This window comes from Schistocerca nitens, chromosome 7 (genome assembly GCF_023898315.1).
Source record: "Schistocerca nitens isolate TAMUIC-IGC-003100 chromosome 7, iqSchNite1.1, whole genome shotgun sequence".
Lineage (NCBI taxonomy): Eukaryota > Metazoa > Arthropoda > Insecta > Orthoptera > Acrididae > Schistocerca > Schistocerca nitens.
The window spans coordinates 522,224,182-522,285,129 of NC_064620.1; the positions used below are offsets into that span (position 1 = coordinate 522,224,182).

The 60,948-nt window shown below is 44.4% G+C and overlaps 1 protein-coding gene across 1 annotated transcript; it reads left to right on the top strand.

Annotated features, from left to right (window-relative positions):
• Positions 1-4,194: 4,194 nt before the first annotated feature.
• On the top strand, positions 4,195-60,429 carry LOC126195244 (facilitated trehalose transporter Tret1-like). Its single transcript, XM_049933772.1, has 5 exons — positions 4,195-4,396; positions 16,648-16,936; positions 38,224-38,503; positions 56,779-57,090; positions 59,785-60,429. The coding sequence occupies exons 1-5, from the start codon at positions 4,195-4,197 to the stop codon at positions 60,283-60,285; spliced, it is 1,584 nt and encodes a 527-aa protein (XP_049789729.1). The 3' UTR covers positions 60,286-60,429.
• Positions 60,430-60,948: the final 519 nt, after the last annotated feature.

Genomic DNA, 60,948 nt, shown 5'->3' on the forward strand with positions numbered 1-60,948 from the left:
GTGACGCAAACTGACAATGTAGTAATACTGTTCCGCTGCTACACCAGTAATGACAAAAACCAATAGGAAAATATGTCTGACAAAATTTTAAAAAAACTAATCAGTTTTGATCGCAAGGATTTATTAAAGACTAAAAATCACACGTCACGATCTTGACGTGTAATTTTTAGTCTTAAGTAAATCCTTTCAATCAAGACTAATTAGTATTGTAATTACCTATCAAACTGCTGTTAATTTCCAGTCATGATTTGAATACTTATATATCTGAAAAATGCTTTACACTATTGACAATTTGTTTATTGAGAGGGTGAATCACGTAATTAGTTCCTGGTGGAATCCAAATTATATTAGTAGTCTTTTTGACGTCCTACTAAAGACAGAGGTGTCGTTATTTCCAGGCCAAGAGCAAACAAAAGCAATGAATTATTCTCTGCCAATAGTAAGAAGATGTTTCCGATGTAACGTTGAGTATTATCCTCTCCCATTTTAACAGATTTTGCTACGTCGATTACAAGACTTTTGCTGGTAAACAGTGTCTTTTTAACATTTTGGATCCTAATTCGCATTGATGTTCCCGAAGACAATGATAAAGTTATGGAAAGAGTAATCCACTGGTACTTACCAGTGGCACTGTTGTATACAAATGCATCATAGCATTCATCGACTGCACAAGGGGCACTTTCTTTCTTTCGCTTGAAATGATAAAGTGCAGTCTTTATATACAACATTTAAAGGGGTAATAAGTTGCTTCGTCTTCACATCAGCTACGAATTTCTCTATAGTATTACATATTAATGACACCTGTACATGTTTACTTTAAGTAAACTTCGTAATTTTGTGACTTCCTTTTCTGTACAATTTCCTGAATCTGTCTAACCAGAGGGCACAGTCTCGTAGGTCTGCTTCAGTAACAGTGCACTGAATTTCACGAGCATTTCTCATTCTTTCCAATAGTTTTTCTTTCACATTTTTGCGAGTTTTATTTTGGTGCATATTTCGTACTTCGTGTAATGTTTCTTCAGTTTATACAATTCATGTTCAGATTTTACAATACGAAACCGGCTTTACACACCGCTTACGTTTAAGCGTTTTCTTCCTCCTTCATTTAACAAAAAAATTTACAACCTTTCCGCTATCATTGAAAGCTGTTACTGTACATGTTTTCTTTGGGCTTGGAAGGTACTCTATTTTTGTTCTGGACTTTAATTAGCACAACAACATTGCTCGAACCATAATTCACAGAACTGTACGAGTTATTTCCTTTTTTATTCTAGGGTTTCCACAATTCCTAACGAAGTGTAGACATCACTGCAATGAATCTCCAGAAAACTAGCTAATAACTAAAACTTACGTAGGTCTTCAGGAAAGTTGGTGATGTCGACTGCATCTGCGTTCTTCATATTTTATCTCTGCGATATTAATTGTATTCCATCTTACTGTGAAACTCTGGAACTTGCACAAAGACAGATGCTATCAGCAAGCGTATGCCAAAAAATGCCAAAGAAAAGCAATTCACTTTCTCTCCATTGTTAACAGTGATAGCTCAAAGGCAACTGCTAATTATTATGGACATCAAAGGAGTTGCAAATTCGAGTGAATAATAACCGTGAACAATCAGTCAGCGCTTTATCACCACGAAAGTGAAGTCCTCGAAGGGGCCGGTTAATTTTTGGAAACAGATGAAAATCGGATGGGGCCGAGTCGCGACTGTATGTAGGATTATCGATAACAGCGAAACCAAGGTGTCGAATTGTTGCAGATATCGCAGCATTGGTACGTGGTCTAGCATTGTTGCGCTGAAAGAGACTGTAATATTATTGGATTTCAGCTACTTTGCATGTGAGATATTTGTCTTTAAAGAAAAGGACAGCCAACGAGCTGTAGTTCGTAAAGATGCTAAGCATCACAGCGCGAGAGTAGGTTTTTTTTTTTTTTTTTTTTTTTTTTTTTAATGTGCGCCTATACCAAAACGCGCGTCCATCGTTTAAATACTATGTCGCGCCGGGCGCAGATATTTAAAATCATTACCGCATCGCTTGATAGCAAGAAGCTGCGAAACAGAAGAAACAACAATCTATCTTTTGTTAAGAAATATTCTAGAGACTTCATTATCCCTTGTACTTTTGGTCGTCGACATGTTAAGACGTACTACATAGCATTGCTACAAGTTGTATTTTTATTTTGTGTAAAAACTATATGAAACGACGAACAAACATTTCGGTAACTCGGGTGAGGATACAATGTACTTATGCACACGCAAGGACATTTAATTTTAAGAAGGAACGGACTGACAAAGCAGCGATTATTGGACTGCGCCATTTACAAAAGAAATATTAGACGTAACTCATGCATTTATTGGGTATTTGTCAATGTGTAGAAGTTTAAACCCAATTTGTTCAAAATATATTAATATTTTACTATGCAGTAATTTTCTACTTATTCTTTTCGTTCACTAACCAAAAATTAGATTGAAATTGTATATGAGATTTGTTACAGGTTCGCTCTTTATCACGGTGTCTCGATTGTGTTTGGGAGACCACTAATGTGTTCAACTTCCGATCTGTTACCTTTCTCTTACGAAATTCCACTAATTTGCTTTCATTTCCATTTTTATATTCAAATAGGTCCCTTAGGTATTTTCACCGAAGATTCTGATGCGTGAAGGCAATCCGGGTCAAAAGGCTAATTATTCGCGTAATCAATCCGTACGTCTCCTGAACACAATCTAGAACCGACGCATCGGTGATCAATTAATAATCTCTCTGTCTTTTAAAGTCGTACTAAAAACGGCCACACAGCGTTAGGTTGCATTTTGTCACTAAATATTAGCAGCCAACAGTTACAGCATCACTATTGTTAATAAGCAAGTTCCTTACCCCAGAAGAGGGTGTTCCATATATGGACGAACTCTTGGAATTCGTGCTTTCAGTTTTCTGAGAGGCTCGTAGTATACAGACATAGTTAAGTTACACACTGACAAGTTACACTTTACAATCCGGAGCCCTCTAGCGGCAGAGGGCTGCAACTTGTGTGAACGAAGAGGGAAAGTTAACCGAGTAATGTGCATAAAATGTAATATCTCAACCAACATTGAAAACAGATCACATAATTCGGAGGCTTTATTTTTCAGTGGCGTATTAAAAGGAAATGCAAAGTTTGCAAAAACAGACATAATGTCTGCAGGGATACCGCAATCACTTTTTATACTATGTTATGTATAATCCGTCTTGGCTGCAAAAATGTTTATTCACATGACCGGTTTCGGTTCCTCTAGAACCATCTTCAGATCTGCAATTTCGGTTACAGGAGTAACGCGTCACATTCATGTGGCGCAGCATGTGAAGGTTGCTGAGTGTGCACGGGTTACTCCTGTAACCGAAATCGCAGATCTGAAGATGGTTCTAGAGGAACCGAAACCGGTCATGTGAATAAACATTTTTGCAATCAAGACGGATTATAAGTAACATAGAAATGCACAGCTTGTGCTTATTCAATCCTTTCCCACCTGTTGCTGCTATCTAACGAATTTATCGTCTTACTTATGCTCCCAGTGTGACCTTTGAGTGCTTCTGCCCTCTTTCCACCAATCACACCTCTTTTGTTTCAGCATTTATGCCGTGAACCTCTGATCCCAGAAGAATCTATGATATTTTTCTCCTTTATCAGCAACGTTACTTTCTCCTCAGACCACTCCAACCGTCATGCAACTCGTGTCAGCATCAAAAGTAGACAAAATAACGGAGTAAATTTTTCTGTACTGCTAGCGCCGAAGCGGAAAGGATGCGAACTGCCTTCGACGTTTCGCTAAAAGATAGAGAACTAGCGGAACACGAGCGAGCACTAGCGAATGTGAACCGAGCACGACTGAATGCAGTTCCCTCGCGCTCGCCTACCGTTTACACCCGACAGAATTCTCGTTCGCCGATCCTCGCGTTCGCTCTGGTGTAACCAGGCGTAACGCGCAGTGTTGTGGCCGTTGTTACCGCACAACGATACAAAACATCTCTACTGCTACACGACGCCCAGCTGCGTTCCGGTAATCACGTGCAGATGTCACCACTGCAAACACCCTCCATTGTTCGGTGTGTAGACAGGCCGCCTCAGTGATTTACTGCGACAACCTCTGGCGCACGCTCGGGTGGTATTTAACGCGCCGTCACGGCAGTCACTGTTTGCAATCTTCTGGTCGGCAGCATGAAGCGGTTTTCTGGAGAGGTGGCGAACGGCTATGGCGTTACCGGTGTGTACGTACCACGCGCGGCCCCAGAGACTGCCGCCAACGCCAACGCCAATGCCGCCGGCCTGGCCTCTCCAGAGAAGCAGCCTCCGGGGGCGGAGGCGCCGCGGTCTCACACCAAGCCGGCAGTCTGGCCACAGTTCCTCGCCGCCTGCGTCGGTAAGCAGAACGGCTCACGGCGGCGGCGCCATCGCCTGTGCTGCTTCTGCGCCAACAGTCGGTAAAAATGTAGTACAGCGGCTCGGTCTAACGTCCGTCCCGAGTTAAATTCGCTATGCAAGAGCAAGGTACCAAATGATTGGAAAAGAGCACAGGTAGTTCCAGTTTTCAAGAAGGGTCGTCGAGTAAATGCGCAAAACTGTAGCCCTATATCTCTGACATCGATCTGATGTGGAATTTTAGAACATGTTTTTTGCTCGCGTGTCATGTCATTTCTGGAAACCCAGAATCTACTCTGTAGGAATCAACAAGGATTCCGGAAACAGCGATCGTGTGAGACCCAACTCGCTTTATTTGTTCATGAGACCCAGAAAATATTAGATAAAGGCTCCCAGGTAGATGACATTTTCCTTGATTTCCGGAAGGCGTTCGATACAGTTCCGCACTGTAGCCTGATAAACAAAGTAAGAGCCTACCGAATATCAGACCAGCTGTGTGGCTGGATTGAAGAGTATTTAGCAAACAGAACACAGAACAGGGAATCAGTGATCATAAGGCCGTTGCAGCATCCCTGAATATGGAAGTTAATAGTAATATAAAAAAAGGGAGGAAGGTTTGTCTCTTTAGCAAGAGTAATAGAAGGCAGATTTCAGACTACCTAACAGATCAAAACGAAAATTTCTGTTCCGACACTGACAATGTTGAGTGTTTATGGAAAAAGTTCAAGGCAATCGTAAAATGCGTTTTAGACAGGTACGTGCCGAGTAAAACTGTGAGGGACGGGAAAAACCCACCGTGGTTCAACAACAAAGTTAGGAAACTACTGCGAAAGCAAAGAGAGCTTCACTCCAAGTTTAAACGTAGCCAAAACCTTGAAAGGTGGCTACACTGAGCCACAGCGCCAGAGATCGCGCTAGAGAGTATTGTTCCGCCGCCTCCACTGGCAGTGATTATTGAGAACTCGTAGTGGGCAGTGCTTTGGGAGAACTCGTGGTAGTCAGTGCTGAGATGTCGTAGTGAGGAGTGTTTGTTGAGATGAGCTAGTAGGCAGTGCTTGCTGAGATGTGATACTGAAAAGTTCTTGTTGAGATGTGATAGTAGCGAGTCGGTGTGGAGAGATTGTAATGTCTAGAGTGCTTTTCATCAATATAAATTAAGGTAACAAACTACTTTTCTTTTCTTTCTCATTATTTCAATGTCCTGAATAATGCGTCATTACAGGTTCAGTCAACAAAGCATCTGGCTTGTGTTCTTGTATTAGAGTGTAATTCTGGTTTTCTTGAGTAATTATGGTATTTCTATTTTCTTTAATTAATTCAGTATAAATGATATTTAAAATTTCTTGTGTTGTTGAAGAAGAACCGTGCCAGATGCGTACGTTGAGTCATACTTCCACACACAGAACAGTTACACTTGTGCTTTGGTTTCATAGGTTTTATAGTTGCTGGGGACTTAATTAATTAATTTCATTTCCATTTCATTCCTTGTTGTTGTTCTATGCAGTCAGATTGCGTAATAATACTAGTCAGGGCCAACCGTTACGAGACTTCGTAACCGAACAGACAGCTACTGAAGCAAAAAATTAAAATTATTTGCATTCGATTTTAATTAAGCCCCCATGCACGATTAACGAACAATTGAAATAATCGCGCTAAATCGTCAACGCGTATACAAAACAACAAATCAAATTCAGAGAAAAAATACCATTCTAAGAATGACAATTACCAAATCTACACATGCAAAATAGACTATAATTACTAAACTACAAATCACTACAACAATGCTACTGTCTACTATTTTTATAATCAGAAGATTTCCAAAGGACGATCCGAAGCAGCGGTCGCCACGTGCATGGGGGCTTAATTAAAATATAATGCAAATAATTTTTATTTTTTGCTTCAGTAGCTGTCTGTTCGGTTACGAAGTCTCGTAACGGTTGGCCCTGACTAGTATTATTACGCAATCTGACTGCATAGAACAACAACAAGGAATGAAATGGAAATGAAATTAATTAATTAAGTCCCCAGCAACTATAAAACCTATGAAACCAAAGCACAAGTGTAACTGTTCTGTGTGTGGAAGTATGACTCAACGTACGCATCTGGCACGGTTCTTCTTCAACAACACAAGAAATTTTAAATATCATTTATACTGAATTAATTAAAGAAAATAGAAATACCATAATTACTCAAGAAAACCAGAATTACACTCTAATACAAGAACACAAGCCAGATGCTTTGTTGACTGAACCTGTAATGACGCATTATTCAGGACATTGAAATAATGAGAAAGAAAAGAAAAGTAGTTTGTTACCTTAATTTATATTGATGAAAAGCACTCTAGACATTACAATCTCTCCACACCGACTCGCTACTATCACATCTCAACAAGAACTTTTCAGTATCACATCTCAGCAAGCACTGCCTACTAGCTCATCTCAACAAACACTCCTCACTACGACATCTCAGCACTGACTACCACGAGTTCTCCCAAAGCACTGCCCACTACGAGTTCTCAATAATCACTGCCAGTGGAGGCGGCGGAACAATACTCTCTAGCGCGATCTCTGGCGCTGTGGCTCAGTGTAGCCACCTTTCAACCTCTCAGGCAAACAGAAGCTAAACGATGTCAAAGTTAGCGTAAGGAGGGCTGTTCGAGAAGCGTTCAGTGAATTCGAAAGTAAAATTCTATGTACCGACTTGACAGAAAATCCTAGGAAGTTCTGGTCTTACGTTAAATCAGTAAGTGGCTCGAAACAGCATACCCAGGCACTCCGGGATGATGATGGCATTGAAACAGAGGATGCCACGCGTAAAGCTGAAATACTAAACACCTTTTTCCAAAGCTGTTTCACAGACGAAGACCGCACTGCAATTCCTTCTCTAAATCCTCGCACAAACGAAAAAATGATTGACATCGAAATAAGTGTCCAAGGAATAGAAAAGCAACTGGAATCACTCAACAGAGGAAAGTCCACTGGACCTGACGGGATACCAATTCGATTCTACACAGAGTACGCGAAAGAACTTGCCCCCCTTCTAACAGCCGTGTACCGCAAGTCTCTAGAGGAACGGAAGGTTCCAAATGATTGGAAAAGAGCACAGGTAGTTCCAGTTTACAAGAAGAGTCGTCGAGTATATGCGCAAAACTATAGGCCTATATCTCTGACATCGATCTGTTGTAGAATTTTGGAACTTGTTTTTTGCTCGCGTATCATGTCATTTCTGGAAACTCAGAATCTACTCTGTAGGAATCAACATGGATTCCGGAAACAGCGATCGTGTGAGACCCAATTCGCCTTATTTGTTAATGAGACCCAGAAAATATTAGATACAGGCTCCTAGGTAGATGACATTTTCCTTGACTTCCGGAAGGCGTTCGATACAGTTCCCCACTGTCGTCTGATAAAGTAAGAGCCTACGGAATATCAGACCAGCTGTGTGGCTAGATTGAAGATTTTTTAGCAAACAGAACACAGCATGTTGTTCTCAATGGAGAGACGTCTACAGACGTTAAAGTAACCTCTGGCGTGCCACAGGAGAGTGTTATGGGACCACTGCTTTTCACAATATATATAAATGACCTAGTAGATAGTGTCGGAAGTTCCATGCGGCTTTTCGCGAATGATGCTGTCGTATACAGAGAAGATGCAGCATTAGAAAATTGCAGCGAAATGCAGGAATATCTGCAGCGGATAGGCACTTGGTGCAGGGAGTGGCAACTGACCCTTAACATCGACAAATGTAATGTATTGCGAAGGATCCTTTATTGTTTGATTATATGATAGCGGAACAAACACTGGTAGCAGTTACTTCTGTAAAATATCTGGGAGTATGCGTACAGTACGATTTGAAGTGGAATGATCATATAAAATTAATTGTTGGTAAAGTGGGTGCCAAATTGAGATTCATTGGGAGAGTCCTTAGAAAATGTAGTTCATCAACAAAGGAGGTGGCTTACAAAACACTCGTTCGACCTATACTTGAGTATTGCTCATCAGTGTGGGATCTGTACCAGGTCGGGTTGACAGAGGAGATAGAAAAGATCCAAAGAAGAATGGCGCGTTTCGTCACAGGGTTATTTGGTAAGCGTAGAGATGTTTAGCAAACTCAAGTGGCAGACTCTGATAGAGAGGCGCTCTGCATCGCGGTGTAGCTTGCTGTCCAGGTTTCGAGAGGGTGTGTTTCTGGATGAGGTATCCAATACATTGCTTCCCCCTACTTATGCCTCCCGAGGAGATCACGAGTGTAAAATTAGAGAGATTCGAGCGCACGGAGGCTTTCCGGCAGTCGTTCTTCCCGCGAACCATACGCGACTGGAACAGGAAAGGGAGGTAATAACAGTGGCACGTAAAGTGCCCTCCGCCACACACCGTTGGGTGGCTTGAGGAGTATAAATGTAGATGTAGATGAAAGCCCTTCTCAAGTCTGTGATCCTCGCAGAATCGGTGATGTTTACCCCGACCGCACACTACGCCGCCATCGCGCCCCTCCGAAGTCAACAGTCACTCTCTAGACTGGCCCTCAGCGGGCGCTTCGCTTCCTCCGGTATCCCCGTCTTTTTTTCTTTTTCTTGTGCCTTTGTCCCGAATCTGCGCAGAGTCGGCACAACGGGTTTGTCACAGTTAATTTAAATGGTGGACGGATGCCCTTTCTGTACCAGGCCAGGAAGGAATGGATGAAAAATCTTCCAAGTGTCTGCAAATCGTGTAACTCAGGCAAGACTTGGTTTTTTTTTTCTTTTTTTGAGTCACCAGTCTTCTTACTGGTTTGATGCGACCCGCCACGAATTCCCCTCCTGTGCCAATCTCTTCATCTCAGAGTAGCACTTGCTACGTCCTCAGTTATTTGCTGGATGTATTCCAATCTCTGTCTACCTCTACAGTTTTTACCTCTACAGCTCCGTCTAATACCATGGTAGTCGTTCCCTGTTGTCTTAGCAGATGTCGTATCACCCTGTTCCTTCTCCTTATCAGTGTTTTCCACATATTCCTTTCCTCTCCGATTCTGCGCTGAACCTCCCCAATCCTTACCTTATCAGTCCACCTAATTTTCAAACTTCGTCAGTAGCACCATATCTCAGTTGCTTATACTCTCTTCTGTTCCGGTTTTCCCAAAGTCAGTGTTTCACTATCATACAATGCTGTGCTCCAAACATATATTCTCAGAAATTTCTTCCTCAAGTTAAGGCCTATGTCTGATACTAGTAGACGTCTCTTGACAATGCTAATCCTCCTTGCTCCTTCCGTCATTGGTTATTTTGCTTCCTAGGTAGTAGAATTCCTTAACTTCATCTACCTCGTGACCATCAAAAAAATGGTTCAAATGGCTCTGAGCACTATAGGACTCAACTGCTGTGGTCATAAGTCCCCTAGAACTTAGAACTACTTAAACCTAACTAACCTAAGGACATCACACACATCCATGCCCGAGGCAGGATTCGAACCTGCGACCGCAGCGGTCGCGCGGTTCCAGACTGTAGCGCCCAGAACCGCTCGGCCACTCCGGCCGGCCTCGTGACCATCACTCCTGATGTTAAGTTTCTCACCGTTCTCATTTCTGCTACTTCTCATTACTTTCGTCTCTCTTCAATTTACTCTCAGTCCATGTTCTGGACTCATTAGACTGTTCATTTCATTCACCAGATCATTTAACTCTTCTTCACTTTCACTCAGGTTAGCAATGTCATCAGCGAATCCAGCCATTGATAGCCTCTTGCTTGCATTTCAATTCCAGTTTTAATCGTTTCTTTTATTTCCATCATTGCTTCTTCGATGTACAGATTGAGCAGCAGGGGCAAAAGACTACATCCCTGTCTTACACCCTTTTTAATCCGAGCACTTCGTTCTTGGTCGTTCATTATTATTCCCTCTTGGCTCTTGTACACACTGTATATTACCCGTCCCTCCCAATGGCTTACCCCTGTTTTTCTCAGTATATCGAACATCTTGCACCATTTGACATTGTCGAAAGCTTTTTGCAGATTGACAAATTTTACGAACACGTCTTGAAGTTTCTTTACTTGGGTACCAACCCATTATTCATCTAGATGCGTGTGAAAAACAACGTTGAAACAACATCCAGGCTGCACCGACTCTTATAGTGAGTATAGCTGGAGGATTCGATCCTGCACCGGTGCCCCTCACCATTCCGTAAGCGGTACTTTAACACGCATTGTTATCAGGAGGGGGGGGGGGGGGGGTTCCCTTTTGGAATCTCCATCACTTGATCACTCGGTTGGCACTACATACCCAAATAGACGTCACAGCTAGTAACTACGCACTACTGGTGTCCACCAGTATCTGATGCTAATGGTGACTGAGTTCTTAAGTAGACCACACAGCGGAGGTCGTAGGTCTCCTGTTCGCAACCCAGAACACAAACAGTGTACCCAGTCTGTCAGCGTGTAGAGTGAATTATGTGTAAAAATAAGAGAAATTTTTCTAAATGTTTGCGTAGCGTTTGTCTGAGGCGAAATTTGGGAATCAGATCGATATTAACCTGGTGAGACGAGGGAAACCGCCTAAAAACCACATCCAGACTGACCGGAACACAGATTCACAGTCGTTAATATGCCGGGCGGATACTTCCCCGTCCCCGAAGCGGTCGCATTAACACCATCGGCGCCTCGTTATAACTCTGCCCCCGCGGATTACCTAGGGTAGAACAAACCACGAACGTCGTAACTCCATCGAGATAGTGACACCATAACTCATTGCGGTCAGTGAACGAAGGACAGTTTTCAGTTGGATGAACAAATGTCAGTTCAACATGTAAAGATAGCTACTTTCTATTATTGCTTTGTCCAGTTTGGCTTCTTGAGCATTGTAAATAAAAGTGTGTAAATTTTACCCATTCAACTTGTATGTCTGTGTTTGTAGTTTAAAAGATGTACCATGAATCCAGCTCCTACGACTGCAAATACAACTTGCTCTGGCGAAAAATGCGGGATGTAAGGATCAGAGATGTCTGCAGTTGTAGGAGGTGGGTATGTGGATAGCCCTTTAAACAACAAACACTAGATATACAGCTGCATGGGCAGAATTTATACTCTTTTACTTAAAAATGTTCATAGTTAAGCACGAAAAAAGCAAAACAGAAAGTAATTATTTTTCTCTACAGAACTAGCAGTCGATCATCTACCAGAATAATGTCCTTAGTTCACCAATAAGTAGCGCTTGTAAGATGGTGACAGTGGCAGACATACGCACTCGGCCTCTAGATGAGGCTTCGATGGCAGTCTTGCAATGTTCGACGTGACTTCTCCCCCAGGTTCTCCGCGTGCGCCGACTTTCAAGGAGGAGCGGATGAACACTAGGGTGAGGGTGCGGCGACCTCTGTTTGTGTATGCAGCACCACCCATCGATTTCGGAATGAACGAAGCGTCCACTGCAGGTCCATCTCGAATTCTTGGAGGGGGAAGAGGTAGCGTCGTGGTCGATCATTACAAACACGGCCAACACTGCAGCCTCAGTTCGGTGTCTACAGATTTAAAACAAATGCAGCACTAAATCTACAGTACAGCCATTGACTTCCAGAATGAAATCTTTCTTGAAACCATCCCCCAGCCTGTCGCTAAGCAGTACCCTCGCTCTATTCTTTCTTCCAGGAGTGCTACTCCTGCAAGTTTTCCGGAAGTCTGGAAGGTAAGAGATGAGTTTCTAGCGGAAGTAAAAGTGCGAGGACGGGTCGTGAATCGTGTTTGGGTAGCTCAGCAGGTAGAGCACTTGACCCGAGAATGCGGAAGTCCCAAGTTCGAGTCCCGGTCCACACAACAGTTGTAATCCTCCAAAAAGTCTCAGTCTTTTACTTGTTCGGTGTTTTCTACCAACGCAACTGAGTGGTCAGCTCACGTAACGGCCATGCAGAGGATCCGACTTCAGTTCCCAGAACGGCTAGCGATTTTTCCTTTGCGAGAGAACTGGAACGGGGTCCACTCAGCTTCTTGATGACAGTTGAGGACCTACTTGAATGAGAAGTAGCGAGTCCAAGGTCTGGGAGCTGACAACGATGGGGAGAGCGATCTGCTGGCGCCGTGCCCCTCCGCACCACATCCGGATGACGCCAATGGCAGAGGATGATGCGGCGACCGGTCGGCACTGAATGATCAGATATCATCGGAGCGCGTTGCCCATCATCAGTGTTTACTTCCACGAGTTTAGGGGCGATATCTCAAGGTGGTTGCAGCGTTAAGAACAGTGCTACCAACAAAAGCAACATTAAGATGTCTGCCACAGTCATACAAAACACGTTACATAGGCTCCATTATATGGCAACTGAAAGTCCTCTCGCTCTTACGTACGCTTTACGGAGAGGCCAACAAAATTGTCACCTGAATGTAAAATTAATTCGGAGTAAAGTAATAGATTTATAAAATAATCGTCTTATACACCACCGTCCAACAGTTATCCAGGGTATTTTACTATTGCGATATGTCTGTTTGGACGACCAAAAGGTTTCTGGAGACAGAAAAAGGCAGAGGGACCCAATAACAATACCGCCACGGAACGCCTTTCCAATCCTCTGTAAGGCAAAGAAAAATGAAGGCATTAGGCGATGGACCTTCTAAATGCATGACTCAAACAAACAAGAAGTTTGCAGATTTCAAGAGATATTGGCAAATTACACATTACTCAGCAAAATAAAGTTTTAGTAAAAAAAAAAAGCTATATGTATGAAACTTCCTGGCAGATTAAAACTGTATGCCGGACCGGGACTCGAACTCGGGACCTTTGCCTTTCGGAGGCAAGTGGTGCTCTACGAACCAATCACGACTCACGACCCGTCCTCGCAGCTCTACTTCCGCCAGTACCTCGTCTCCTGCCTTCCAAACTTTACAAAAGCTCTCCCGCGAGCCTTGCAGGACTAGCACTCCTGAAAGAAAGGATGTTGCGGATATATGGCTTAGCCACAGCCTGGGGGAATGTTTCTACAATGAGATTTTCACTCTGCAGCGAAGTGTGCGCTGATATGAAACTTCCTGCAAGGTTCGCAGAAGAGCTTCTGTAAAGTTTGGAAGGTAGGAGACGAGGCATTGGCGGAAGTAGAGCTGTGATGAGTGGTTGTGAGTCGTGCTTGGGCAGCTCAGCTGAAGCCGACACGGTAGCTCAGCGTGTTCGGTCAGAGGGTTAGTAGCCCTCTGTAATAAAAAAAAACTGTGTTAACCGATCAAAGACGAATTTTAACGGATGTCTTACGACGTCCGCTCCGAGCACATACAACGAACGAAAAACGAACAAAACGAGAACATAAAAAAAGGAGTTGGTAGAGCACTTGCCCGAGAAAGGGAAAGGTCCCGAGTTCGAGTCTCGGTCTGGCACAAAGTTTTAATCTGCCAGGAAGTTTCATATCAGCGGACACTCCGCTGCAGACTGAAAATCTCATTCTGGAAACTATATGTATATTATGTAGAGTGAGAAAAATGGCTTTCTGGCATACCAGCGACAGTTGCTATCATAACGAAATGAAAACTCCAAGCTGGCCATTCGTATGTAAGGACACGCCCTGAGCAAAATTTTACGGAACGCTTGTGGAAGAGGTATGCACCCACTGGCACAACACTTTGCTGTTGAGCTTGATGCAACGCACTTCTGTATCTGCTCGGACGGAGCAGCCGCTCATGATTTTGTTATGAATGTGAAGATTCACTAGTTACTGTTGTTATGGTCTTCAGTCCAGAAACTGGTTTGATGCAGCTCTCCATGCTACTCTATCCCGTTAATTCTGAAGTTAGTCTTCGTTTAGCACTATGTACGTAGGGACAGACGAGTCCGAAACACGTAGCTTGCGTGGAGGGCAATGTGTGGGATGTATTGCAGCTTTTAATCAAATTGGTCATATTAGTAATGCCTAAGGCACTCAGATACCAAGTTCATATATAATAATGTGACATGCCATCATCATCACTATTATTATCCGTTATTTATCATCATCATAAATTTAATTATAAAAATAAAAAACTGTTGATTTTGCATAAAAAGGAGATTTTCGAAATATGAACGTTGGATAAAGTCGAGTTACGGACCTAAACTATAGGATTTGTTAATTTCGATCAAAAAAGTCTAAAAATGGCCTACAATTGGATAAAAATGGCTTATTTTGGAAGTTGGGTGATACATATATTTTCCTGCTACTTACATCCTCCTTTTAAGACGCTGTTCATTTTGTTCAATTGCTCTTCCAAGCCCTATGCTGACAGAATTAAAATGTCATCGGCAAATCTCAATGTTTTTATTTCTTCGGCCTGGATTTAAATTCCTACTCCCAATTTTTCTTTGGTTTCCTTTACTGCTTGCTCCTTGCACAATTTGAATTACATTGGCTACAACCCCGTCACACTCCCTTCTCAACCATAGCATGCCTTTCATGCCCCTCGAATCTCCCTCCGTCGTCTGGTTTCTGTAAATCCCCCCCTCTCATGAACCATGGACCTTGCCGTCAGTGGGGTGGCTTGCAGCCTCAGCGATACAGATAACCGTGTTCTAGGTGCAACGACAACGGAGGGGTATCTGTTGCGAGGCCAGACAAACTGTGGTTCATGGGCAGGGGCAGCAGCCTTTTCACTACTTACAGGGGCAACAGTCTGGATGATTAACTCATGTGGCCCTGTAACAACAACCGAAACGGCCTTGCTGGGCTGGTACTGCGAAGCAATGGGAAACTACAGCCGTAATTCTGCCCGAAGGAATGCGGCTCTGCTGTATGGTTGAATGATGATGGCGTCCTCTTGGTTAAAATATTCCGGAAATAAAACAGTCCCCCATTCGGATCTCCAGGTGGCGACCACTCGAGAGGATGTAGTCATCAGGAGAAACAAAACAGGCGTTCTACGGATCGGAGCGTGGAATGTTACGTCCCTTAATCGGGCAGGTAGGTTACAAAATTTACAAAAAGGGAAATGGATAGGTTTGTGGCAGGAGGAACAGGACTTCTGGTCAGGTGAATACATGATTATAAATGCAAAACCAAATAGTGGTAAGATCAGCAGATCAAAACATAAATGTGAGTAAGCTACCACCAACATCATAGTGAACGCTTTATTGTAGCCAAGGTTGACACAAGCGCAATTTTATATGTAAACTAGCTCCGCACATGATGAAGAGATTGAAGAAATGTATGATGAGATAAGAGCAAGTATTCAGATTGTTAAGGGAGACGAAAATTCAATTGTGATGGGGGACTGGAATTCGATTGTAGGAAAAGGAAGAAAAGGAAAAATAGTGGATGAATATGGGCTGGGATAAAGGGACGAAAGAGGCAGCCACTTGGATAATTTTGTACAGTGCACAATTTTATCATCGCTAACACTTCGATTAAGAATCATAAAAGAAGGCTGTATACGTGGAAGAATGGCTCTGAGCACTATGGGACTCAACTGCTGAGGTCATTAGAACTAGTTAAACCTAACTAACCTAAGGACATCACAAACATCCATGCCCGAGGCAGGATTCGAACCTGCGACCGTAGCGGTCTTGCGGTTCCAGACTGCAGCGCCTTTAACCGCACGGCCACTTCGGCCGGCCTATACGTGGAAGAGACCTGTAGACAGTACAACGTTTCTGACTCGTTGTATAAAGGTAAGACAAAAATTTCGGAACCAAATTTTAAACTGAAGACATTTGCAGGGGCAGATGCGGATTCTGACCACAATTTGTTGGTTATGAGATGCCTGAAATTTGACCTTCTCGGTACATTCTTGACACTGTGGATCTCGGCATATTGAATTCCCTAACGATTTCTGAACAGGACTGTCCCTTGCTTGTAGCTCCCTCTACCATTCCGCAATCAAAGTTTATTAGTTCCCGTCGTGAGGCCATAATCACGTCGGAATCCTTTTCGCCTGAATCGCCAGAGTACAAATGACAGCACCGCCAAAGCACTGCCCTTTTATACCTCGTGTACGTGGTACTCAAAAATTGTTCAAATGGCTCTGAGCACCATGGGACTTAACATCTAAGGTCATCAGTCCCCTAGACTCAGAACTACTTAAACCTAACTAACCTAAGGACATCACACACATCCATGCCCGAGGCAGGATTCGAACCTGCGACTGTAGCAGCAGCGCGGTTCGAGACTGAAGCGCCTAGAACCGCTCGGCCACAGCAGCCGACCTTCGTGGTACTAACGCCATCTGTGTATGTGCTGTCCCACGACTTCTGTGACCTCATTGCCCTCATTGTACTGTGCACTTGCTCACATTACGTCCGCTCGAGTGACAGACAGTACAGCGTGCATTGCTGGCGTTGTGCGCAGTGAACCTGAACACGTTCGCGTTCGGCTCGTCGATGGTGTGGCCGGCGATGGCGCTGCCGCAGCTGCAGTCGGCCGAGGACGGCGTGGTGTCGCAGCCGCTGACGGTCGACGAGGGCTCCTGGGTGTCGTCGCTGCTCGCCGTCGCAGCCGTCGTCTTCACGCCCGTCTTCTCCGCACTCACCGAGTTCGTCCCTCGCAAGCCGTTCGGCTACCTCACCGTGGCGCCGCTGCTCGTCTCCTGGATCCTCAAGATCGCCTCCACTAACACGGGGTACCTCTACATCGCAAGGTGCGCTCTACTACCGTCTTATCAAATCGGTACTGGACGGGAAAACCTGCAGTCTCACAAGGGAAGGCCACGACACTGGGATCGCAGATTTACTTCAATCTCTGCACACTTTTAGTAGGCCATTAAAACAACATAATGTGCAAGGTGGACTTTTCCGGCAATTCCGAGAAAATCGCAAAAGATGTTTTAAGCGTCTATTATGTGGCGTGTGCATCCCTGTGTAGGTGCCGGACGGTAGAGTTCATGGTGGTCAGGTGGTTAGCGTTCGAGCTTCGTGAGACGAACTTTATTTTTATTTTATTTATTTAGCGTATGGCATCTACAGAGTAAAATTGCGCAATAGTATTACTTAATATAATAAACGAATTACAAATATATTATTAAATGATTGATTTCAAACAACAATATGCGAAAGATTAGGGAGACAGCCACTGCAGCTATTACAAGTCCGCATCTAACCAGGTCACCCACTGAACAGCACGTGGAGTATCATTCATGTTATCCCTCCATTCTCCTTCAAACCTCCTCGCAGGACATTCGAAGATCAGGTGAGGAATTGTTTCCTCTTCTGCACCACAGTCGCATCGTGGGTTCAAAAAATGGTTCAAATGGCTCTGAGCACTATGGGACTTAACATCTGTGGTCATCAGTCCCCTAGAACTTAGAACTACTTAAACCTAACTAACCTAAGGACATCACACACATCCAAGCCCGAGGGAGGATTCGAACCTGCGACCGTAGCGGTCACGCGGTTCCAGACTGAAGCGCCTAGAACCGCACGGCCACACCGGCTGGCTGCATCGTGGGTCATCAGTGCGTTTCCATACGTGCAGAATGGCCTTACACCTGCCGTGGTTAGACCTCACACGATTAAGTCTGCACCAAGTTCTTGTGGGCATCTGCATTCCTTCCACCCGTGTCGAAGGATCAAATTCAATGATGAGAGGATGGTGATTATTCAGCGACCAGTATTCCTTTGCTATGTCGTACCTTTCTGGGAATTTGAGGACTTCTTCTTCACATATATGTTTCCTGGATTTTAGGCGGGTAGTTGGTATATGGTCCAATATTTTTCGGATAGGTATATCTTCAGAGACAGAGGGGTCATTAATTTTCTTCAAAAAAATTGTTCAAATGGCTCTGACCATTATGGAACTTAACATCTGAGGTCAGCAGTCCCCTAGAACTTAGAACTACTTAAACCTAACTAACCTAAGGACATCACACACATACATGCCCGAGGCAGGATTCGAACCTGCGACCGTAGCGGTCGCGCGGTTCCATACTGAAGCGCCTAGAACCCCTCTGCCACTGCGGCCGGCTAATTTTCTTCCATTCTCGGATAGCTGCTTGTTGCCTTATGAGGGAGGGAGGAGCAATATTGCAAAGGGCATGAAGCCAGGGAAGTGGAGTTGACTGCAGAGTTACTGAGACAATCCTCATGGTGGCATTAAGCTGGACATCTATTTTCTTCGTGTGTGTGCTCTTGTACCACACTGGGGCGCAGTATTCTGCCGTCGAGTAAACAAGAGAATGTGCTGCGGTGGGTAGGGTGGTAGCCTGAGCTCCCCAGGAGGTTCCAGTCAGCTTTCTTAATATGTTATTTCGATTTTTTTTCTTTTGACTGGTTATTTCTAGGTGTTTTTTTATAGGTTATTGACCAGTCCAGAGTGATTCGTAGATATTTTGGATAGCTGTTGTGCGTCAATCGCTCACTGCAGAATGTTACTTGGAACTCTCATCTTGCCTCATGATTGATGATGATGATGATGATGATGTGTGTGAAATCTTATGGGACTTAACTGCTAAGGTCATCAGTCCCTAAGCTTACACACCACTTAACCTAAAGTATCCTAAGGACAAACACACACACCCATGCCCGAGGGAGGACTCGATCCGCCGCCGGGACCAGCCGCACAGTCCATGACTGCAGCGCCTCAGACCGCACGGCTAATCCGGTGCGGCCCTCATGATTGTTCAGGTGGAATACGCTTACCTCAGTTTTATTTGAATTTGGGCATAATCTCCATTTCGTAGAATACTGGTTAAGAAGTTGAAAGTCCGTTGACAGACTACCTTCCCCCTCTTCGAATGCCTTGCTCTGAGTGGCTATTGCAATGTCATCTGCATAGCAGAATTTTTGCGATTTAGTTGCTGGCATGTCGCTCGTGTATAGGTTGAAGAGAAGGGGAGCCAACACTGATCCCTGTGGGAGCTCATTGTTTATTGAGTAGGATTAACTCGTAGATTGACCTACGTTCACTCTGAAGTAGCGATTTTTCAACATGTTTTCCAGAAGCTTGGTTGTGTTGTGGCAAGGGATCGCTATTTCAGCTTGAGTCCGTCGAACCAAATGGTATGATAGGCCGCCGAGAGGTCCACGAAAGCCACATAGGTTTTTTGGGCCCTTTGAAAGCCTGACTTAATGTATGAGGTTAAGGCAAGGACTTGTTCACAGTCTTGTGAGACGAACTTTTATGAGGCGACGGTTCGTCTCCAGCTCAATTTTAATTTTTGATCTATATTTTTTTAGAAGAGGTTGGAAATACCGTTTCAATTGTAAGATTCCTTTTATTTAAAACACGACTGGTTTCGGTCTCTAATATGCCCATCATCAGGTGTTTATAACTGTATGCTGTGACCCCGAGCGCCGCAGTGGACGAGTACAGGACGCAGTGTATCACCAGCTCTGCGCTCGCTGGGGATGCACCAAGTCCTGTACTTGTCCACCGCGGCGCTCGGGGTCACCGCATGAAGTTATAAACACCTGATGATGGGCATATTAGAGACCGAAACCGGTCGTGTTCTAAATAAAAAGAACCTTACTACTGAATCGGTATTTTCTACCTCTGCTATAATGCTCAGTTGCGGATGTTCCTCCTACAGGATTGTTTGCTGTATTTTTTTTATTACTGGTCATATCAATTTATATGGCATTTGAGAGATAATAGAATTTAAAAAAAGCACGTATATTTGCATGAAGTTTTAGTGAATTTCATATTGTTTGAGAACTTACTATTTTTAATTAAATTTAATTATTAGAACAAAGAAATTTATAACTATCGACAAGTAAATGGACATACTTGGTTTTCTTGAAAACGTATGCCTGTCGTCATTTGTGAAATGCCTTACACATGCAATCTGGTAAGGTGCCCGAAACTACTTTGCGCCTCGACGCTTGGAGCTGCAGACACAGAGGTAGGCCGCATTTGGCAGTTATCCTGCGTGACGGTGAAACGTTGCTAATGTAGCAAGGACGAATAGCGTCGGTGAAAATTTTTTGAACATCACAGAATTTACACTTGCGCTACAAAAATGTAGGTTTGGGCGGAAGTGGAACCGTTGCCCCAACCACGTTCATCTTACGAAGCTCGAACGCTAATCACTTCTTTTTTTTATTTTTTTAAGGACCTTCCTGGCGCCCAAAGGGAGGAGTGGGGGCAACGTGGGCAGGGGTCGCAACCCAAGGCCTAGCCTACCACGTCCCGTTCCCATCCTCCGGGAACCAAAGAAAGTGTAGGGGACGTGGGGGTACAATGGACATCACTGGTTTATTTATTTATATTTATTTACTTTTTTAGAAAAATTAACAGGAGGTGGGCGCAGCAAGACCTCAGACCCATTGAGACTATCGACGCATAGATACGTCAGTTACATAGCACAAGCGTAAAAGTTCACTTGCGATTTACCAGAGTAGTGCACCTCACCACTTGGACATTATGTTGTTTTAATGGCCTCCTAAAGGTCCACAAAGTTTGAAGTAAATCTGCGATCCCAGATCTTCACCTCCCTTTGTCAGTAATTGTTTACGAGGTATTTCATATTATCGTTGATACTTGCTGTAGAATTTTCAATGAAACATCATCAACTTGACTTCATATCTTAAGGAGAGAAAAGCACAGTAGCAAGGTATTAGCCCCCTCAGTCCATGCTGCTTGAAAATTCCGGCCAAGATTCTGACAGTATGCAGTTATGACCTTTTGAATCTATAGCTTCTAAACTTCGCGCACATCTGTTCATTACTCGCTCCAGTTCACTGCAGTCGCTTCGTGCGCGAGTGCGAAATACAGCGTGGTTATAATTAAACTACATTAAATGCATTCGCACATGCGAATATGGACAACCACCAGCTGTATAATGGGATGACGACAATGAAAATTAGTGCCGGATCGGTACTCGAACCCAGGTTTCCCGATTATCGCAAGCGGTCGCCTTACATGTTGAAGACACTCGGCACAGCACTCCTCGAACATCCGACAAGAAGTGCCGAGCCTGCGGGCCATTAAAGTCAGCCCTCGGTCAAACTCACGACAGATGGCGCGCCCGCCCCATTCTACACAAGGACAGCACGCTCACTAATACTACATGAACCGTGAGTGTGTATGACTAGCAGTCATCCCACGCCAGGTGACTCTACCATCCCTGGACGGTTTTATGACGATAATACACTCCTGGAAATTGAAATAAGAACACCGTGAATTCATTGTCCCAGGAAGGGGAAACTTTATTGACACATTCCTGGGGTCAGATACATCACATGATCACACTGACAGAACCACAGGCACATAGACACAGGCAACAGAGCATCCACAATGTCGGCACTAGTACAGTGTATATCCACCTTTCGCAGCAATGCAGGCTGCTATTCTCCCATGGAGACGATCGTAGAGATGCTGGATGTAGTCCTGTGGAACGGCTTGCCATGCCATTTCCACCTGGCGCCTCAGTTGGACCAGCGCTCGTGCTGGACGTGCAGACCGCGTGAGACGACGCTTCATCCAGTCCCAAACATGCTCAATGGGGGACAGATCCGGAGATCTTGCTGGCCAGGGTAGTTGACTTACACCTTCTAGAGCACGTTGGGTAGCACGGGATACATGCGGACGTGCATTGTCCTGTTGGAACAGCAAGTTCCCTTGCCGGTCTAGGAATGGTAGAACGATGGGTTCGATGACGGTTTGGATGTACCGTGCACTATTCAGTGTCCCCTCGACGATCACCAGTGGTGTACGGCCAGTGTAGGAGATCGCTCCCCACACCATGATGCCGGGTGTTGGCCCTGTGTGCCTCGGTCGTATGCAATCCTGATTGTGGCGCTCACCTGCACGGCGCCAAACACGCATACGACCATCATTGGCACCAAGGCAGAAGCGACTCTCATCGCTGAAGACGACACGTCTCCATTCGTCCCTCCATTCACGCCTGTCGCGACACCACTGGAGGCGGGCTGCACGATGTTGGGGCGTGAGCGGAAGACGGCCTAACGGTGTGCGGGACCGTAGCCCAGCTTCATGGAGACGGTTGCGAATGGTCCTCGCCGATACCCCAGGAGCAACAGTGTCCCTAATTTGCTGGGAAGTGGCGGTGCGGTCCCCTACGGCACTGCGTAGGATCCTACGGTCTTGGCGTGCATCCGTGCGTCGCTGCGGTCCGGTCCCAGGTCGACGGGCACGTGCACCTTCCGCCGACCACTGGCGACAACATCGATGTACTGTGGAGACCTCACGCCCCACTTGTTGAGCAGTTCGGCGGTACGTCCACCCGGCCTCCCGCATGCCCACTATACGCCCTCGCTCAAAGTCCGTCAACTGCACATACGGTTCACGTCCACGCTGTCGCGGCATGCTACCAGTGTTAAAGACTGCGATGGAGCTCCGTATGCCAAGGCAAACTGGCTGACACTGACGGCGGCGGTGCACAAATGCTGCGCAGCTAGCGCCATTCGACGGCCAACACCGCGGTTCCTGGTGTGTCCGCTGTGCCGTGCGTGTGATCATTGCTTGTACAGCCGTCTCGCAGTGTCCGGAGCAAGTATGGTGGGTCTGACACACCGGTGTCAATGTGTTCTTTTTTCCATTTCCAGGAGTGTAGGTCCGTGGTCATAACGTTCTGGCTGATCAGTGTATGTGTGCGTGAGGTTTACATATTACGCACTCTTTTCGTGCAAAACAACGAAACAACGTGTTCTCAAACAAACTTTCAGAACACGATCGCGAGATGCCTTCTCCTCCTTCATAATCTTCCCTGATCCGCCTGCAATATCCCGCGAATAGGATTGTGCTGGTTGCCAGTCCGCTGATCTGTACCGGGTGACTGTAACTAAAGTGCAGCTACTCACAGAGATACAGTGTGGGCTGAAATATCGTATGGCAGCGAAACTTGGCACATATTCTGATCATCGAATGCGTTAATGCGGAACCGACTTACACTGGAAAAAGATTAGTTCCGGTTTTGGCCACCAAAACAAATCTGTCACTGTGAATGCAAGGAAGACGCATAGAAATGTTTTCGAATGTAATGGATTAGCAATTGGACGTGGGCAGAAAAAGAACAAACAAGTGAGAAAGGCATAATGTTGACTTTATTATTAACCGCCTGAGGGCTATTAAAAAAAAAAAAAGTGACCCTCAACTACGTACCCTCTGACTCAGAGTTGAAATATTAAAAGTGTTGGCTGGTTTCGTTGTCTAGGGACTGGAATACGTAGTTGCCGCATTACAAGCCAAATACTGCTGAGTCTAAAGTATACAATACGAGTATACACTTGAATCGAATGGTTGAAGGTTCCTATCACTCGGCAGTTGCGAATTTTGAATGTTACATATAAATTTATAAATGAAAGATTGCAATTAAATAAAATCTGCAGGTACTATTTTAACGACTTTAAATGATGAGTACGATACCAGAAGTACCTTTAAGAATGCCGTTTATTACTGCAAAACACTTATTGCTGTCAATGGTCCAGCAATTAAAAAAATATAAGTTGAATAACATGGAAATAATAGATTCCTACTTCACATAATTAGTTATTAGCAACAACATAGCTCGCGAGATATTCACTTCTAAACGCATACTACGTCTTCACTGCAGAACACACGGAAATCTCACAAGTGCACAAGTCGGCACTACGAAATATTTCTGTCTCCCGTGAACACGCGCTAACTCTCAACACTCTCCAAGTACTTCCTGCAACCGTTCATCGCGCCTTCCCGTCCAGCACTTCCCTTCCATACTCTCTCCATTGACTTCGGTAGTCGCCTACTGTAATAACGAGTGCTGTGATTGGCTAGAGCGCTCCCGCCATGTCTCCAAACCAACGTACACTCACAAACATATTGAAACACATACGAAATACTGTATTTGCATTTAAATAACTTGAAATTAAATAAATATCCCTACGGCTGCACCATAAACACGCTTTAACACACATTATTAAATACATAAACAAATTAAATAAACATATATCAAAGGAATAGAAACAGAAGTAGGCCAGTAGCCTGATGTCGCCGTACATTCTAAAACACCGGAAAAATTTGACCAATTTCTTCATTAATAGTATATATCGGATATAAACAAAGACATAGATGAATAAATACATTTATAAGCATGCTGCTACCGTTTCTTCGTGTAACTGTGGAGTACTTAAGGCCTGACACGATCAACAGTGATCGGCCACTTTGACCTCCAATAACTCATGTACTATTCAAGTTGCATGTATGTAATTCATACCAATTTAGGTTCATACTACAAGACAAGTCGATCGACAAAATCGGATGAACCTGTATAATTTACAGTCAGATTTTTTTTTTTTGTCATCAGTCTACTGACTGGTTTGATGCGGCCCACCACGAATTCCTTTCCTGTGCTAACCTCTTCATCTCAGAGTAGCACTTGCAACCTACGTCCTCAATTATTTGCTTGACGTATTCCAATCTCTGTCTTCCTCTACAGTTTTTGCCCTTTACAGCTCCCTCTAGTACCATGGAAGTCATTCCCTCATGTCTTAGCAGATGTCCTATCATCCTGTCCCTTCTCCTTATCAGTGTTTTCCACATATTCCTTTCCTCTCCGATTCTGCGTAGAACCTCCTCATTCCTTACCTTATCAGTCCACCTAATTTTCAACATTCCTCTATAGCACCACATCTCAAATGCTTCAATTCTCTTCTGTTCCGGTTTTCCCACAGTCCATGTTTCACTACCATACAATGCTGTACTCCAGACGTACATCCTCAGAAATTTCTTCCTCAAATTAAGGCCGGAATTTGATATTAGTAGACTTCTCTTGGCCAGAAATGCCTTTTTTGGCATAGCGAGTCTGCTTTTGATGTCCTCCTTGCTCCGTCCGTCATTGGTTATTTTACTCCCTAGGTAGCAGAATTCCTTAACTTCATTGACTTTGTGACCATCAATCCTGATGTTAAGTTTCTCGCTGTTCTCATTTCTACTACTTCTCATTACCTTCGTCTTTCTCCGGTTTACTCTCAAACCATACTGTGTGCTCATTAGACTGTTCATTCCGTTCAGCAGATCATTTAATTCTTCTTCACTTTCACTCAGGATAGCAATGTCATCAGCGAATCGTGTCATTGATATCCTTTCACCTTGTATTTTTATTCCACTCCTGAACCTTTCTTTTATTTCCATCATTGCTTCCTCGATGTACAGATTGAAGAGTAGGGGCGAAAAGCTACAGCCTTGTCTTACACCCTTCTTAATACGAGCACTTCGTTCTTGATCGTCCACTCTTATTATTCCCTCTTGGTTGTTGTACATATTGTATATGACCCGTCTCTCCCTATAACTTACCCCTACGTTTTTCAGAACCTCGAACAGCTTGCACCATTTTATATTGTCGAACGCTTTTTCCAGGTCGACAAATCCTATGAAAGTGTCTTGATTTTTCTTTAGCCTTGCTTCCATTATTAGCTGTAACGTCAGAATTGCCTCTCTCGTCCCTTTACTTTTCCTAAAGCCAAACAGATCGTCACGTAGCGCATTCTCAATTTTCTTTTCCATTCTTCTGTATATTATTCTTGTAAGCAGCTTCGATGCATGAGCTGTTAAGCTGATTGTGCGATAATTCTCGCACTTGTCAGCTCTTGCCGTCTTCGGAATTGTGTGGATGATGCTTTTCCGAGAGTCAGATGGTATATCGCCAGACTCATATATTCTACACATCAACGTGAATAGTCGTTTTGTTGCCACTTCCTCCAATGATTTTAGAAAATCTGATGGAATGTTATCTATCCCTTCTGCCTTATTTGACCGTAAGTCCTCCAAAGCTCGTTTCAATTCCGATTCTAATACTGGATCCTCTATCTCTTCTAAATCGACTCCTGTTTCTTCTTCTATCACATCAGACAAATCTTCACCCTCATAGAGGCTTTCAATGTATTCTTTCCACCTATCTGCTCTCTCCTCTGCATTTAACAGTGGAATTCCCGTTGCTCTCTTAATGTTACCACCGTTGCTTTTAATGTCACCAAAGGTTGTTTTGACTTTCCTGTATGCTGAGTCTGTCCTTCCGACAATCATATCTTTTTCGATGTCTTCACATTTTTCCTGCAGCCATTTCGTCTTAGCTTCCCTGCACTTCCTATTTATTTCATTCCTCAGCGACTTGTATTTCTGTATTCCTGATTTTCCCGGAACATGTTTGTACTATAACACTCCTGACTGCTGTTATTACTGCACCATAACCTCAATGCTAGAAACAGGTTGTGACATTTAGCTCTTTTGTAAAAGCAATTATAGTGCAAATCAACAGAGCAGTGTTACCCTCTGAGAGGAATTTTGTTAAATTGACCGTGTTGTACCCAACGGAAGTGGCTTATCGGAAATGAAAATTAGAATTACGTAAATATTTAAAACAGTACCAAACGTAATTTTGCCTATTTGCACTGTTCAACGGATAAAGAAAACGGCCGCCAGCCTAACTAGGCAAGAGAAAGATTAACATTCTCGATAAGGAAAATAGGTATAAGTAACTATAACAGACAAACACAACCTAAACTTGGCCACACACGAGTGCAATGTTTTCTGACACACCTATGTTTTAAGATAGAAGCTAACGACTGGAGCAGCACAAAAAAACTATTTGCACAGTTATAACACGTACAGAAAAAAACACTATCACTTTCAGGGCTTACATAAAGTGAATGGTCTTTATAATATTACTATTAACATGCACTTCTAATGCACAAGATACACAAACACTTAGCAAACATGAATATATAAAGTTTCACAACAGCAGCTTTCTCACTTTTACTACTGCGAAACACAATACTGACCAAATTGCAAGAAACTGACTCACCTTTTAGGATTTATTACAGACAATAATGTGATCATTTACTAAGCAAAACGTTATAAGCCTCAGTCTTGAGAAATTTTAATTTGAAGTTGGCAACAAAACATTAATAAGCATTTTTACTAAGAATGTTATTTTCAGCAAGCATCATTAACTCTAACTCACTTTCTTGCCACATTAACTGTAACTTTACTACGTTCAAGAGGCATTAATTAGAAAACTGGAATTTTAACGTACTTTCAGTAAGGACACTCGGTAATCACTTTACTTCAAACGGAGAGGACCCTGAGAGGTGTTATGATGAGGAGAAAAATCAAGGTAGGTACATAAATTCAGATACACATTACCTTATATTCCTGCACAAATCAGTTTCACGCATCAGCGTATCTACCAAGCTTCGCTGCCATACTGTAATTACAGCCCACACTCGACTTCCGTCAGTAACTACACTTTATTTATAACCACCCGGTACATGTGCGTGAGAGCGACATTATGTACGCTTTTCGCATAAAACAACGCAACAACGTGCTCTCGAACAAGATTTCAAAACAGGTTCATTAGACGTGTCCCTCACCATTAACACCCCGCGAATAGGAGTGCTGAGCTATCACTCCGTCTTCAGTGCCTGGCCCTTGGACAGGCCGAGCGAGTCGCAGCGAGTGACAAGTTTAAAAACTGGACGTCAGGAGGTCATTACATCACAATTAAGGCCCAAAATTTCTCACAAGATCGAGTTCTGGTGTTGATATCTTACTTGCGAGCTTTTCTCTTTAAATTACGAGGTGAAGTTAGTGATATTTCCTTGTAAGATATTTTAAGACTTCAGTAGGGGTCAGCTCTTGGTATAGGCATGAAGTAGCTAGAGCTCCGTTTGGGTGTCGCATGTACAACCCACTACGCAGCGATGGTTGAAAGCAATGTAATACTTCTGGAATCACTGAAACCATTAAAACAAGCGTTTTCAGTAAGTTACCGTACAGCGAGTATTTAGCTGTAAAGTTTTATGTGATATCAAAGCAACTGTGGCTAAATATCAAAACCAACACTAGAGATGGACCCTTGTTTCTGCAACTGTACTGTGTAAACATCTGCTGCGTCAGCAGTCTTGGTTTTTCACTTAACCGACAGGCAATATTAGATAACTGTTCAGACTTTCGTGACCTCTTGTTGACAAAATGCCTATTGGCTTCTGTCTCGGGTTCTTCGGCCGACGTTTGTTTGATGATTTTTCTGACCTATTGCCAGCACGATTGGCTGTTGGGTGGCGGGCTGAGAGGGGAAGCTTTGACAATCCCAGCCATATGCGCTGGTGAAACGCCAGAAAAACATCAAACAAACGCCGACCGAAGAACCCGAGACAGAAGCCAACAGGCAGTTTGTCAATATTATTTGATTCACTGAATTAGCTACAAAAATACACTCCTTTGTATGAATTACGGAAAGATAGGGGTTATGCTTCTTTTTATCTTTCTAAATTGTCATTACCTTCATTCATACGCTCTGAGCAATCCTGTGACAGGGATATATAATTACAAAGATCATATGTCGTACATATCTACAAAAATCATACATATCTCTGTATTTGAATACGCTTGCCTATACCAGTTTCTTTGGCGCTTCGGTATATATAAGCTGGTATGGGCATCCGTATTCAAATACAGAGATATGCAAACAGGCAGAATACGGCAACGCCTATATAAGAGAAGGGTCTGGCGCAGTTGTTAGGTCGGTTACTGCTGCTACAATGACTGGTTATCAAGGTTTAAGTGAATTTGAACGTGTTATTATCGTCGGCGCACGAACCATGGGACACAACATCTCCGAGGTTGCATGAAATGGGGACTTTCCCGTACGAGCATTTCACGAGTGTACCGTGAATATCAGGAATCCGGTAAAATATCAAATCTCCGACATCCCTGCGGGTGGAAAAAGATTCTGGAAGAACGGGACCAACGACGACTAAAGAGAATCGTTCATTGTGACATAAGTGCAACCCTTCCGCAAATTGCTGCAGATATCAATGCTGGGCCATCACCAAGTGTCAGCTTGCGAACCATTCAACGAAACATCATCGATTGGGCTTTCGGAACCAAAGGCCCTCTCGTGTACCCTTTGATGACTGCACGACACAAAGCCTTACGCCTCGCCCCGGCGCGTCAATACCGACATTGGACTGTTGATGACTGGAAACATGTTGCCTGGTCGGACGAGTCTCGTTTCAAATTGTATCGGGCGAATGGACATGTTCGGGTATGGAGACAACATCATGAATCAATGGACCCTGCATGTCAGCAGCGGACTGTTCAAGTTGGTGGAGGCTTGTAACGGTGTGGGGTGTATGCAGTTGGAGTGATATGGGACTCCTGGTACGTCTAGATACGACTCTGACTGTTGACACATGTGTAAGGATCATGTCTCATCACGTGCATCAATTCATGTCCACTGTACATTCCGACGCACTCGATCAATTCCAGCAGGACAATGCGACACCCCACACGTGCAGAATTGCTACAGAGTGTCTTTAGGAACTCACTTCTCAGTTTAAACACTTCCGCTGGCCACGAAACTCCCCAGACGATGAAGTTTGGATTGTGGGGCGCTCAACTGCAGGGTTATCAGCGCCCGTACAAATTCCCAACCTTTGCTCAGTCCAATCTCGCCACTTTCATGAATGATGATGAAATGATGAGGACAACACAAACACCCAGTCATCTCGAGGCAGGTGAAAATCGATGATCCCGCCGGGAATCGAACCCGAGACCCCGTGCTCGGGAAGCGAGAACGCGACCGCAAGACCACGAGCTGCGGACCAAATTACCCAGACATGAACATTATTGAGCATATCTGGGATGCCTTGCAACGTTCTGTTCAGAAGAGATCTCAACCCCCTCGTACGCTTACGGATTTATCCACATCACTGCCAGATTCATGGTGTCAATTCCGTCCAGCATTACTTCAGATATTAGTCGAGTCCTTGCTACGTCGTGTTGCGACCCCTCTGCGTGCTCGCGGGGGCCCTACACGATATTAGGTGTACCAGCTTATTTGACTCTTCAGTATAATTAATTTTTTACTCATGTTTGACATTCAAGTTCTTCACGCTCGCTGAGCAAGCACACTGATTTGCACAGTGGATAATGCTGACGCATTCCCTGAATTGTGACCCCTAGTGAATCGTCAATGCTTACTAATGTTCAGTGTTTTGTGGGTGGACAAAATTTATGGAAACATCAAAAACACAACAGATTAGTATGTCTAAAACGGCGCAGGGAGACCGTTGTCACTCAAAACAGCTTCCAGCCGTCTCGGAATGGTTAAATACGGGTGCTGTATGATTTTCAACGGAATCTTTGTACTATTTTTCCTGCAAAGCAGTATCAAGTTCAGGTAACGGTGATGGGCGTCGATAGCGATCCCGTAATCTTCTCTCCAAAGTAGACCACAGAGGCTCAATAATATTGAGATTTGGTGACTTTGGGGGCCAGGGGAGATACGACAATTCCTCCTCGAGCCCACAAAACCAGTCCTGGACGACGTGAGCTGCGTAGCAGGGCCACAAAACAACACCTTGGGGAACAAACATTGTGCTAGGGGATTCTGATCAGCAGAGATGGTGTTATAACCCTTGACAATAATGTGACCTTCTACGGGAGGGGGGGGGGGGGGAGGGGGAGGGATATGGATTACGACGACATGGCAACCCAAATGATAAACGAACACTTGCCACGTTTCACTCATCTGACATAAACTCGGTCAGAAGTTGGAAACAGCGTGCAACAAGATTCGTCCGACCAAATGACTTTCTTTCATCGCTGCGCAGTCCAGGTTTTATGCCTTCGGCACCATATTTTCCTGTTACGGGCATTTGCATCACTGTGAGTAGTTTCTGAAATTCGAGTTTTCCCCTAAAGTCCTTGCTGACGGAGCCCCATTCGTGTTATTTTGGCTGCTGACAGTGTTTGTGAGTGCGACATTCGGTTCTGCAGCGACTTTTGCAGCTGTTGTCCTCTTATTTTCCGTCACAATCCTCTTCAATGACCGTCTGTCACTATCACTCAACACATACTTTCTTCCGCGCTGTGACTTAGCGTATGCTGTTTTTCTGATTTCCTGGTATGCGGTATAAATCTTCAGTATGGTGCCTCTTGAACACCAAACGCTTCGGCCACCTGTATTTCGGAAGCACATCTCATACAGAAAAAAGAAGGCTAGTGATAGTGCCCTGTACACAAGGCGATAATCGACCGACCGCCGTGTTATCCTCAGCATTCATAATTGGATGCGATATGAAGCGTTACGTGGTCAGCACACCGTACTCCCGGCCGTTGTCGTCGTTTCGACGTTCGAGCAGCTAACTCAACATCAGGAAGCTCCTCAGTTCTCATCACGAGACTGAGTGCATCCTGTCCAGTTCTCTCACGAAGGAAAAAATCCCTGGTAGTCCTAGGAATCGTACCCGGGTCCCCCGCATAAGTGTCTGTCGCTTTGACCGTCGGCTACGGAGGTAGAGACCCAGAATACGAGCACCAACAGCTTACCCACGTTCGAATTCACTTAACTGCGATGTATTGCACTCACAAGTACACAGAACACTATTTCTTGGCTAGTACCTTCATTTATGATCTAGCATGCATTTCTCGCGGTGATTCCATATTTTTGACCAAGAGCTGTACCTAACTAAGTGAACGGGAAGGTGTAAATGAAACAGATAAAACGTACTAAAAAAATTTAGTTCAAGCATTCATCCTACAGAAATACGAAAACACCATTACCAAAAGCTTTGATGGACAGATGAGGGGGGCGAGGAGGCATAGGAATACGTACTGGGCTCTACACTGTAACGTAGTTGAACATTAAATTATGTGCGTTATTTGTCACAGGAGAACATGGAGAGAACCTTACTCTTAAGATCGGTACACTCAAACACAGGCTGATCTGAAGACCAACTGTGGGAAAACTCTCTTAGGGATTGAATTTCCAAAAACAGTGACAGTATTTTTTCAGATCTAACCTAAAAGCCAAACACCAATTTTCAAAGACTTAGCTTTAAAAATGCTTTTTCTATGAAATACGAGCGTTTCAGCCCCTTGGGGGTTGAGTTTCCAAAAACAGTGGCAATGTATGTTTTACTTCCAACAGAAAAGCCAAATACAAATTTTCAGAGTTTTCTTCAAAAAACGCTTTCACAACGAATTACTTCCATAAAAACTTTCAGCCCCCGTTTCAGCTGCTAGGGACTGAATTTCTAAAAACAGTAAAACACATATTTTTTTTAATTTCTAACTGAGAAGACAAACTTAAATTTTCATAGCTGCTTTCACAATAAAATATTTTCATAAAAAAATCTCATTCCCTATTTCTTCTCCTTAGGGATTCAGTTTCCAAAACTACTCAAACACGTATTTTCTTATTTGCAACCGAGAAATCAAATAACAGTGTTCATCGACCTATCTTTAAAAGTACTTTAGCAGTTCTTTGATAATGATATATTACAAAAAAAAAAAAAAAAAAAAACCTTTCACCCAGTATTTCCAAAACCGCAGAAACAAACATTTCTTTATTTCTGACAGCGAAACCAAATATCAATTTTCGTAGATCTAGCTTCAAAATTGCCATTATAGCAACATTTTTTTAAAAAAATTTCATCCCCTATTTCACCCCCTTGCAGTTTGAATTTCGAAAAATCCCTTCTTAAACGTCGTCGATGGTATAAGATCCATACCTTCTCCAAATTTCAAGTTTCTATCCTTAGCGATTTGAACTGGGCCATAATGAGTCAGTCAGTAATTCAGGACATTGTCTTTTATATACGGAGGTTATTAAATATACCAGTGGCTCAAGAAAGAGTTCACTATGCTGCAACAAAATATTTTGATCATTTGACCAATTACATAAAACGTCTGACAGGCAGCAAAAATTTAAATCTAATGTAAGATCATTTCTCCTGGCCAATTCCTTTCATTCCGTGCAAGATTTTCCTTTAAAAAACTGATTGCTAAAGAAAATAGTTGCTTGAGTAACACTAAAAAAAAAAATAATGTGTTTATTACTGTTACCACTAATCATGTCACATATATCGTAAATTGACTTGTTCCACGTTATTTCGATAAAACAATCATTCAAGTGATGTATGGAACATCTAACTAACCATCAAGTAACATGTTGTACTATTATTTAGTGTGAAGAATATTCCTATATAGTCTTCAGAAATCTGTATATTGAGCAAGCAGTAAAGGAAACAAAAGAAAAATTCGGAGTAGGTATTAAAATTCATGGAGAAGAAGTAAAAACTTTGAGGTTTGCCGATGACATTGTAATTCTGTCAGAGACAGCAAAGGACTTGGAAGAGCAGTTGAACGGAATGGACAGTGTCTTGAAAGGAGGATATAAGATGAACATCAACAAAAGCAAAACGAGGATAATGGAATTTAGTCAAATTGAATCGGGTGATGCTGAGGGGATTAGATTAGGAAATGAGACACTTAAAGTAGTAAAGGAGTTTTGCTATTTAGGGAGTAAAATAACTGATGATGGTCGAAGTAGAGAGGATATAAAATGTAGACTGGCAATGGCAAGGAAATTGTTTCTGAAGAAGAGAAATTTGTTAACATCGAGTATAGATTTAAGTGTCAGGAAGTCGTTTCTGAAAGTATTTGTATGGAGTGTAGCCATGTATGGAAGTGAAACATGGACGATAACCAGTTTGGACAAGAAGAGAATAGAAGCTTTCGAAATGTGGTGCTACAGAAGAATGCTAAAGATAAGGTGGGTAGATCACGTAACTAATGAGGAGGTATTGAATAGGATTGGGGAGAAGAGAAGTTTGTGGCACAACTTGACTAGAAGAAGGGATCGGTTGGTAGGACATGTTTTGAGGCATCAAGGGATCACAAATTTAGCATTGGAGGGCAGCGTGGAGGGTAAAAATCGTAGAGGTAGACCAAGAGATCAATACACTAAGCAGATTCAGAAGGATGTAGGTTGCAGTAGGTACTGGGAGATGAAGAAGCTTGCACAGGATAGAGTAGCATGGAGAGCTGCATCAAACCAGTCTCAGGACTGAAGACCACAACAACAACAACAACAGTCTTCAGAGTGAATTATGATTCCGAACGACCTTTTTTATTTTTGAGTCATCAGTCCTCTGGCTCGTTTGATGAGGCTCGCCATGAATTCCTCTCCTGAGTCAACTTCTTCATCTCAGAATAGCATTTGCAAAATACGTCCTGAATTATTTGCTGGATGTATTCCAGTCTCTGTCTTCCCCTATACTTTTTACCCTCTACAGCTTCCTCTAGTACCAAGGGAGTTATGGAAGTTAACCACTGATGTCTTAACAAATGTCCTACCATTCTGTCCCAACTGCTTGTCAATGTTTTTCATAGGTTCCTTTCCTCACCGTTTCTGCAGAGAGCGTCCCCATTCCTTACCTCAACTGTCCACCTAATTTTCAACACGCTTATGTAGCACTACATCTCAAAGGCTTCGATTCTCTTCTGTTCCAGTTTTCCCACAGTCCACGTCTTACTACCATAAATGCTGTGCTCCAAACGTACATTCTCAGACATTTCTTCCTCATATTACGGCCTATGGTTGATACGAGTAGACTTCTCTCGGCCAGGAATGCCAATTTTGTCAGTGCTAGCGTGCTTTTTATGTCCTACCCACTCCGTTCAAAATGGTTCAAATGGCTCTGAGCACTATGGGACTTAACATCTGAGGTCATCAGCCCCCTAGACTTAGAACTACTTAAACGTAACTAACCTAAGGACATCACACACATCCATGCCCGAGGCGGGATTCGAACGTGCGACCGTAGCAGCAGCGCGGTTCCGCACTGAAGCGCCTAGAACCGCTCGGCCACAGCGGCCAGCCCTCACTCCGTCTATCATGGGTTTTTGCTGCCTAGGTATCAGAATTTCTTAACTTAATCTACTTCGTGATCACAAATTTTTATGTCGGGTTTTTCGGTATTCCCATTTCTGCTACTTCTCATTACTTTCGTCATTCTTTTATTTACATTCAATCTATATTCTGTACTCATTACATTGTTCATTCAATTAACAGATCCTCCAGTTCTTTTTCATTTTCACTGGGGATAGCAATGTCATCAGCGAATGTTATTACTGAAATCCTTTCACCTTGAATTTTAATCCACTTGCTGAATATTTCTTTTATTTTCGTCATTGCTTCTTCGATGTATAGATTGAACAGAAGGGGTGGAAGACTACATCCATCTCTTACACCCTTTTTATTCCGAGCACTTCGTTCTTGGTCTTCCAGCCTTATTGTTCCCTCTTGAGTCTTGTACTTATTGTACAAATGATCAAAAAGTCAGTGTAAATTTGAATAAATCACGGAATAATGTAGATAGAGAGGTACAAATTGACACACATGCTTGGAATGACATGGGGTTTTATTAGAACCAAAAAATTACAAAAGTTCAAAAATGTGCGACAGATGGCGCTTCATCTGATCAGAATAGCAATAATTAGCATAACAAAGTAAGACAATGCAAAGATGATGTTCTTTACAGGAAATGCTCAATATGTCCACCATCATTTCTCATCAATAGCTGTAGTCGAGGAATAATGTTGTGAACAGCACTGCAAAGCATGTCCGGAGTTATGGTGAGGCACTGGCGTCGGATGTTGTCTCTCAGCATCCCTATAGATGTCGGTCGATCACGATACACTTGCGACTTCAGGTAACCCCAAAGCCAATAATCACACGGACTGAGGTCTGGGGACCTGGGAGGCCAAGCATGATGAAAGTGGCGGCTGAGCACACGATCATCACCACACGACGCGCGCAAGAGATCTTTCGCGCGTCTAGCAATATGGGGTGGAGCGCCATCCTGCATAAACTTCGTACGTTCCAGCGGGTGTTTATCATCCAGGCTGGGGATGATGCGATTCTGTAACATATCGGCGTACCTCTCACCTGTCACAGTAGCAGTTACAAAACCAGAATCACGCATTTCCTCCAAGGAAAAAGGCGCGATAACGGTAGATGTGGTAAATCCAACTCATACTGTGACTTTCTCGTAGTGCAGTGGAGTTTCCACGACAGTTCTAGGATTTTCGGTAGCCCAAATTCTGCAGTTGTGGGCGTTGAGAGACCCTCGGAGCGAGAAATGAGCTTCGTCGGTCCACAACACGTTCCTCAACCAATCGTTATCTTCCGCCATCTTTTGAAACGCCCACACCGCAAATGCCCTCCGCTTCACTAAATCGCCAGGTAACAGTTCATGATGCCGATGGCTTTTGTACGGATAGCATCAGAGGGTACGACTCACTGCCAAACAAACAGTAGTGTGTGGAATGCCGGTGCGACGTGCGACTGCACGAGCGCTGACTTCCCCGTGCATAGACGAACCCGCTACAGTCTCCATTTCTTCCTGAACTGTCTCAGCAGCATTACGCCTTGTGCTCGGTGGGCCACTACGGGGTCTATCGTCTAAACAGCCCGTGACTTCGAACTTCGAAATCATTCTCGCCACAGCTCCATTTGTCAACGGACTTTTACCCGTTCGAATCCCCTTCCTATGGCGATAGGATCGTAACGCTGAACTAGCACATTCCCCATTCTGATAATACATCTTCACTAAAAGCGCCTATTGTCAACATGCTGCGACTGCTGGCGCATCAGATTCTCTCTCTCATTACAGCTCCTTTTGTACACGATTGTTATGTTGTGGTGTGCGTACTATAAGACCTTCGGTACACACACCATCAGATTATTTGACTTGTCACTCTAACGAAGTAGGCGAGTGTCAGCAATATGTCTCGTGGTCTTATCGTGGCGTGTTTATCTTCTGCCGTTAGGTCAGACGATAGAAATGCCACTTGCACGCTTAGAGTAGCAGATTGACGGTGACCAACTTTAAACAGAAGTTGATTAATTTTCACATACATTTATTAAAATAATAAAAAGCATAGATATTACGTAACTTGATTCTGGATGCTGTTTACAATTGACAATCTGAAGTTCCTTTGGTCTTGGTACGTAAATCTTATTCTCACATATCTCTGATACTTGACCAAATGTCTATACATTTATCTTCACTCCTATGTACAGGAATATGGTAATCTTATTAGGCGCAGACTGAAACTTGACTACAGACTAATGCAGACTTGTACAGACTGGTGCAGACAAGTGCAGACTAATGCAGACTGACTAATCGGAGGTCTGTACACTCGTTATAATACCTCGCGCGTTCAGGTATCACTGCGCGAGTGTGATCCGCGAGGAGAAAAGGTTCTACGCTAGCAGCAATCTCATTGGCTGCGTTACATATTAATACGCCGATCGGCGGAAGCAGAATTTGGTCCGTCTCTAAGACAGCGCCATCTCGTAGTGCGGAGAAGGACGAGCGCTGCGCCTGCGCTGTTGTGCTTAGCGCTCTATTGGGAAAGTTGTGTACGCGCTGACTACGCGGAACTATGTACACAACACATGTGCAGTCACTGACGTTTTGCTGTCCAGCGCCATCTATCGGACATTTTGTGAACATTGTCTTTTTTGTTCTAATAAAACCCCATGTCATTCCAAGCATATGTGTCAATTTTTACTGGTCTATCTACATTATTCCGTGGTTTATTAAATTTTCAAATTTATACTGACTTTTTGATCACCCAGTACTTCGTGATCACAAAGTTTGATGTTGAGTTTCTCGGTATTCCCATTTCTGCTACTTCTCATTACTTTCGTCTTTCTTTTATTTACTTTCAGTCTATATTCTGTACTCATTACACTGTTCATTCCATTCAACACATCCTACAATTCTTTTTCATTTTCACGGAGGATAGAAATGTCATCAGCGAATCTTGTTACTGAAATCCTTTCACCTTGAAATTCAATCCCCCTGTTGAATATTTCTTTTATTTCCGTCATAATTCGTTCTTGGTCTTCCAGCCTTATTGTTCCCTCTTGGGTCTTGCACTTATTGTATATTACACGTCTTTCCCTATAGCTTAGCCTACTTTTCTCAGAATTTCGAACGTCTTGCTTCACTTACACTTTCGGACGCTTTTTACAGACAGACAAATCGTATGTATGCGTCTTGACTTGTCTTTAGTCTTGCTTTCATTATCAACCGCAGCGTCAGAACAGCCCCTCTGGCGCCTTTCCCCTTTAATGTTGACCCCGCCGGTTACGTGACCTTCCTCTACAGGCGAGACATTTGGATTCGGCAGGATCCTGGCGGGCATCAACGCGGCGGCGTCGCTGGTGCTGCCCTCTATCTACGTGAGCGAGATCGCGAGCAACGAGGTGCGCGGCGCGCTCGGTTGTCTGCTGGGGCTGATCAGCAACTCGGGCGTGCTCTTCTCGTACGTGGTGGGCGCCTACCTGCCCTACTCGGCGGTGCTCTACCTCAACCTGGTGCCGCTTCTGCTCTTCGCCGTCGGCTTCGCCTTCCTCCCTGAGACGCCCTACTGGCTGGCCAAGAAGCGCCAGTACCCGGAGGCCCGGCAGGTGCGTGCGGCTGGCGCTCACATCCACTTACCTGCAACAAAAGAACGCAAAGTTATCAAAAAATTTCTAAGAAAATAGGGCAGGAAAGGGAGGCAGTGGTTGCAAAGAGAGTGACGCAGGGTTGTAACCTATTCCCGATGTCATTCAAAATGTACAGTAAACAAGCAGCAAAGAGAACCAAAGAAAAAACTTGAATAAGAAGTTCAGGGAGAAGGAATAAAAACTTTGAGATTTGCCGATGACATTGTTAACCTAACCTAACCTAACCTAACCTAACCTAACCTAACCTAACCTTCCGTCAGAGATGGGAAGGACATGGAAGAGCAGTTGAATGAAATGGACAGTGTCTTGAACGAAGGATATAAGACGAGCATCAACAAAAAACGGAACAATAATAGTGGATTGTAGCTGAATTAAATCAGGTGATGCAGAGGGAATTAGATTTGGGAACGAGGCACTTAACCATTTCGCGGGGATATACAGTGTGTTACAAAAAGGTACGGCCAAACCTTCACACACAAAGAAAGAAAATATGTTATGTGGACATGTATCCGGAAACGCTTACTTCCCATGTTAGAGCTCATTTTATTACTTCTCTTCAAATCACATTAATCATAGAATGGAAACACACAGCAACAGAACGTACCAACGTGACTTCAAACACTGTTACAGGAAATGTTCAAAATGTCCTCCGTTAGCGAGGATACATGCATCCATCCTCCGTCGCATGGAATCCCTGATGCGCTGATGCAGCCCTGGAGAATGGCGTATTGTATCATAGCCGTCCACAACACGAGCACGAAGAGTCTCTACATTTGGTACCGGGGTTGCGTAGACAAGAGCTTTCAGTGGCCCCCATAAATGAAAGACAAGAGGGTTGAGGTCAGGAGAGCGTGGAGGCCATGGAATTGGTCCGCCTCTACCAAACCATCGGTCACCGAATCTGTTGCTGAGAAGCGTACGAACACTTCGACTGAAACGTGCAACAGCTCCATCGTGCATGAACCACATGTTGTGTCGTTCTTGTAAAGGCACATGTTCTAGCAGCACAGGTAGAGTATCCCGTATGAAATCATGATAACGCGCTCCATTGAGCGTAGGTGGAAAAAACTAAAATGAGCTCTAACATGGAAATTAAGCAGGCATTGTTGGTGATGTCTTGATTGGGCCCCATGTTCTTCCACCTACGCTCAATGGGGCACGTTATCATAATTTCATACGGGATACTCTACCTGTGCTGCTAGAACATGTGCCTTTACAAGTACGACACAACATGTGATTCATGCACGATGGAGCTCCTGCACATTTCAGTCGAAGTGTTCGTATGCTTCTCAACAACAGATTCGGTGACCGATGGATTGGTAGAGGCGGATCAATTCCATGGCCTCCACGTTCTCCTGACCTCAACCCTCTTGACTTTCATTTATGGGGGCATTTGAAAGCTCTTGTCTACGCAACCCCGGTACCAAATGTAGAGACTCTTCGTGCTCGTATTGTGGACGGCTGTGATACAATACGCCATTCCCCAGGGCTGCATCAGCTCATCAGGGATTCCATGCGACGGAGGGTGGATGCATGTATCCTCGCTAACGGAGGACATTTTGAACATTTACTGTAACAAAGTGTTTGAAGTCACGATGGTACGTTCTGTTGCTGTGTGTTTCCATTCCATGATTAATGTGATTTGAAGAGAAGTAATAAAATGAGCTCTAACATGGAAAGTAAGCGTCTCCAGACACATGTCCACATAACATATTTTCTTTATTTGTGTGTGAGGAATGTTTCCTGAAAGTTTGGCCGCACCTTTTTGTAACACCCTGTATTTCCCATTAAACGTATTTCTTTACAGCGTTAATCTCTCATCTATGGCCCTTGGGATTGTTGAAGAATGTTGAATGAGTCAAGGAACGAGGAGATACTCGGAAGAGGCTCTGAGCACTATGGGACTTAACATCTGAGGTCATCAGTCCCCTAGAACTTAGAACTACTTAAACCGAACTAACCTAAGGACGTCACACACATCCATGCCTGAGGCAGGATTCGAACCTGCGACCGTAGCGGTCGCGCGGTTCCAGACTGAAGCGCCTAGAACCGCTCGGCCACAACGGCCGGCTGAGATACTCGGAAGAATCGGCGGGGAATGGAATGTATGGAAGACATGAGAAGAAGAAGGGACAGGATGGTAGGACATCTGTTAAGACCTCAGTACTGCCATGGTACTAGAGGGCGCTATAGAGAGTAAAGATTGTAGAGAAAGACAGAGATGGAATACATCCAGCAAATAACGGAGAGCCCGCGACCCACCGAACGTTGGCTGGAGTGAGAAAGCACGCTTCTGACGTTTGACCTAAGTGCAGCTGTTGACATGGTACACACGTACCGTTTATTTTACATCTTATGCGAGTATTTTGCCCTTTTGGACGTTCTGTATTAATGTTGGACCATGCCTCTTTAGGCAGTTTGTAGTTTTAGTGTGTTCCGAAGAAGGCGTGGTTATCAGAGTAGAAACCTAGGTTAACATCCGGTTTCAATTCGCAATCGAGGCGGATTCTTTATAATCATTAAATTATTCACGATTGCTGACGCACTGCAGTGTTAAAAGTTCTCGATAACTGAAGACTTTATCCAGATATAAGGTACAAACCTAGATAATTCTAAAACTTTTGCTACATACGGCTTCATATCTGGGCCTGCCGTCCGAGAACAAGTAACACACACATCGAGAAAAGTTTTGCATCACCCCGCTTCCCAGAACTCATGAAGATAGACGTTGACTATGGATACTGTATCACAGAGACAGTCCCTTTGACTGCTCAGAGATGTCACTAAACCCGCCCAAGATGTAAACAACCGTGCATCAGCAGCGCCTATGAGAAGGAGGGGGTCCGACAGCCGGTCAGTTCCAGTCATTCCACCAGGAAATAGGTACACGGCTCGTGTTGTCTGTAGTTCAACCATGCCTAGATGGTCAATACCGCGGTTCGATCGCGTCCGCATTGTTACTTTGTGCCAGGAAGGGCTCTCAACAAGGGAAGTGTCCAGGCGTCTCGGATTGAACGAAAGCGATGTTCTTTGGACATGAAGGAGACACAAAGGGACAACTGTCGATGACATACCTCGCTCAGGCCGCCCAAGGGCTACTACTACTGCAGTGGATGACCGCTACCTACGGATTATGGCTCGGAGGAACCTTGAAAGAAACTCCACCATGTTGAATAATGCTTTTCGTGCAGCCATAGGACGTCGTGTTACGACTCAAACTGTGCGCAGTAGGCTGCATGATGCGCAACTTCACTCCCGACGTCCATGGTGAGGTCCATCTTTGCAAACACGACACCATGCAGCGCGGTACAGATGGACCCAACAACATATCGAATTGACCGTTCAGGATTGGCGTCACGATGAGTGTCACATACGCCTTCACCCATACATTCTCGGAGACGTGTTTGGAGGCAACCCGGTCAGGCTGAACGCCTTAGACACACTGTCCACTGAGGCAGCAACGTGGAGTTTCCCTGTTGTTTTGGGGTGGCATTCTGTGGGGCCGACGTACGTCCCTGCTGGTCATGGAAGGCGCCGTAACGGCTGTACGATACGTGAATGCGATATCGGCAGCATATTGGCGAGGCATTCGTCTTCGTGGACGAAAATTCGCGCCCCCATCGTGCACATCTTGTGAATGACTTCATTCAGGATAACGACATGACTCGACTAGAGTGGCGAGCATTTCTTCAGACATGAATCCTACCGAACATGCCTGGGATAGATTGAAAAGGGCTGTTTATGGGCGACGTGACCCACCAACCACTCTGAGGGATCTACGCCGAATCGCCGTTGAGGAGTGGGACAATCTGGACCAACAGCGCCTTGATGAACTTGTGGATTGTATGCCACGGCGAATACAGGCATGCGTCGATGCAAGAGGACGTGCTACTGGGTATTAGAGGTACCGGTGTGTAGAGCAGTCTGGACCACCACCTCTGAAGGTCTCGCTGTATGCTGGTACAACGTACAATGTATGGTTTTCATGAGAAATAAAAAGGGAGGAAATGATGTTTATGATGATCTCTATTCCTGTATTCTGTACAAGTTCCGTAACTCTCGGAACCGAGGTGATGCAAAACTTTTTTGATGTGTGTATTTTGGGATAACTCTTCTCATTCTCAAAGGACATTTTTGGCTCAGAAACGGGCGGTTCGGGCAGTAAGTAGTCTAAGTTTGCGAACTTCTTGATGACCCCTGCTCACTAGTCTGGGCATTCAGACACTGGTCCCTCAAGGTATATATACTCTACTGTCGTTTCTTGTTAACAATATCAGTTCATTCCCAAGAATTAGAAGCTTTCACTCAGTTAATTCTCGGCAGAAATCCAATCTGCATCTGGATTGCACTTACTTAACACTTGTGCTGAAAGGTGTGCAGTATACTGCTGCATCCATTTACCACAACAATTAAAAAATGTTAGCAGTAATCCACGCGCTTTCAAATCGAAGCTGAAGAATTTCCTCATGGATCACTCCATCTATTCTGTCGAGGTGTTCCTTGAAAAATTAATCTGATTCCTACGTTATATTGTTGATTGCGTTTACGTAAACTTATGGCTTTCTTTTTTTGGGTTCATAAACATTTGATTATATCTGTTATTACATTTATGTTGTAATTTCATGTACTGACACGTCCATAACCTTAGAGATTTGCTCCTCAATTTGGTCCTAGGGAACTGGACGTGTAAAATTAAAATAAATAAATAAAAATCAAACCAGTCTTCGGACCAGAGACCACAACAACAAGATAGAAAATTGGGGAAGTGTTAGATGACAATCAGTTTGGCTTTAGGAAAGGTAAAGGCACCAGAGAGGCAGTTCTGACGTTGCGGCTGATAATAGAAGCATGACTAAAGGAAAACCAAGAAGCATTCAAAGGATTTGTCGAACTGAGAAAAGCGTTCGACAACGTCAAATAGTTCAAAATGTTGAAGATTTTGAGAAAAATACGGAGAAGCTATAAGGAAAATCGGTTAATATACAATATGTACAAGAGCCAAGGGGGAACAATAAGTGTCGAAGACCAACAAGGAAATGCTGAGATTAAAAATGGAATAAGACAGGGATGTACTATTTCGCCGCCTCTCTTCAATCGATACATCGAAGAAGCTATGACGAAAGCAAAAGAAAGGTTCAAGAGTTGGATTAAAATTCAAGCTGAAAGGGTGACAATGACAAAAGTAGCTGATGATATTGCTATCCTCAGTGAAAGTGAACAAGAATTAGAGGATCTGCTCAACGGAATGAACAGTCTAATGAGTACAGAACATTGACTGAGACTAAGAAAGACGAAATTAATGAAGAGTAGCAGAAATGAGAACAGCGAAAAACTTAAAATCGGGATCTATAATCACGAAGTAGATGAAGTTAAGAAATTCTGGTCTCTTGGCAGCAAAATAACCCGTGAAGGACGACAACACAAGTAACAGACTGGCGCTTTCAAAAAGGGCATGCCTGGCCAATAGAAGTCTACTGGTATCAAGCATAGGCACTAATTTGAGGAAGAAATATCTGAGAATATACGTTTGCATTGTGTGGTAGTGAAACATGGACCGTGGGCAAACCAGAACGGAAGAGAATCGAAGCATTTGAGATGTGGTGCTACAGAAGAATGTTGAAAATTAGGTGCACTAATGAGGCAGGGAACGAGGAGGTACTCCGAAGAATCAGCGAGAAAAGGAAGATATGGAAGACATTGACAAGAAGAAGGGACAGGATGGTAGGACATCTCTTAAGACATCAGTACTTCTATGGTACTACAGGGAGCTACAGAGAGTAAAATTTGTAGGGGAAGACAGAGATTGGAATACATCCAGCAAATAACTGAGGACATTATCCAACTGTAAAGTACAAAGCTAGATTATTCTGAGGCTTCACATCTGCGCCTGCCGTCGGAGAAGAGGTAGACTCCATGTAACATTCTGTGTTCTCGCACCATTGATCACATACTGGCAGCAGCCAGACTACGGAATACCGTCCCATGTAAACGCTGCCATTAACACCACAACAAAAATTGCTGCGTTTGGAGTGGTGCTGTGATCGGGAAGATGCAGACGAATGACGTTGCATTGTTTCGCACTGTCCAGACATCCATCGTTAGCGATAATGGCGGCATCTTTGGTAGAGGTTACTTACAAGACGCCAACGGCCCTGCCACCGGTTCCCATCAGATCACCGAGGTGATGGCCTAGCATTTGGATGGGCAGAGCGCTGTTGGCAAGTGGGTTGCACTCAGCCCTTGAGAGGCAAACTGAGGAGCTACTTGATTGAGAAGTAGCCGCTCCGGTCTCGTAAACAACATACGGCCGGGAGAGCGGTGCGCTGACCACATGCCCTTCCATATCCGCATCCAGTGACGACTGTGGGCTGAGGATGACACGGCGACCGGTCGGTGCCGTTGGGCCTTCCAAGGCCTGTTCGGACGGAGAGAGGAGGGAGTTCATACTTACGAGGCTTTAGAGAGGGACAGCGGTTTCACTCCTGGCGTCATGAAGTGTGGAGCCATCGGCTATGATTTCAGTTCACAACTGTAGCGAGTGAGGGAACTGACAACACAAACCTACGTTACAGGTATCCTGCGTCCTCACGTATTACTGCTCGCGTGACAGCATTGTGGTGTTATTTTTCAGGAAGACAATGCTCGGCCACACATGGCACCTGTCTCTATGCACTGTCCCCGTCATGTTGACATACTCTCGAGGCGACCAAGATCCTCAGATCTGTTCCCTGCAGAATATCTGTGGGACCAACTCGGATGTCAGCTCTGTCCCAGTGCCAGCATCCACGATATACTGGACCACTTACTACAGCTGTGGCCAGCTTGCCTCAGAGGAGTATACAATGACTTTGTGACATTCTTCCCAACTGAATCAATGCGTGCTTCCAGGTCTGAGGGTGTGCGAGCTCATACTAATAAGTAGGCTCGTACTGCCAAGTTCATTCTCAATTTGACTCGATTTTGTAATCATTAGAAGAACATCACATATCGTCTCAACCCGTGAAGTTTCATTTCGTTCCCCCCCCCCCCCCCCCTTTTCTGTACAGGATGCTTGACTTTTTTTCAGGCAGAGTATTTGTTCTAGCGGATGCTTTGAATTAATACTACAACCAGCCGCTTTACACTATCTTTTTTTAAAAAAAATACTAATCTTTTAATAATACTAATCTTTTAATAATTAGCTTTAGAGTCAATGAAGACTCATCTTCAAATGTTTGGCCGCTACAGATAATTCTCATTTTGAACGAGGCGCTGGGATCGTTGCGCTAGTGGAAATGGTGGAGAATCCAATGTAAAACGAAATTCAGCAGGATTTCAAATTGTCACGATTGATCCTCTAAATATCCTGATTCGTATCAGGCATATTTCAGCACTTTGGTAAGCCTTAGCGGAGATAATTAATTATATACAGTGAATGCAGCCTAATTTTATTGTTTCTCAAGTGGAGACTGACATCATAATCATTCAACAGAAAGTTTTCTCATAAATTTCTTCCGACATCGAAAGTTGTATACTGGCAAAGAAATCATCTTTCAAATATCTTTTGGCCTGGTCAGACATTCGTTTACCAGATTTCGGTGTTGTCACAAGAAGATTTCGACCTTCAAAAAGAGATTCTCGAATCCTCAGTCCAAATTCACTAGTAGTTTCTTTTAAAACTGTGAAAAGACGGGTGGTCAGATAAAAAAAAAAGTGTTGACGCTGTATCCAAGGACAAGAAACATCCGCTGATCCCAGAGGTCGCGATGGCACAGATACAGCCGCGGAAGTATACGGCTTTCGATATTTGGAAGAATGTTGTGAGAAAATTTTCAGACCTAGTTTTGTGGAATGATTATGATGTCAATTACCATTTGAGATACAATACAATCAAGCTGCAATCAAATGGCTCTGAGCACTATGGGACTTAACTTCTTAGGTCATCAGTCCCTTAGAACTTAGAACTACTTAAACCTAACTAAGTACATCACACACATCCATGCCCGAGGCAGGATTCGAACCTGCGACCGTAGAAGCTGCAATCACCAGTACGTTATCAGTTCTCTTGGCCAAGCCTTACCAATGTACTGACATATGTCTGATACAAATCAAGACGTTTAGAGAATCACCTGTGAAAATTCGAAATCCGGGTCAATTTTGTTTTAATTGCCTTCTCCATCGTGCCTATTACGTGAAGATATTTCGTTCGTTTTATGTGTATGGCGCAAAAAAATGTTGTTTTAAGCATTTCCTTACAGATTAACATTATTATCTTTTGAAAACTAAATAACCAAAAAGCCAGGAATGTAAGACGTAAAATAACAACTTAAAACATAAAACAAATATAAGTAAAATAAATAATTAGAATATTAATTAATTTTTAGATATTTTAATGAGGTATGTTGAAAATACTCAGACAGTACGTTGAGTAAAGTTTATATGACAAAAATGATGTTTCAGGAAACAGCTTTATTACACAGGAAGCTTCTTTTATTTATGTTGTAATAAAAGTTTTCGTTTGTCAAGACAAATTAATAGTGGTGGCGTATTTTACCTCTATGATTAATTGTACTGTTCCATTAGTTCGTGCTAGTGCATCTGTATCAGGTATCCCACATAAAGTCTTTGCAGATAAATTGATTGCCCTTAACAAGAGTTGACCAACGATACCTTATTAGTCACAATCTAATTAATAATAATAAAAGTATAAATTTTATAAGATCCAGTGCACTTCATATAGCACAGTTTCTTAAGTAGTTGCTCCAAAGCAAAGACGTTTGTCGTCAGTACTTTCGTCCTGTCTGTTGTTTATTTTATGTGTCTTGTATAGCTACATAGTCTCTCAACACGAATATTCTCCAATATCCACCACACTCTGCCGAGCTCAGAACGAAAGCCATTTCCTGCCTCCGGAATACTGAAGGATTTCCCCTGACAGTTCTCCTATTGTATGCCTTCCGACCGCAGCCTCACGCCGGGTCGCGTTTGTAGCACCCAAATGACATGCAGCTCGATGCGATGTAGACAGTCGACAACTTTGGAAAAGCCACACTGATTTCCCGTATTTCGTTGTTTTAGCATTATAACTTGTGTGGTATGGTAGGATGCTGTTTCAAGGCAACGGCACATTATAGATTTATCACAGGCGCGCCACCCTTCGTATAATTTCTTATAATTGAATATCAGTTATTTTGGATCGGCGGTAACAGCCTAAGATGAATTACAGTATTGTTGAGAATTCTGTCATTTCGTCGTCGTCTTGTGATTAGGGACACAAAGTTACACAGGCGAAAATAGAACGTTCGCATCCTGTTTTTCCATATCCTCACATTTGTAACAAATTCTGTGCTATTCTTATAAATCAAGACAAGGAGGAATTAAAGACATTAGCTGCCAGTGGGCAATGATTTATATCAATGGGGCAAGTAAAGAATTTGTTCCAGGCTGGGAATCGAACCCGGGTCTCCTACTTACTAAACTGATGGCGCTGACCAATACTCCATCCGAGCAAAGTGCCCACCACAACTGCGCTAGCTATTCCAGCGCGCCTCCCGTCACACTCAGATTCCCAACCTCTACTGATGTAGTGCCCTTGATCATTAGCCACATTACTCGTGGCATCTCTCCGATTCCCGTAAATGTTCGAGTTTTTTGTGCATCTACACTGAAGGTATCACTGACCGTCATCACCTTCACTATATATGTGGTGTTTGTTCTTTCAGACACCACACTACACTATGTGATCAAAAGTATCCTGACACCGCAAAAACATACCTTTTTTACATTAGGTGCATTGTGCAACCTACTGCCAGGTACTCCATATCAGCGACCTCATTAGTCGTTAGACATTGTGAGAGAGCACAATGGGGCGTTCTGCGGAACTCATGGACTTCGAACGCTGTCAGGTGACTGGGTGTCAGTTGTATTATACGTCTGTACGCGATATTTCCACACTCCTAAACATCCCTAGGTCCACTGTTTCCGATGTGATAGTGAACTGGAAACGTGAAGGGACACGTACAGCACAAAAGCGTACAGGCCAACCTCGTCTGTTGACGGACAGAGACGACCGACAGTTGAAGAGGATCGTAATGTGTAATAGGCAGATATCTATCGAGACCATCACACAGGAATTCCAAACTGCATCAGGATCCACTGCAAGTACTGTGACAGTTAGGCGGGAGGTGAGAAAACTTGGATTTCATGGTCGAACGGCTGCTCATAAGCCACACATCACAGCAGTAAAAGCCAAACAACGCCTCGCTTGGTGTAAGGAGGGTAAACATTGGACGCTTGAACAGTGGAAAAACGTTGTGTGGAGTGACGATCCGACGCCAGGGTGTGGGTGTGGCGAAAACCCGGTGAACGTCATCTGCCAGTGTGTGTAGTGCCAACAGTAAAATTCGAAGGCGGTGGTGTTATGATGTGGTCGTGTTTTGCATGGAGGCGGCTTGCACCCCTTGTTGTTTCGCGTGGCACCCTCACAGAACAGGCCTACATTTTGTTTTAAGCACCTTCTTGCTACCCACTGTTGAAGAGCAATTCGGGGATGGCGATTGCATCTTTCAACACGATAGAGCACTTGTTCATAATGCACGGCCTGTGGCGGAGTAGCTACACGACAATAATATCCCTGCAATGGATTGGTCTGCACAGAGTTCTCACCTCAATGCTACAGAACACCTTTGGGATGTTTTGGAACGCCAACTTCGTGTCAGGCCTCGCCGACCGACATCGATACCTCTCCTGAGTGCAGTACTCCATCAAGAATTGGCTGCCATTCTCCAAGAAACCTTACAGCACCTGACTGAACGCATGCCTGCGAGAGTGGAAGCTGTCATCAAGGATAACGGTGGGCCAACACAATATTGAATTCCAGCATTACGGATGGAGGGTGCCACGAACTTGAAAGTCATTTTCAGCCAGGTGTCCGAATACTAGGGTGTGGGTGTGGCGAAAACCCGGTGAACGTCATCTGCCAGTGTGTGTAGTGCCAACAGTAAAATTCGAAGGCGGTGGTGTTATGATGTGGTCGTGTTTTGCATGGAGGCGGCTTGCACCCCTTGTTGTTTCGCGTGGCACCCTCACAGAACAGGCCTACATTTTGTTTTAAGCACCTTCTTGCTACCCACTGTTGAAGAGCAATTCGGGGATGGCGATTGCATCTTTCAACACGATAGAGCACCTGTTCTTAATGCACGGCCTGTGGCGGAGTAGTTACACGACAATAATATCCCTGCAACGGACTGGTCTGCACAGAGTTCTGACCTCAATGCTACAGAACACCTTTGGGATGTTTTGGAACGCCAACTTCGTGTCAGGCCTCACCGACCGACATCGATACCTCTCCTTAGTGCAGTACTCCATCAAGAATTGGCTGCCATTCTCCAAGAAACCTTACAGCACCTGACTGAACGCATGCCTGCGAGAGTGGAAGCTGTCATCAAGGATAACGGTGGGCCAACACAATATTGAATTCCAGCATTACGGATGGAGGGTGCCACGAACTTGAAAGTCATTTTCAGCCAGGTGGCCGAATACTATTGATGACATAGTGTACATCAGTAGTGTGTGATATAAGTTGAGAATTTGGGTCTGATGGGAAAGGTGCTGGGGCTGTCCGTGCGGTTATGGTTACCTCTGTGTTCAGGGTGCGTATGAATCCCGGTGCAGCACAAATTTTCAACTTGCCTCATTGATATTAATCAATGCCCACTGGCAGCTAATGTCACTAATTCCTTTGTGTGTTGATTCATAGTTGGTGCAGGATTAAAATGGAGTCTGTTCTTTCAGAAATGTCCAAAAGAACAAATAGCACACATATTATTGTGAATGAAATAGAAAAATGTTCTGCAATATTAGACGTTATTTGCACGTAAGAGTGCACTCACTCAGGGCGCAGTTTCTTCGATTTTATGACTTCTGTCCGATTAAAGGAAAAGAAATCCACTACTGTACAGCTACGCTTTGGGTGACAAACAGCTGGAGATAGCGTCTGCCGTAAAATATCCAGGCGCAACTATGCAGAGCAACCTTAAGCGGAATGACCATGTAAAACAGATGGTGGGAAAAGCAGACTCAGATTCATCGGGAGACTCTTAAGGAATTGTAACTCATCCACGAAAGAAGTGGCTTATAAGGCGCTTGTTCGCCCTATTCTTGAGTACATATGGGATCCCTATGTTATAGTACAGATAGAGGAGACAGAGAAGATCTAACGAAGAGCGGAGCGTTTCGTCATCGGATCGTTTAGCTGGAGAGAGAGCGTTACGGAGATGCTAAACAAACTCCTCTGGCAGGCGTTACAAGAGAGTCGTTGTGCATCACGGAGAGATTTACTATTGAAATTTCGGGACAGCACTTTTCAGAACGAGTCGGACAACATATTACTTACCCCCACATACACTCCTGGAAATGGAAAAAAGAACACATTGACACCGGTGTGTCAGACCCACCATACTTGCTCCGGACACTGCGAGAGGGCTGTACAAGCAATGATCACACGCACAGCACAGCGGACACACCAGGAACAGCGGTGTTGGCCGTCGAATGGCGCTAGCTGCGCAGCATTTGTGCACCGCCGCCGTCAGTGTCAGCCAGTTTGCCGTGGCATGCGGAGCTCCATCGCAGTCTTTAACACTGGTAGCATGCCGCGACAGCGTGGACGTGAACCGTATGTGCAGTTGACGGACTTTGAGCGAGGGCGTATAGTGGGCATGTGGGAAGCCGGGTGGACGTACCGCCGAATTGCTCAACACGTGGGGCGTGAGGTCTCCACAGTACATCGATGTTGTCGCCAGTGGTCGGCGGAAGGTGCAAGTGCCCGTCGACCTGGGACCGGACCGCAGCGACGCACGGATGCACGCCAAGACCGTAGGATCCTACGCAGTGCCGTAGGGGACCGCACCGCCACTTCCCAGCAAATTAGGGACACTGTTGCTCCTGGGGTATCGGCGAGGACCATTCGCAACCGTCTCCATGAAGCTGGGCTACGGTCCCGCACACCGTTAGGCCGTCTTCCGCTCACGCCCCAACATCGTGCAGCCCGCCTCCAGTGGTGTCGCGACAGGCGTGAATGGAGGGACGAATGGAGACGTGTCGTCTTCAGCGATGAGAGTCGCTTCTGCCTTGGTGCCAATGATGGTCGTATGCGTGTTTGGCGCCGTGCAGGTGAGCGCCACAATCAGGACTGCATACGACCGAGGCACACAGGGCCAACACCCGGCATCATGGTTTGGGGAGCGATCTCCTACACTGGCCGTACACCACTGGTGATCGTCGAGGGGACACTGAATAGTGCACGGTACATCCAAACCGTCATCGAACCCATCGTTCTACCATTCCTAGACCGGCAAGGGAACTTGCTGTTCCAACAGGACAATGCACGTCCGCATGTATCCCGTGCCACCCAACGTGCTCTAGAAGGTGTAAGTCAACTACCCTGGCCAGCAAGATCTCCGGATCTGTCCCCCATTGAGCATGTTTGGGACTGGATGAAGCGTCGTCTCACGCGGTCTGCACGTCCAGTACGAACGCTGGTCCAACTGAGGCGCCAGGTGGAAATGGCATGGCAAGCCGTTCCACAGAACTACATCCAGCATCTCTACGATCGTCTCCATGGGAGAATAGCAGCCTGCATTGCTGCGAAAGGTGGATATACACTGTACTAGTGCCGACATTGTGCATGCTCTGTTGCCTGTGTCTATGTGCCTGTGGTTCTGTCAGTGTGATCATGTGATGTATCTGACCCCAGGAATGTGTCAATAAAGTTTCCCCTTCCTGGGACAATGAATTCACGGTGTTCTTATTTCAATTTCCAGGAGTGTATATCGCGCGTATTGACCGCGAGGAGAAAATTCGAGAAATTAGAGCCAATACAGAGGCTTACTGTTGTGGATTGGCAAGACAGCCAACCCACTATGAGAGGAAGCCGAAAGGCACGCGTTTTAGCTCACGCAGGCTGGCGTGAGGTCTGGAACAGGTCAAGGAAATGAGACTAACAAAAAACGTACGTAGCTGCTGGAATACTTAACTTTAATCCATAATTGGTGAACATCGCTCTTGACGGTACATGTTTTACAGCATCAATAGTAACTGGTAATGGCGCCTTGCTAGGTCGTAGCAAATGACGTAGCTGAAGGCTATGCTAACTATCGTCTTGGCAAATGCGAGCGTATTTTGTCAGTGAACCATCGCTAGCAAAGTCGGCTGTACAACTGGGGCGAGTGCTAGGAAGTCTCTCTAGACCTGCCGTGTGGCGGCGCTCGGTCTGCAATCACTGATAGTGGCGACACGCGGGTCCGACGTATACTAACGGACCGCGGCCGATTTAAAGGCTACCACCTAGCAAGTGTGGTGTCTGGCGGTGACACCACACTTACCGACAATCATTCTTCCCACGCACTATTCGCGAGAGGAACAGGGTTGGAGGGATCAGATAGTGGTACCGAAAGTACCCTCCGCCACACACCAGTAGGTGGCTTGCGTAGTATGATGTAGATGTAGATTAAAAACGCACAATGAATTTGCTGTGAGTGAAACGACGGGCAATGATATTTATATTTATTGCTTGTCACAACAATTTGGCTGTTCATTTCCGAATATGTTGCAGCTTCCAAGGGTGTGGTTAGGCAGAAACCTAAGTGGACAGCTAAAATTGCTACGACTGAAACAAGCACCAATGACATTTATATTCTTCCTTGTCACAAAAATTTAGCTGTTTTCGAGCGAATATGTTGCGATTTTCGAGGGCCAGCTCTGACGCGGGAGAAGCTGGTGTCAGTGTCACGTTCGGCTCACTCGAAATGCGCTGATGGACATGTACAAACCGCTCTGACGTCAGTTCCGAGTAAGCCAAGTGTATCACGGACTCCGTCTCAACTTCACTTGGTCCACGCGCCAGTTTTTGGCTTACTAGGATTGACCACCTCTGTACCGAAACGGCATACGCCAGAATCAGTCAGCTTACGTTGAGGCCTAACAGACATGGAACAGTTACTCCGCACAATCTTTACAATGGTTGTCATGGTTGCATTTCCTTTATGTAAAGTATATTTGACAGTATGTATTGCTAGCGAACCCAGCAATGCTTCGCAGTTGCTGAATATGTATAGGAATCGGATGTAAGCCCTAAATTCCGTCTTCCATCCTCTCTCTGTCCAACTTCTTCTCCCCTCTTCTCTATGCATCTCCTCCCCTCCCTCTCTCCGTTCATTACATCCTTCCTGTCGGCTCACCTCCTCTTTCTCGGACTTGGAGCCTTATTTGTTGGTGTTGCAAAAGAAACTTTGATGGGAAACTGAAGTCTCTTAAAATGAATTGATAAAACGGTTAGGATCATCGGTATACACTATACGGGGTGTGGGAGATATGTCTTCCGGTGCTGTAACTATCAGGACAGTGGCTTTAATGACAGTATATCGCATGGTTTTAATCTGCGAATTGGAAGGATTAAAGAGTATCAGACGATTCAAATCCTGTAATAGTAGAAGTAGCACTACCAGTAGTAATCTAATTACAAAGCGATGAGCCATAAATAAAACTTTCCTGTTTTCTATTAAAACCGATTGTGAGGAATAAAACGAAACAGCACATACCTGCGTACGAAAATTTTGTTTAAAACTGTATGTGAGGAGGAATATATATATATATATATATATATATATATATATATATATATATTAGAAACAATTTTTCTAATGGTTTAAATGCCCTTATATCATAGCTGCAGTTGACTGTGAGGAAGAAAACTAAACCACACGTTTTCATAGCAATACATTTTTTTTCTCGCAGTCGGATTTAACAGACAACTTACGCAATGTTGTTTAAAGAAACTGTCTGTCGGTCTGAATTATAATCATTGTGCAAAAACTTGAAGTAAATCGATCAAGAACTTTTCGAGATTTTTGCTGACATTTGCCTATTATTATATTTTTATATTACATATACTTAAAAAATATATAGTCTATGGTCGTCAAAATTGTATTACAGTACCTTGTAAAAATTTGAAGTAAACCGATAAAGAACTTTTCGAAATTTTTGCTAACGACTATATTACATACATCTTTATATGCAATGTATGTCTAAAACATATGGACCCTATATCCGTTCAAACGTCTAGTAAAGCATAGAGTAAAAATCTGAAGTAAACCGGTCAAGAAAATTTTGACATTTTTGTTAGCAACATATCGCAAATATTTCTATAATGTAAGGCGCCATTGATATGCGGATTTCAAAGATTGAAATGATGGGCAGGAGCCTGGCTTTGCAGCCCATACACAGAGTGTCTTGAGTTTCAATAGTGTATTTATTTTAAACCAAATGTACAAATATTTCAATGGAGCTACTGCCAGTACCACAATCAAACCAAACTAAATTAGTCACAGTAAATGATAACAGCCATCCAGTTGCAGGATAAAGATTTATTAATATCCTTGACCACGGTTTCGGTATATCAGAAGTAAAATACACCTGAACAGGAAGACACCTTCATTAGCAAAAACTGAGCACCAGAACTGAGAAAGAAAAAACACTTATAGCTTAGATAACTGTAAAATTACCAAAGTATTACAAGCTCAATAACTTTTAGTCACTTACTGCCCGCAGTTTGGCAGAAAAATGACCGATGTATCGTCCGGTTGGCCACTCTCTCCCTATACAGGCTCTCTAGTGCGAGACACTCGCGCACATTAAAACCCATGGATACATACTCATGAGCATCAAAATTATTAAAAGTTGTGCTAATTCAAACGTTCTGTCTTAATAAATAAAACATATCAGAACCATTTAAAAACACCTAAGTGCAATAAAAAATATGAAACCAATTTACCTGTGTCCTAGTGTCAAGCAGATGAAGCTTGGGCTACGGAACACATCTAACGAGAGAGGGCACTAGTGTTATGCGCGAGAATCTCGCGTAACTTAAGGGTAAAGTACATACTAGCGAAAACAAACAAAATGTTAAAGTAAAACGAAATCATCTGTCGTTGTGAATAAAAACATAACAGAGTCATTTAACAACACATACACATCGAAAGCCACAAACAGCAAACATCGAAAATACGTAAAATCCCAACAAGACAGGAAAAGCGCATCTCACCAGCAACAACAGGCAAGAAAACGAACTTCTAGTCAGCCAGACTATATTACATTAAAGCAAGGAGGAGTTTGAAACTATCTAAAAAGTTTTTGTTTCTAGGCTTTCTTTTTGAGAAAGATGGTTGAAAATCTCTAATTCTTCGAGCAAGTCCGATCTGTAACCCTTACTCAATTCGTGATGCAACTCTACGTCATCCAGTTCACGTGGCGTATACTGTAAGAGCCATAGATGTTCAGCAAACGTAGAATTATATACATTTCCCCCATTTTTACCTAGCATGTGTTCTTTATACCTTATTTTAATGGGTCTACCTGTCTGTCCAATGTAATAGTTTGGGCAGTCGTTACAAGAAATTTTGTAAACTCCGGATTTAGTGCCAAATTCTTCCCGTGCCCCAATAGTATGAATCGCTCTTTGTTTCAGGCTATTATTTACGGAAAAGGCAACTATGAGCACGTCCGCTTTTTTCAGGCTGGAAAATGACATCTTCCAAGCACGTCCAGTTATGTCCATTATCACACAATAAGTTACATGAGCGTCGCAATGCAATTGCAGTGTACACACAACAAAATGTAAACAATTTTGACATCGTCGCCTGGTATTAAAGCAATAGGATGGAGCAAACGGCTGCCGGTGTTAACAATGTCCACAATACTCGCAAACTTGTAAACTACTTGCAGCAGCTTTCTGGAACAAACACCATTGCCACTCTCATTTACGCTATTTTTGGATTTTACTGTCAATATAGTACACATATATTTATGTAGTATATTTTTAAAAATATGTAGTCTATGTCCGTCCGAACATTTAGTACAGTATTGTGTAAAAATCTTAAGTAATTGGTCAAGAACTTTTCAAGATTTTTGGTAACAACGTTAAACAAGGCCTTTCCTTTTGTAGCAGTATAGATATATTATGTATGTAAAATTATGTGTAACGTATGTCCGTCCAAATGTTTAGTAGAGTATGCTGTAAAAATTTGAAGAACATTGGTGAAGAAATCTTCGGGGTTCTTGGTAACAACGTTAAATAACGACCTGTCTTTATAATTATAGGTTACGTTATTAGGAAGTTCCCGAACACTGTTCTTTAGTACCCTATGTCACACCTTGTGAGAAGAGCGTGACTTATGATAGTAATGGCACAAACTCGGCAGTCGCTGCGGTGGCTGCGGCGCGGCATCACGGAGGATCAGCTGGAGCACGAGATGGCGCTGATCGAGGCCTCCCTGGGGCGGCACAAGGCCAAGGCGGGGGCGGGGGCGGATGCGGGGGCGGAGCGGCCGGCGCTGGAGCGGCAGGCGTGCTCGCGGGCCGCCGTCGTCGGGCTGTGCCTCATCGTCATGGTCGCCGTCAACCAGCAGCTGTGCGGCCTCTTCGCCGTCATCAACTACGCCGTCTTCATCTTCGAGGAAGGGGGCAACGCCCTGTCTCCAGAGCTCGCCACAATCATCATGGGGCTTCTACAGGTAACGTGCAGCGTGGAGGCCACACCGATGCAAAGTACTTTATTTATAGGCCCAAAATTAGTGTCATCAAAGAATTGCCATCGTCACTTATTTAAATTATATTCCAGAGTAACAGCAAACACTTATATTCGTGATATTTTTAATCGTACAGCGTGGCATGAACTTGCGAATAATAAAGGCAACAGTTTCCATTCTTTGTGGCATAGACTGCTTGTGGCTGCAGAGGGAATAAACGCTACCTTTCTCACTTAGTGCAGTCACTACACCTGTGCCTTGTGCTTCATACTTAGCGTCTACAAGGGTGCAAAAGACACTCCGAAGTAACAAACTCGTGCACTACTGGCCATTAAAATTGCTACACCAAGAAGAAATGCAGATGATAAACGGGTATTCATTGGACAAGTATATTATACTAGAACTGGCATGAGATTACATTTTCACGCAATTTTGGTGCATACATCCTGAGAAATGAGTACCCAGAACAACCACCTCCGGCCGTAATAACGGCCTTGATACGGCTGGGCACTGAGGCAAACAGAGCGTGGATGCCGTGTACAGGTACAGCTAGCTGCCAATGCAGCTTCAACGCCATACCATAGTTCATCAACAGTAGTGACTGGCGTATTTGACGAGCCAGTTGCTTGGCCACCGTTGTCCAGACATTTTCAATTGATGAAAGATCTGGAGAATGTGCTGGCCAGGGCAACAGTCGAATATTTTCTCTATCCAGAAAGGCCCGTACAGGACCTGCAACATGCGGTCGTACATTATCCTGCTGAAATGTAGGGTTTCGCAGGGATCGAATGAAGGGTAGAGCCACAGGTCGTAACACATCTGAAATGTAACGTCTCATTTTGTTCGTTTTAGTTTCTTGTATCTGCTCGGGGCGGACGTCGCAAGACACCCGTTTCAGTTCGTCGTTGATCCATTAACTCAGTTTTTTTTATTACAGAGGGCAGCTAACCGTCTGACCGAACACGCTGAGTTACCCTACCGGCTAAGCGCTCGGCTAATCCCGCGCGGCTGTCGGTTTAAATACTTCTCACCCTGTATATGGAGGTGATAAGCCCTTCAGCATCAACTAAGGCCTGAAGATGGTTCATTGAAGCGCCGAAACTGGTACCTACATAGTAAATGACACCAAGAGGACGGCTGTAGGTGATTCATTTTCTTACTGTAGTGAACGGCTCTAGTCCCCCGGACCTCCAGTCAAAAGGTTGGACATACAAGAATGTCTTTGGGCTTTCTGGTGGATTAAAAGCATCGCGCCTTTAAGTTCGTGCTAAATTTTAAGCTTCTGCAAAACTTCGTCAATTTTGGAGATTTTGCGTTATTTAAACTATGTGTAACACTTCTGGCACTAAATGTAACTGAGTTTTCTCTTTTGATGCTAGTCAGTTGTCAGGATGAGCATTACTGCAAAGGGCATTTGATTCTAAAGCTTGATGTCAGGATGAAAAACACAAAATAAATTACTTTTTCTTTCTTAACAACATGTGGGCAGGGTGGGTTCTTCCTTGGCTCGGGTATGAGGTAGAATGAAACAGCATTTTTACATAAGATAAATTTTATTGAAGATTTGTACAACGCTTTTCTTACTGGATTGTCCTGGCTGGGTGGAGCGGCAGCTGTGTCGTTTGCGAAGCCTTCTGCTGCGGCAGCGGCGGCGTCTGATTACGCCTGGCGGTGTGTATCTCGTGTCGCCGTCTCGCCCAGTTGACTGGAGACGCGCATCGTGGTGACCCGTTTAATTATTGAGAACGAAGTCGTGAATCGGATGGTGATACCTCGGATGTGGCGTCCCAGTGTTTCTCTTCTCTAAACGGCCGCGTGTGTCAGTGTTATGCGTCGGCCACCGGAGCGGCGCGACGGGCGAAGGCCAGTGTCCCGGACTCTAATAACGGACTCCAGCTTGCCAGTCTTCGGCTTTCAGATCATCATCCCAGCTCACAGGTGACTGCTGATGTGAGGCCGTCTCCTTCCCGTCCTCACGAATCACCCGGGTACGTAAAAATCAGTCTTCAAATACCTTTTACTTCTGTCTTCTGGCGGCGAAGCTGCGGCTTGCTATTCCATCACAGCGGCGGATTTGGTGCTTTTGTGTACGATGTAGTCTCTTCCTGCACGACGGTCTTCAGCTCCGAAACTGAACTGAAACTACGCTTCTTGTCGGGCCCACTGCGTCTCGCGTATTTATTCACTTCAGTTCTCTGGAGGTGAACGACTTCACGGTCATTGCCTCTTCTGTCATCTTAACGTTGGTCATTGGCTCTTGGAATGTAGGCGAGGGCCGTTGATCACATGTGACAACTGAGAAACACGTGAGCCGGTAGGGCGATGCCCTGACGGCTGAATCGACAGTTTCCGCTTCTCTCCTGAACGTGCTGACATCAAGCGCCGGCCATTGCCACTGCTGCTTTGTCCGCTGTTTGCCAGTGTGTAATTCTTCTAAATTAAACTAAGTTTTTCATTTATTTTCTAATTTCTACTTCACTTCACATTGATTTCACTAATTTATTGACCTATCTTAAGTACCACTCAACATTCCTCCACTCTTCGGAGAAATTCGCCCTCGAATTTACCACTCAACATATGGCATGCTGCTAAGCAAGAAGCACTTTGTACATGAAAAAGATACCGAACTATGAACGAGAGTAGTGGTGGCTATTATCGCAAGCGTGTGTGTACCCGCAGGTGGCCGGCGGTGTCCTGTCCACCCCGCTGATGGACTACGTCGGCCGACGCACGATATTCTTCGTGACGAACGTGTTCGCCTCGGCGTCGCTGATAGCCCTGGGCGCGTACTTCTACCTGCGCACGGAGACGGCCACGGACGTGTCGTCCGTGGGCTGGCTGCCGGTGCTGTGCCTGTCGCTGTTTGTCATGGTTATGGCCGTGGGCCCGGGCCCGCTGCCCTACGTGCTGGTGATGGAGCTGGTGGCGCCGCGCCTGCGCGGGCTCGCCTCGGTGCTCGGCTTCTGCACCATCTGGGGGCTGGCCGCCCTCATGAGCAAGCTCTACCCCTTCATGTCCGACGCCATGGGCGAGTACGGCTCCTTCTGGTTCTTCGCGGCCGTCAGCATCGCGTGCACCGTCGTCGGACTGGCGGCTCTACCTGAGACCAAAGGCCGGCCTCTGGACAGCATCCTCAGGGACCTCAACGGCGGCAAGAGTGTCTTCACCGTCAGCTCCTAGATCCGACCGGCCGACGGCACGGAGATACGCGATCGTCTCCGTCAAGCTACGTGTACTGTAGTGCAAATTGCAGTATTTATACAATTCTTTCATAATGAAAGTATCGACATAGCTGTGCTACGCTACCTATGTAGGAATCACAGCCACGCACTCTATAATAAACATGCTGAAACGGCTCATTTGTTACCAAAGTCATAAAAGCGTAGCTTAACATCTACGTCTACATCTATACTCAGCAAACCACCGTGAGATGCGTGGCAGAGGATGCGTCACATTGTACCAATTATTAAACTCTCTTCCCATTCCACTCTCGTACAGATCGCGGGAAGAATGATTGTTTCAATGCCTCTGTGTGTGCAGTAATTATTCTAATCTTATCCTCACGATCCCAATGTGATCCATACGTAGGGAGTTCCAGAATGAGATTTTCACTCTGCAGCGGAGTGTGCGCTGGTATGAAACTTCCTGGCAGATTGAAACTATGTCTCCGACCGAGACTCGAACTCGGGACCTTTGCCTTTCGCGGGCAAGTGCTCTACCATCTAAGCTACCGAAGCATGACTCACGCCCGCTCCTCACAGAAGTAAGGCTGTGAGGACCGGGCGGGAGTCGTGCTTCGGTAGTTCAGATGGTCGCCGGCACGGTAGCTCAGCGTGTTCGACC

Bases quoted from the DNA above. Each gene is read 5' to 3' on its own strand.
- LOC126195244 (XM_049933772.1), top strand. From the start codon at position 4,195: ATGAAGCGGTTTTCTGGAGAGGTGGCGAACGGCTATGGCGTTACCGGT. The intron at 4,397-16,647 runs GTAAGCAGAACG...CGTTGTGCGCAG, and splicing joins GTTCCTCGCCGCCTGCGTCG to TGAACCTGAACACGTTCGCG. The intron at 16,937-38,223 runs GTGCGCTCTACT...TGGATTCGGCAG, and splicing joins GGGTACCTCTACATCGCAAG to GATCCTGGCGGGCATCAACG.